Below are 70,556 nucleotides of genomic sequence, written 5' to 3'. Positions count from 1 at the left end.
TCCTAGTCCGAGACTTTAGCTATAAGTAGACTAGAAATCAAGACATATAGTTTTGACAACTAAATTTGACAAACAAGCTTGAGATAGCAACGCTTGCGAGTTCGACCGAGAAATGCCCTAACACTAACATAAGTCTATTTTCCTCTTCAGTGATTAAAGTTGGCAGCAGATTGTAATGTTATTCTTGAATATCCGGTGAAGAAGAAGTACTTATCTCTTTAAAGTGGTTTGTTAAGAGCTTAGATAATTCTTCTCTAGAGTGTAACCAGTTGCCTTCTGAATTTTTTTAAAGAATTTATGTTGTTCCTAGCTTTTTTCCTCTTAGTTAAGGTATGAAAGTACTTGGTATTGTTATCCATGTCTCTCAAGAAGTTATCTTTTGATTTTTGCTTGTGAAAATCATGTTGTATCTGATGCCATTTTCTGAGCTCTTCATTAATTTCAAAGGGCCTTATAAGTATTAACTGCTGAATGAGGCGGTTGTTAAATTTCAGATAATTGAATTTAAAACGTATCAACTTTTTAATGGATATCACCAAAATGAGTTTTATTCCATCTTGAGAGATCAATTCTTGTAAAATTGTACTCCATCTGTCATAAAATTTCTGTTCGTTATCTATTTTCGTCTGTCCTAAAGTACTCTCTAGTGTCTGTTTATAGTCATATTTTTAGTTAAACTCTCAAATATATCCTTCAAACTTTTACAATTATAAAATTATTTCAAAATCGTCAATCTAAATATTAAATGATATCTTCTTTAATAGGAAACAAATCTACTAAATCAATTCATAAATATTTTTATTTTTATCTTCTATTTAAATATTTCTATAAATATTATAATTACTAATGTATTTTTCTTACATACTCCATAAACTTCTTTTAATTTTAGTAATAACATAGCATTTAATAGGGGTAGTTTTGTATACTTCTCCGGTCTCCTTAATTTCTTGACTTAGTCAAAGTGGACTAATAATTTAGGACGGAGGGAATAATTTCTTGAAAAGTTTAAACCCAACAGACTCATGAACTTCCTTCTCCCAAGCTTTGGAAATTTCTACAGCTTGCACAAGATTTATCATTTAACCAAGTAAGAAAGAACTTGAAAGGTTTCCATAACTTTGGTTGGTTATAATCTGTGACCAATATGATTGGACAATGATCACTACTAACTTGAAAAATATGAAGTAATTTATAATCTGGAAAGTTAGTATTCCATTTTGCATTCCCCAAAGCCATTTCAATCCTAGATCTTTTTTTTACATGTCCCCAAATTATTGCTTGTCCAAGTATGTTCCTTACCAATAAAACCAATTTCTTCTAAACCAGCAGATTAAAGAACAAAATTTACCCATCCACCACTTAAAGAAGAAGAAGAATTATAAGTAATAAGATGTATATTCAGATCACCTAATAAAATCCAAGGATGCAATATATTGTTTCCAACTTCCTCAGTAAAACTCCATTGTTAGTAGCCATATATACAAGAAAGAAGCCATTCAGGTAGACTAGGGTCATCTTTAATAAGAGCATGAATCATATTGTCTTCGCAACTAAGAATTTCACAGCTAAATCCCATTTTTCCACATGAGTGCTAATCCTCCAGAAATTCCCACTGGTTCAAAAAGCTTAATATTTGGAAAATTAAATGAGACTAATAAAGGTTTAAGTTTAGACTCTTCTAATTTTGTTTCACATAGAAAGATCATATCAGGATTTTGTGTCTTAATGAGATCCCTAGGATGGTCTCTAGTATTAATATTATGGAAGCCTTAGATATTTCAGGAAATGATTTTCATGGTGTAATAACAACTGAGGATTAACAATGAAATAACTGATAAGTATTTTATTATGTGTACGAATGTTCTAGTATGAATGCAAACTAAAATTTTATTATGATAATGGTATAAGAAATATATGAATCCTAAAGTGATCGGAAAACTAAAAATAAGTAGTAAAATGAGAGATACATGACTTATAAGATTGCAAACAGGAAGATTAATTAAAATATGGGAGTTTATAAAATTTAAAACTTGGTTTGGAAAGTAATTTAACGAAGTGAAAATATTTTTGTGCAAAGTAATAATAAATACCCGATTCTCCTTTCTTGTGTTTCCAGTTTGCTTTTCTCCTGCTGTGACCAGATGAGTATTTTGGAAGTCTGGATTATTATCCGAGATGTTATGATGAGAAGGGGACTCATCATCAGGAAGGTTGGCTCCATCATCTTCAGAACTTCTAATTCTCTTACCAAGCATAATATCATCATTATGTTCCGTAGTATTCTTCTTCAAAAGGAAATCCATATTAATTACTTCTCCATCTTTTGGTGGAACAAAGACTGCAGCTTTAACATATTTGTTTTGAGTCTTTTCTGAAGTAGGGGGATCCCAATGCTGATTTTTGGAACGTTTTTCCTTAGGTTATTAGGATTACCAATATGACTTCTCATGAGCTTTAGCCAGATAATTAGCTGCATCTTTACAAGCCTTTACAATGATTAATCACATAACATTCAGTACATCTGCTGTTGGGATGCCTCTCATAGAAAAAATTCAGTCACTTTGAGGCACATGCATTAGTTATGCACTTAACACCTCTCCTTAAAGGCATAAAAAAATCAATATTAACACATACTTTAACTGGATCAGTACATACTGGTATAACATCTTTTGGTTCAATCCCGGTTACTTCACCAATGACTTCACCCATTTTAGTAACAGAAGCTACACTCATGTGTTCAGGAAGAAGGTATTTTAATTGTATCCAAAATTGCTGAAAACCCCAGTGCTTTTCAGTGTAAACCATATATGGAATATAATCATGAACCACCAATAGCTGCTTGTTAACACTCCATGGTCTGTGTTCTATCACCTTATCCAAGAGATCCCAGTTGCTGAACTTAAAAATCATCATATTTGGCTTTATTTCAAAAAAAACTAACTCTTCTGGAGCAATAAAAATCCAAGTGTATTTAATGAATCTTTCACTGTATCATTATTCATCATTCCTTCAATGATAATCTTTCCGATTGCACTAGCCTCCCTGTTTGCTTCTTAATGATCAACGTTTTCATTTTCCTTCTATAACACTTCAACTTTATTTGTATCACCTAGTTCTAGCATGGCTTGCTTAAACTTGTTGACTAAGTTACCAACATTCTTAGAAGTTTCTCCTTTCATACTGTAGTTTACTTTAGAGTTACTACGACTGTGAAAGTTTTATAGATTGTGGTTTGCAATGAGGTTATAAGAAGTATAGTTTTGAAAAAATAATTGATTTGAATTTAGACGGATATTCTGGCTGTAAACTTAGAAACAAAATGTACGGGAATATTGATCAGTTTGGTAACAAAAACAGTTGGTTATTGACCAAGCAATGAACCAAAAATAACGAACTTTCCTTACATAACTGACGTTTTGAAATTTGAATTTTATGGATCTGATTTGAGAGTGGGATAAAGTTAAGAATCGGATAAATGTGTTGGAACAATATCGAGTCTTCTTCCTCATAACATCTTTGAAACCATGGATAATATCATAAATATTTTCTGCAAGCAAAAGCTTAATAGAATACTCAACAAAAGCTATAATCACAATGTATAAATAGGCAAACTCCATGTAGTAAAAACAAACTGTATACAAATTATGGAGAAACAAATACATAGATTAGTTATTCATACTAAAATTCTAAAATAAAGAACACACACAATGAAACAGATTCAAAACACTTAAAAAGATTAATAAAAAGAATGACAATCTTAATGCATTATAACAGGGAAAAGAAAACAAATTATGTTACTATGATCTGGTTGAATTAGAAATGCATAAGAATAAACTGAGTCAGGATTTCATAAACGGCCGATCCTCAGAGAAGAGAGAGAAAACCCTCTTATAACTTCATTCATAATGGTGGTGGTGGGTGGGGAAGAGGGGGGAGGGTCTTTTACATAGTAGTTGGAAGACATAGTTCGATAAACTCAGTCCTCATTTCAAAGTTTTGACATTCAAATTCAAAATACAATGAGTGTGTACATCAAGATGGTCTAATCCTGAAATTGGAAAGGGATTACCGGATTAGGATTACAGGATTAGTATTTTGGGATTTTCATGGTTCTTATAAATATACAGCTTCGACCAATCTAAGAATTTCTCTTCCCATACACCAATTGGTATGGGCGTGGAGTTTGTGCCTATATAAAAACAGGAAACAAATACCCCATTTCGTCAAATCACTCTATGTGCACATTATCCAGAAACTAATATTTCAGAAACTAATATTTCGGGAAACATAGATGCCCAAAATCGTTTAAGTTTCTTAAAAAGAGAGACGAAAAACCAAAATTAATTTGCAGACACAACACAAGGATACAAGATACCAACACTCCTCACGGTCCTATACCCCTCCGCTTTTCAAGGATAACAACCTTGGATACGGAAATCCTTGCCTTATTTAAAGTCGTTTAATTGGGGTCCCCAAAAAACAATTAGGGGCCTCGGCCAATTTATACCCACTCCAAATATCATAGGGGGTTCCAAAGTATAGTGAAAAAACAATTTTGCCTTTCACTAATAACTAATATTAAAATCATATTAACCCTTAATACATTACCGGATGAAAAAAAAAAAAAAACCCATCCCCCCTCTCCCTGTCGACTCTTCCACCATTAACGACTACATCAAAAAAAAAAAATCTTCACCTGATTAATAGGTAGGTATGTCATATGTGAACTAAAACCCCCTAATATATTTATTGGTTGCGTTTAATTTGATGTGTTGATTGTACCATTAGGTTTTTTAACCAAAAAATTGCAGTTACAGAACAAGGGTCATCAACCTGAATAATTATATATCCTAACGACTTTTCATATGCATGTAGAGACTATGAAAAATCGTTAGTGTATATGCTGTAGAAGATAACGACCCTTCTTCTGGTATTTCAATTTTTTTTGACCTAGATTAGAGTCGTTACCATGTTATAGAATCATATGACGATCCCCTTTTAATGATTCCTTTTTAGTCATTAACGACGCTAAGTGAAAAGAAAAAAAAACGTCTCTGTCCCAAAAGATGAAAGTGTCGTCAACTTATGTCCCATAGAGTAGTCATTTGAAACTCGAGGGTCGTCACCTGTTACCATAGAGTCGTTATTTGCAATCTAAAGAAAGAGTCGTCACCTGTTTCTGTGGGTTGAATGCGTGACTGCGCCGCCTTGTGATAGCGGTGAGGCCTTGGGTATCAAAGCTCCACTGAGCTTCCCTCGCCTCAATTCAACTTACTTTGACTCGGATTGATTCCAGAGGGGTTTGCTCAAATTGCAACGAATTCCCTTTCGAAAGATAGAAGCTGGTCTAGAAACAATCTAAGTGGAGCCATCATGCTTTTTGTTTGCTAGAAATCTTTAGGTTTGCTTTGGTGGAGTCGAGTCGGCCTTGTTTGTGATTGTATAGAATCCCTCTGTAGTTTATATTTCTTCGGTGATGAATCCTTTTGAGGAGACGCCACCTGCGATGACGTTGCGAGAATATATGTCTAGAAATTCTCGTTATCAAGAGACGTCTTCGGAAATGACTCTTGGTGAATATATGCGTGGGCAGCGATATATGGATACTCCAACTTTTATTGAGGAATCACCTCTAACGATCTATGAGAAATATTTTAAACATAGACCATGTAGTTTGGAACAAAGATTGAGAATTCTTGAATTTCAAAAATTGTATCATGATGATGAGGATAGTGATGATGAAGAATCTGAAATATGTGGGAATAGTGATCAGGAATTTGTTACCCCAGTTGAGCCTTATAATGATTATATTATTTCTGGTTCAGATCCTAATAATTTTAAAAATTATTCACCTATTCAAAAGGACGAGGATTTTACTAGAGATACCCCCGTTTCAGACGATGTAGTATGTCCTGTTTACGAAACCGATGATGGTTTAGAGGAACCAGTTTATCTTGAGATCGAGTCAAACGATTTAGAAACAATAGTCTTAGATGAACTCGTAGAGATTAGCGAGGATGAACCTGACTTAGAAAAATCAATTGCCGACCTAGAAATTAGGGAGGTTATGACCAGTCTATCTAGAGACGCCGAAAACTCTAAGTTTGGGGGTGAGTATCATTCTCCATGTGCTTTAACTCTTAGTAAGGTCCCTCACTTGGGACTTGACATCAATGCCTCAACCATCTTACAAGATTATCTTCATAATCGTTTTCCAGAACCTAATGATATCAAACAAGAGTCTCAAATGTTAGAAACCCATCTCTGGTTGATGTGGTTAACCCATGCAATAATACCAAGATTGATTTTGTTTTCCCACCAAATAGTTTTCTTCCAATTGTGGGAACGTATAGATTTCAAATGTGTCACTTATTAAGTTCTGATACTAAGCCTAAGTACTTTAGGTTAATGGAATCGACACATTTTCCTAAGAATGACCACTACTCTCACTGTGGTCAACTATGTAAGTCATATCTGATTGACTTAGAGGATCCGCAATTATTTAGGTTATTACTTCGTGATTCTAAGTTCGTATTTGAGTTTTTACAGACTCTAAGACCTAGTGATTCGGATCCCATCTATGAAGAAACGCAGCCAATGAAAATATTCTATCAAGATCCTTTCATAGAACCTGAACCTGAACCACAATGGGACATAGGTATCTTCATCAGGAAACTAGATAAGGGTATGCAGTACATGTTCACTTTCTTGGGTTATTGTAGTTTCCTTTGGTCAGCTCTTTTTCGTTTTGAAGACCCACAGTTATTTCGACTGTTACTTTATGGTTCGAGTTGACTAATCCTTTCCTAAGTCTGGCTGAAGACTTTAAACTTAGCACTTCTTGGGAGTTAACCCAATATTCTTGCGACACGGTAATATCCTTCCTTATCTTTTGCTTCAAGTGGTAACAGTTTCTCCTTGTTCATGCTTTTAGTTTTCTTTAGAACATTGAGGACAATGTTAGATTTAAGTTTGGGGGTATGGGAGAAACTTTTTAGTTGCAATAAATAAACTCCAGAGCCTAGAAATTTACGCCTATTAAGGATAGCACTAACCAATCTAAGTGGATGGAAACATTTTTGTTTTAGGAGTTGAGGAACCAATCTGACTAGATGGAAACATCTATAGAGTCTATTCATAAAAGCACAGAGCTCAGGTGTTATAAATAACATGATAGTTTCGCCATATCTTGTCGAGTCCTTTTCACTTTCTATTTTTAGTTTTCTTTTATTTCAAGTGATTTGGTGGGGCACACGATTCAAGTTGTTACCTTTGCTAGGGTGAAATAGAGTGACCGAGTTACCTTTTTCAAAAAAAAAAAAAAAAAAGACCGGACCAGTTAGACCAATCGGAATAAGTATTAACACTTGGATAGCAATATGCGTGTGTTCTCCCTGTTTCCGTCGCCTAAGCAAGCGTGGAATGCAGGACCCGTGGGAACTATCGTGTAATCTGCTGACAAGAAGCATGCGCTTGGATCCAAAAGATCTATTCATGCCGTTAAGTTAAAAAAAAAAATGGTTATTGTTATGTGTAGTCAACTGCTGGTTCCCTTGTATTTGCCAGTTTGTTGATCTAGATTTAAGTTATTGACCACTGGCTCCCTTGTATATGCCAGTGTGTTAATATTAGTCAGACCGGTATCTCAGTCATTTAGGTTAGGTTCACCTTGGCAGAGGCCTTCAGACAGATATGGGAAACACCGTTCACTTTTCAACCATCTACATTTTTCTTTTTCCATCTTCTTAATCTTTTCATGTGATTAGTCTGACTCCGAGTATGATGTCCATCGTGAAACTATCTTAGTAGAGCTCTGTCACTTATATGAATTTTAGTATGCTTGAGTGCAAACTCGTGTACAACAATTGGAATTTCGCATCAGGGTTCTTCCTCATAAAGTCAATAATTGTATGCCAACCAAGGAGGTTCTTTAGTGCTTTCCAAGGTTTTGCGTAGATAGCTAGGGTCTGGAGTATTGGTTTTTGTGGCTACACCTCTGATAAACCCACCCGAGATTAACTCGGTCACTTTTCAAGAATAAATTTTGCTCGAGGACTAGCAAATAATAAGTTTGGGGGTATTTGATAGACACATTTTTTGTGTCTAATTTGTCCTCAATGTCCGTATTGTTGGCACTCGATTTTGTACTAATTTTGTTATTTTATGTATTTGTAGGTATTTTCTGGAAATAAATATTTTAAGAAAATTCGGCTCGAAAAGTTGATTTTGGCACCCGGAGGACAAGTGTTATTCGGACTCTCTCTTTTGGATAAGGGGCGACCACTGGATAAGGGGCGACCTTCTTTCAAAATTCAAAATTTGTTTTGGCGGGAAAATTCTTTCCTTTACTGGCAGATTTTCAATTCGACATTTGAAGGTGTTTTAACGAGATTAAAGATCTGAGACTTAATGGGTATATGTGATATGAGTATATGAAGATATTATGGTGGTTGGGATCGATCAAATTTGTCCAGAAAATCAATTCCCAATCAAAACAGAGAAAAGAATATCGTCTCATTTTTGGAAAGAAAATCACGTAAAAGATGTTGCATGTTTGTGTAGTTAAGCCCAGATATTCTCCTAGGATGCGTATCAATCAGTTTATGAAGATTTCCAAGACAATTAACGTACACAGAGGAAGAAATAAGAAATTATTCTCAAAAATATTTTTCTTCATTGTGAAGATTTTTGAGGAGTTATGGCGAGATTCAATGAGGATTAGGTGTATAAATAGGTTTCTACTATCACACGGAAGGGATGTCGAGAGTTTGGGGTCTATAGGAGGAGTGTAGACTCCACAGGAATTGAGAGAAAAATTGACAGAGAAACTGCTGCTGCTGCTGTCTGAAGAACAAGGAATCGGCCACGGTTTCTTCATCCGATGCGCAACAGTTTCTTCATCTTCGCAACAGTTTCTTCAACCGATTTGCAACAGCATATTCAGCCACAGAACTTCATTTTCCGTCACCATTTGTTTCTCTGTATCAGTCCAACATCGTCTTCGCAACAGGAACTGCTGTTGCGATTTCTCTGTTGCATTGTTTACTCATTTGTAATCAACTTTGGAGCAATAATATATTTTGAGATGAATTACACCATGATGAGCTAAACCCCAACACTGGGGTGATGGAGGAAGCCTTATTTCACACTTGGGTAATTATATTTAATTCTTCTCATGACTTTTGCACTAATTTTAATTGAAATTATGATTTGAAAAAATTAGTTGTCATTTGATTTGATGCGGCATGCTTAGCTTAGATGATTTGATGCCTCATGCATAACATTTACATCTAATATTTGGAGAATTTATCTTGGCAAATATAAGAGTCAATATATTTTATATATTTACTGAGCTATAATTGTTAAAAGAATCATTATTTGAACCTTAAGAAATGAATTCGGTGGAATCCTAAACCCCAGTACCTCTTGCACCATTGTTAATATTTTTGTGTATATAATGTTTTATAAATCTAAAAATCCATTACCTTCACAAGTCCGAGTTTGAACGATACCCCTTATCATCATTACTACAACCACGAAAAATATTTAATCATTTTGGCGCCGCCGACGCGGATTTGTTCTTAGGTAGAGTTTTTTTTAGGTTTATTATTTTTTTTTTTAGAATTGTTTGTTCCTTTTTACGTTTCTTTTTGTCTTTATTTTGCAGGTTCAAAGTGAAAACTAAGGACTTGGAGAGGAAAAAGCTTAAAGCGAAAAGCGAAAAGAGAAGAAAAAAAAGGACAATTTTAGGATTTAATTTTTAATTTTTAATTTTTTTGAGTGTGTGAGGAAAACTGTAATTTTTTTTATTTTTTTTATTTTGGACTTTAAACAATTGGACTTTATTTTTTTTTAACCCTACGGAAGGGTATTATTATTAAAAAAAAAAAATTTATTATATAAACTGTGTGCAGGGAAGGACGACGATTACTATATCGTCTCGGCCCCTCGGGTTCGTACACGGCATAGGAGTCGTGGCCCGAGTCGACGACAACGGTTCATCGCCCGTCTGGTACGGGAGGTAAGTCCAATCGAAACACCCGCGAATCTCCTGCAAGCGGGTTACTGTCTGCCTTAAGGTGATAATTGTTTGAGGACGAACCGGACTGTCTTTATTTTCCTAGTAAAGGGCAAGGCCTGGCCTAAACAAGATAAGGGTTCGGATTTCATCACCGTTCTCTTCTTGCCCGCCTTAGGAAAACGAAACCTAACGCGAACCCAAGCTTAAAATTTGGAATAGAACGAGACCGATAGGGTAACGAGCTTAATAGGAAACTTGTTCGAAAAATATTGGTTGCTCTTTAAGCACACTCCAAAGTTCATGATGGTTTCTGTGGGTTGAATGCGTGACTGCGCCGCCTTGTGATAGCGGTGAGGCCTTGGGTATCAAAGCTCCACTGAGCTTCCCTCGCCTCAATTCAACTTACTTTGACTCGGATTGATTCCAGAGGGGTTTGCTCAAATTGCAACGAATTCCCTTTCGAAAGATAGAAGCTGGTCTAGAAACAATCTAAGTGGAGCCATCATGCTTTTTGTTTGCTAGAAATCTTTAGGTTTGCTTTGGTGGAGTCGAGTCGGCCTTGTTTGTGATTGTATAGAATCCCTCTGTAGTTTATATTTCTTCGGTGATGAATCCTTTTGAGGAGACGCCACCTGCGATGACGTTGCGAGAATATATGTCTAGAAATTCTCGTTATCAAGAGACGTCTTCGGAAATGACTCTTGGTGAATATATGCGTGGGCAGCGATATATGGATACTCCAACTTTTATTGAGGAATCACCTCTAACGATCTATGAGAAATATTATAAACATAGACCATGTAGTTTGGAACAAAGATTGAGAATTCTTGAATTTCAAAAATTGTATCATGATGATGAGGATAGTGATGATGAAGAATCTGAAATATGTGGGAATAGTGATCAGGAATTTGTTACCCCAGTTGAGCCTTATAATGATTATATTATTTCTGGTTCAGATCCTAATAATTTTAAAAATTATTCACCTATTCAAAAGGACGAGGATTTGACTAGAGATACCCCCGTTTCAGACGATGTAGTATGTCCTGTTTACGAAACCGATGATGGTTTAGAGGAACCAGTTTATCTTGAGATCGTGTCAAACGATTTAGAAACAATAGTCTTAGATGAACTTGTAGAGATTAGCGAGGATGAACCTGACTTAGAAAAATCAATTGCCGACCAAGAAATTAGGGAGGTTATGACTAGTCTATCTAGAGACGCCGAAAACTCTAAGTTTGGGGGTGAGTATCATTCTCCATGTGCTTTAACTCTTAGTAAGGTCCCTCACTTGGGACTTGACATCAATGCCTCAACCATCTTACAAGATTATCTTCATAATCGTTTTCCAGAACCTAATGATATCAAACAAGAGTCTCAAATGTTAGAAACCCATCCTCTGGTTGATGTGGTTAACCCATGCAATAATACCAAGATTGATTTTGTTTTCCCACCAAATAGTTTTCTTCCAATTGTGGGAACGTATAGATTTCAAATGTGTCACTTATTAAGTTCTGATACTAAGCCTAAGTACTTTAGGTTAATGGAATCGACACATTTTCCTAAGAATGACCACTACTCTCACTGTGGTCAACTATGTAAGTCATATCTGATTGACTTAGAGGATCCGCAATTATTTAGGTTATTACTTCGTGATTCTAAGTTCGTATTTGAGTTTTTACAGACTCTAAGACCTAGTGATTCGGATCCCATCTATGAAGAAACGCAGCCAATGAAAATATTCTATCAAGATCCTTTCATAGAACCTGAACCTGAACCACAATGGGACATAGGTATCTTCATCAGGAAACTAGATAAGGGTATGCAGTACATGTTCACTTTCTTGGGTTATTGTAGTTTCCTTTGGTCAGCTCTTTTTCGTTTTGAAGACCCACAGTTATTTCGACTGTTACTTTATGGTTCGAGTTGACTAATCCTTTCCTAAGTCTGGCTGAAGACTTTAAACTTAGCACTTCTTGGGAGTAACCCAATTCTCGCACGGTAATATCCTTCCTTATCTCTTTTGCTTCAAGTGTAACAGTTTCTCCTTGTTCATGCTTTTAGTTTCATCTTTAGAACATTGAGGACAATGTTAGATTTAAGTTTGGGGGTATGGGAGAAACTTTTTAGTTGCAATAAATAAACTCCAGAGCCTAGAAATTTCGTATTAGGATAGCACTAACCAATCTAAGTGGATGGAAACATTTTTTTTTAGGAGTTGAGGAACCAATCTGACTAGATGGAAACATCTATAGAGTCTATTCATAAAAGCACAGAGCTCAGGTGTTAGAAATAACATGATAGTTTCGCCATATCTTGTCGAGTCCTTTTCACTTTCTATTTTTAGTTTTCTTTTATTTCAAGTGATTTGGTGGGGCACACGATTCAAGTTGTTACCTTTGCTAGGGTGAAATAGAGTGACTGAGTTACCTTTTCAAAAAAAAAAAAAAAAAAAAAGACCGGACCAGTTAGACCAATCGGAATAAGTATTAACACTTGGATAGCAATATGCGTGTGTTCTCCCTGTTTCCGTCGCCTAAGCAAGCGTGGAATGCAGGACCCGTGGGAACTATCGTGTAATCTGCTGACAAGAAGCATGCGCTTGGATCCAAAAGATCTATTCATGCCGTTAAGTTAAAAAAAAAAGGTTATTGTTATGTGTAGTCAACTGCTGGTTCCCTTGTATTTGCCAGTTTGTTGATCTAGATTTAAGTTATTGACCACTGGTTCCCTTGTATATGCCAGTGTGTTAATATTAGTCAGACCGGTATCTCAGTCATTTAGGTTAGGTTCACCTTGGCAGAGGCCTTCAGACAGATATGGGAAACACCGTTCACTTTTCAACCATCTACATTTTTCTTTTTCCATCTTCTTAATCTTTTCATGTGATTAGTCTGACTCCGAGTATGATGTCCATCGTGAAACTATCTTAGTAGAGCTCTGTCACTTATATGAATTTTAGTATGCTTGAGTGCAAACTCGTGTACACAATTGGAATTTCGCATCAGGGTTCTTCCTCTTAAGTCAATAATTGTATGCCAACCAAGGAGGTTCTTTAGTGCTTTCCAAGGTTTTGCGTAGATAGCTAGGGTCTGGAGTATTGGTTTTGTGGGTACACCTCTGATAAACCCACCCGAGATTAACTCGGTCACTTTTCAAGAATAAATTTTGCTCGAGGACTAGCAAATAATAAGTTTGGGGGTATTTGATAGACACATTTTTGTGTCTAATTTGTCCTCAATGTCCGTATTGTTGGCACTCGATTTTGTACTAATTTTGTTATTTTATGTATTTGTAGGTTTTTTGGAAATAAATATTTTAAGAAAATTCGGCTCGAAAAGTTGATTTTGGCACCCGGAGGACAAGTGTTATTCGGACTCTCGCTTTTGGATAAGGGGCGACCACTGGATAAGGGGCGACCTTCTTTCAAAATTCAAAATTTGTTTTGGCGGGAAAATTCTTTCCTTTACTGGCAGATTTTCAATTCGACATTTGAAGGTGTTTTAACGAGATTAAAGATCTGAGACTTAATGGGTATATGTGATATGAGTATATGAAGATATTATGGTGGTTGGGATCGATCAAATTTGTCCAGAAAATCAATTCCCAATCAAAACAGAGAAAAGAATATCGTCTCATTTTTGGAAAGAAAATCACGTAAAAGATGTTGCATGTTTGTGTAGTTAAGCCCAGATATTCTCCTAGGATGCGTATCAATCAGTTTATGAAGATTTCCAAGACAATTAACGTACACAGAGGAAGAAATAAGAAATTATTCTCAAAAATATTTTTCTTCATTGTGAAGATTTTTGAGGAGTTATGGCGAGATTCAATGAGGATTAGGTGTATAAATAGGTTTCTACTATCACGGAAGGGATGTCGAGAGTTTGGGGTCTATAGGAGGAGTGTAGACTCCACAGGAATTGAGAGAAAAATTGACAGAGAAACTGCTGCTGCTGCTGTCTGAAGAACAAGGAATCGGCCACGGTTTCTTCATCCGATGCGCAACAGTTTCTTCATCTTCGCAACAGTTTCTTCAACCGATTTGCAACAGCATATTCAGCCACAGAACTTCATTTTCCGTCACCATTTGTTTCTCTGTATCAGTCCAACATCGTCTTCGCAACAGGAACTGCTGTTGCGATTTCTCTGTTGCATTGTTTACTCATTTGTAATCAACTTTGGAGCAATAATAATATATTTTGAGATGAATTACACCATGATGAGCTAAACCCCAACACTGGGGTGATGGAGGAAGCCTTATTTCACACTTGGGTAATTATATTTAATTCTTCTCATGACTTTTGCACTAATTTTAATTGAAATTATGATTTGAAAAAATTAGTTGTCATTTGATTTGATGCGGCATGCTTAGCTTAGATGATTTGATGCCTCATGCATAACATTTACATCTAATATTTGGAGAATTTATCTTGGCAAATATAAGAGTCAATATATTTTATATATTTACTGAGCTATAATTGTTAAAAGAATCATTATTTGAACCTTAAGAAATGAATTCGGTGGAATCCTAAACCCCAGTACCTCTTGCACCATTGTTAATATTTTTGTGTATATAATGTTTTATAAATCTAAAAATCCATTACCTTCACAAGTCCGAGTTTGAACGATACCCCTTATCATCATTACTACAACCACGAAAAATATTTAATCATTAATCACTAGGTAAGTTTTGATTTGAAGCTGTTAGTTTTGATTCCTGTTGTTACTGATTCGTGGGTCGAAAATTTCTGAACTAGGGTTTGTAATGAGATTACAACAAACATAACTCATTCTGACTGATAATTTTACAGATCGGAGAAGGAGAACAATCGTTTGTGCATAAAATCCATGAAATAACTGATTAAATAGAAACAAAGGTAAGTCATGGATGTGATATAACTGATTGATTTAGTGGATTTCATTTCTGAGATGTTTGTTTGAAAACCCTAGAAACTCTAAGTTGAATTGCAATCAACTAACTTGATTTTTTACTACATCAACTGCAGATTCAGAATAAAATTTCTTTTGGAATAAAAATGGTGAAAGGAAAAATGAATCCCCCTAGAAAAGATGATACAATTACAGGTACTAAGTTGTGAAAACTATTGTTGTCATGGTCTCATGTTTATTTCTCATATAATGCTTGTGAATATGTAATTACACAGACAAGGACATGTGTAACTATAAGTTACACACTCAAAATGTAACCACTGACTGTGTTGTGGTTTGTATATTGATTGTGTAACTTAGTTACACATACCAAGTGAGCCTGTCACCACTGACTTGCCTAGGGATGTGTAACTAGTAGTTGCACATAAAAAATTGGTTTTGTTTAGGATGTGTAACTTGTAGTTACACATAGAAAATTGGTTGTGTAAATTAAAGTTACTCATTAATATGCATGTGTAAGTTAAAGTTACACCTTGTAGAATGTCTAGGATTGAGTGTGTAACTTGTAGTTAAAATCTACTAACTGAAGAAATTTAAAAGTTTCTAATGTAAGTGATGCTTTTGAATGTATAACTACGCAAACAAGGGCCTGTGTAACTTTAAGTTACACATTCAAAATCTCACCACTATGTTGTGGTTTGTATATTGAGTGTGTAACTTGTAGTTACACATACAAATGAGCCTTGCAGAAGTGGCTGTGTAACTTGTAGTTACACATCTTAACTGTGAGTTACACATTCAAGATGTTACCAATGACTTGCAAAGTGGCTGTGTAACTATAAGATACACATTGAAAATCTAATCACTGACTTGCCAATTGACTGTGTAACTACAAGTTACACATGCATAATAACATAACTGATTTGGCAATTGCCTAGATAACTAAAAGTTACACATGCAAAAATATAACCTATGACTGTATTGTGTTTGTAAATTATAGTTGGACATAAAAAATGACCCCTTTAAACCTTCATATGCATGTAAGTTAGGTTACACAACACAGAATAGAATGATTCAGTTTGTGTACTTGGAAAATACACATAGTTTGTAACATGATTTTCATTTGTAGTTAAAAACGAGGTTGTAGTTAAACAACATACGACTCATGCTTTTTGTGTGTGATGTGTACAGGAAACTAAGGCAGTCGTTGAATGCAGTAAAGGATTTAGTAAAGGTGATAAAGCCTATAGGACTGACTGATAGGGCTCATAGATATCTTAGGAGAGCTGCTTACGGAGAACTCGTAATGATGTATTACGATGACTATGATACAACTGTACCAACTACAACAAGACAGATAACTACCAACAAACACGGCGTCTTGAAGCTCTTGAACTGCTTTGACATGGATTGTGAGACACCATGTTCATTCAAGTTTGCTGATGATAAGATTATAGAGTCTACACCGGCAAAGCTGGCTGGTATATTTTGCATGCAGAGGATTGGAAGCAGAAAGGGTCAGAAGCTGTTAAAGTACTATTGTCCTAGTGATTTGACTGACAATGTTTTATACAGCAAATACTTCACCGATATCAAATCTACAAAGCATCAGACGACGGTGACTAAGACAAACATTTTAGAGAAGATAAAACAACTTATGGCAAAAAGGAGAAAAAGTGGGAAAAAAAGAAAGTTGATGAAAAGGATCTAGTTTGCCTGATAGGTCTTTATCTTTGCTGTGTATTGTTTTTTGGCGACAAAAATGCCAATGGAGTGAACGCGAAATATCTTAGTATCGTTGAAACTTATGATACGGTGCTCAAGGTGTCGTGGCCTGATTTAATACACGAGCACTTGTTTGAAGAGATTCATACTAATCTTAGTTGTTTGTCAAATGTGAAGGCTTGTGTGCAATACCTACTGGTAAAAAGCTTGTGTGTAATTTCTATTCCAGCAGTTTTAGTGTTACGTGATGGATATTTTTGTTCAATCGACTAATTAAAATTTATATGTTGCAGTTATTGTTTGCTGAACACACGCCAGCAGGATTAATCCCGAAAGTTGAGAACCACGAGGAAGATATCCCGAGGGTTGGGAGATGGGATATATACCAGATTTCTGATTACATTTGGAAAACAGACATGACACAGTTTTCGGTAAGTGTTATATGTCAGTTGGTTTAGGTTTTGTAAATTTATGGTAATGTAATTTAGATAAAACTTTGATGTAATCAAAATTGTCATGTGTAGCTATAAGTTACACATTTAAATGTGCTTGTGTAATTTATAGTTACACATGCAAAAGATAACACAAGTGAATGCAACTATAGGTTATGTAACATATATATCCTGTTTGTATATATATCCTGTGCTTATGTAACTATAGGTTACACATTTTATATGTATATCCACTTTACATTAGATATATGTGTAACCTTTAGTTACACATATCCACTTTACATTAGATATATCTAATGTGCTTATGTAACTATAGGTTACACATATAAAATGTGCTTATGTAACTTTAAGTTACACATACAACCGAAAAATGTATATTTAGAATGTTCAACTGTTTTTTGCAATCTCTTTTTAACCTCTCCATCTGTTAATTGCAGCCAACTCCTAGCTTTGTGGCTGAGTTTTCACAGCTTGAGAAGCAGCTGGGTATATCAACCGTGGTACCCAGCAAGGACGACCTGCAAAGTTGGCTGAAAGCGCAAACTATTGAGAATAGCCATCTGAAAGAGCAACTGCAAGAAAAGCAAGCAATGCTTAAAGCAGTGTATGCAATTGCAAGAGAAGGGATATCAGAAGGGGACCTTTCAGGAACAGCGGAATTCAAGGTTCACAAATTTAGTTGCCAAATTATGCAAGCAATGGGTATTGATCCTTACAAAGTGACCCAGGAAGAGTTTATGCAACATGAAGATGATGTACATGGAGGTACTGAGCATGGAGCTACTGAGCATGAAGAAGAAGAGTTACAATTAGTTGAGACAGAGCAACAAGGAGATGGAAGTACTGAGCAAGAGAAAGAGAAAGATGACGCGGAAACTTCCTTCCATGAAGAATGTAAGTAGTTGTTCATTTTTAATATGCTTCTTTAACTTGATAGAGGTACCCAATTAGTTGACACTAAGGTCTTTGAACCTTTTTAATTTCATATTTTACTTGTTCATTTTTAACTTGCTTGTTTAACTTGATTAGACTTAATAAATGTTGAGTAAACTGATCATATGGATGTGTAATCCCTAGTTACACATGCCACATGCATGTGTAACTTCTGGTTACACTAGTTAGATGCATGTGTAACTCCATGTTACACTAGGTATCCATGCCATATTCATGTGTAACATGAAGTTACACATATTAGTTATCCAAGCCAGTCGATTACACATGATATATTCTTCTTGAAATTTTATTAAAAAAATTTAACATCATCATCATCATCCTAATTCTCGTTTCAATACTTGTGCAGTTCCATGTATGAGCCTTGCAGCTGGAAATACGCCAACAATTCTGCAAGCTCAAACTGCTGCAGAGGGGCACAAAAGACCACTCAGGACATATAGTTCGAGTATGAAGAGTGTGACAACTTGCAAGACTCCACCAAAGAAAAGGCCTGTCGCAAAGCAAAAGCCCACTCCTACAAATAATGTTGATGAGGAGCAGAAGAAAGATGTTGAAGAGACACCTGTTACGGATGAGGCACAGAAGAAAGCTGCAGATGGTGGAGTTGTGGATGGGGCAGGTGATGATGTAGCTGCAAAAGCCGTAGGTGATGATGTTACTGCAAAAGTCAATGAGGATACACCTGCAACTGTTGGTGACGGTTTGGTTATGACTGCTCCAACTCAGCCAACTCCTGGAACTTTTGATGACAGTTCTGCTTCAACACAGTTTGAGGACTCCATGGTGATAACTGCTACAACACCGCAAACACAGCCTGACAATGCTCAGACCTACAGGTTGGTGCAACTAGGAGCTAACCCCGATGATATGACGAATGTTGAAGTGAGTGAAATGATAGATGAGATCGTCAGCAACATTAACAAAACTGAACATGGACCCGCAGTGACGGAGAATGCAGAACCTACCTCAACTGGTAACCACTCTTCCGTTCTATGTTTTGTTTGTAATGGAAGTGTAACTTCAAGTTACACATTGTAAAAGGCATGTGTAGCTTGAGGTTACATACAGTGTGTTTTGTTTGTAATGGAAGTGTAACTTCAAGTTACACATTGTAAAAGGCATGTGTAGCTTGAGGTTACATACAGTACATTATTATTTTGGCTTGTGTAACTTTAAGTTACATACATGTGCTAATTTTACTGAGATTCTGCCTATATTTGTTTGCGCAGCTACAACGCAGGAAAACGTTTTTAGCCTTGGATTAGAAAAAACTCCAAAACCTGCAGGAGAGTTACTGAAGGAAGCTGCGAATACAATAAGAGAAAGGCAACCATCATTCATACAACAACGTGTGCTGAGGAATAGAAAAATCCCAACACAAGATCTGAAACAATATCAAAGAAATTCAAAGAGGATTAAGAAGACAGCTAATGAAGAAGAAATGGCCGCAGTTCCAGAAGTAGAAGAAGATAGAATGGCTGAGGTTGCTGAAGAAGATGATGGAACAATGAGAAACGATGTGAAAGGTTCAGAAGTTATCGAAAGGCTGGAAGGCGAGAAAAAAATAAAGTGCTTGAATATTTCAATACTCATCCGAAAACGTAAGTAGCTTGACTCCAAGTAGGCTTGATTCTGTTATTGATTGTTGTATTTTACTACTTGATTCTGTTATCTTGATTGATAATAGTTTACTTCTTTGTAATGCAGAGACATTACTTGGATGGAACGCAAAGAAGATGGTAGCGAGCTGTTTGATATATCTGGAGAACTAATGATACAGCTTACAAAGAAAGAATCCTTCTTGGAGTCAGAATTCATCGACTTCTACATTAGCAGATTGAGGACGAAGATGAACTCTAACAGCAAGTATGACAAGGCGATATTCCTGTCGCCAAAAGCATACGTAAGTACTTCGATATATTTAAAATCTTATTGCATTTATAATGTGTAGTATATGTTGTAAGATTATGATAACATACTCAAGATTTTTTTTCCAGTGTAAAACCCAAGGGCCCTATGTGTAACTTCTGTTTACATAATCACTTGTTCATTTGTAACTTTTGATTAAAAATGTGAGTTTGACATTCCAAATGGTTTTTGCAGATCTCTTACTTGAAGGATTACGAAGAATTCAAGAAATTTTGGATTCCGAAGCTTGCGAAGGAGTATGTCAAGTACAAGAACGATGCAGTCAGACTTTTCGCCCCAATGTGCAACAACAACACACACTACAAACTGCTGGAGTATGACTTGAGGAGCTCTAATCCTTGGTCCTACATGAACTCGTCAAACGTTAAGGAACTCAAGGGTGAACACCTTCTTCAAGCCAAGAAATATGCATTTGCAATTACTACAGAACTGAGACTCCGCTGTCCTTTTGCTCTTGGGATGAATGAAAATGCCAAGAATCTCAATGCGCCCCCACAAGGTACAATTCCTGACTGTCTTCCATGTGTATGCAATTACATGAAGATCAGGATGAAGAATAAACCACTTGACAAAAAATTAACCTCAACTATGATGCTATGGTGGACTGACAAGCTGAACCGCATGAGAGGAAGCATGCTATACAAGATTCTTTCGGATCCATCTAGAGATGTGTAAAGCAGTCATTAGGATTAGAAAAAATTCTATACTCGCAAATATGTTGTTAGCCACAAACAGATGTTAGACTTGGAAAATATGTTGTTAGAAACTTTTAAATTTCGTCAGTTAGTAGATTTTAGCAGTTCTTAGTTTTGCAAAATATTTTTGGGTTGAAATTCTTTGAATTAAAAACTTTTATCTTGTTAGAACTACTACTGCTGTGTGTACAGGTTTCAGAAAGTATGCAACAGGTTAAGTAACTACACATCTTAATTTGATGCAGAAAGTGTAACCTGAGTTTACATATACATTTATCATGTGTAAGCTAATGTTACACATCCATATATTTGAGTGTAAACTGAAGTTACACAAGCCATTGATCGGATTGCCCAATAAATCAAAATAAAGTTACACCAGCATTTATCATGTGTAAGCTAATGTTACACATGCATTCACAGCAGTGTAACTTCCGGTTACACATCCATATATTTGAGTGTAAACAAAAGTTACAGAAAGCATTTGACCACTGATCAGACGTATACAATAAATCAAAAATAGAATAAAATGCATTTCAACTGTGAACTGACAAAATATAAAATCTGAATGAATCATCCTTACACATAATCAACGTTGAAGAAAAATAAAAACGTTTGGTCCATGAAAACCAACATGAAGAAAACTAAAAAAACAAATAATCAAAGATAAATAACAATCAAATCATTAGTTGCAGAAATGAATTTTGTTAGGCTCAAGCTAGTGGGGTGTGAACTTCCGAGGATTCCTGCAACCTGCCTTGTTGTGACCTGTTTCCTTGCAGTTGCTGCAATGAACTTTCCTCTTCACCTTCTTCTCGTGTTTACTTATAATCCTTTTCCCTGGTGGTCTACCTGGTTGCTTCTTCACGGTAGGTGGGTTGACGGTGTCGTCTGGATGATATTCAACAGGCCTGTTGTAGTTGGGAATCGGCTGGATGGCATGCATATAAGTCTTCCTAAAATAGTCGCTTGTAAAATACGGTGAAATGAAATCAATAGCCTCACGTTTAATCTTGCGTATGGCTGCAAGAGCATGAGCACAAGGAAAACCATATACGCGCCACCTGGAAGAAAACAAAAAACAAATCAAAAATCAGTTAGTTGCACATACAAATCATAAAACACTCAAAATTAGCTAGCTACAGGTGCATGTACAGGATGTGTATCTTTAAGTTACACTTGCAAAATAAATTTGTAACTATTATTAACACATGCATATATCTAATGTAAAGTGGATATACACATTCTTAAAAAAAGAACATACAAAGAGAAGAAAAAAGCATAAGAAACCAAACCTTTGACAGGTGCAAGTCTCGTGTTCGAGGTCCACCATGTGAGACCTTTCACTAATAACTTCAAACACGGTAGGACTAGCAACCAATACTTCCCAAGCCAAACCTTCATCTTGAAGAGCCACAAGCTTTTCTTCATACTCAGGGGTTAATGGAGTCATCATATTAGCACCAATTTCACGACGCTCCGCCATCAAACACATTATTTTCCTCCTAATCTGAAAAGGAGAAAAAAACTCATCAATGCATAAAGTGACAAAACATGAAATAAAAAGACAACAAAACAACAAAACACACACACACACTCAATTAACCTGATCAAGAAGAGCAGATGCAGGCATCTTCTTGTGAACCAGAACCCAGCTATTGACTGATTCTGCTAGAGTACTAGATGTTCGTCCATACCGACAACCTTTGAAATAGGCATTCGCATATGCTTCAGGTGGGATTGTCTCGATGTAATCAGCCACCCAATCGCAGTTCAAATCTCTAATCTTCTGTATGGCTTTCGCATGGTTTTCAGGTGAGAGTGCGTATGTCGCCTCTCGGAAATGGTCCATCACAAGTGAGTACCTAGGATCTGTTGCAGTGATGGGTATATTCTTCGTCAAATGATAGTAGCAAAGCTGTGGAACCCATCTGGATAAACAAGTGGAACACCTTGCAAGAGTCCTTCATGGCGATCCGAAAGGAAGGTGATTGGCCTCCCATCACCAACAACTTCTTTCAAATTCCTTAAAAACCACTCCCAGTTGTCGATCGTCTCAGAATCGACTAGTGCAAAAGCAAGGGGGAAAAATCCTACAAAAAAATTGTGCAGAATCGAAAGAATAATAAGTTTCACACATGCTAAAACAAATATGTAACTTAAGGTTACACATGCTAAAACAAATATGTAACTTAAGGTTACAGATGCTGTTTTCTTAGTTACACACTGAGTAAAGTAATGTGTAACTGAGAGTTACACATGTGTAACTGTTAGTTATTTGTCAACTGAAGTTGTTCATAAAAAAAAAAACATAGAAAAAACATACCTTTACCACCATTGATCCCAGTAGCTGCCATCAAGCAACCTTTGAATGTACCAGTAAGGAAAGTAGTATCCAAGTATACCATTGGACGACAAAACCGGTACCCTTTGATGCATGCAGCAAATGCGATGAAAATCCGCTGGAACTGTTTATTTTCACGTTCAAACTTTATCACACTACCAGGGTTGGTTTCCCTTATAGCATCAATATACCATACCAAGTGCGAGTAGGACTTGACATCGTCGCCATAAATCGTATCATAAACCTTTTCCCTAGCATTATATGCCTGGTAGTACTCCATGTTGATCCCATAGTTGGTCTGGAAATCAGCAGCAATTTGCTTGGGCTTCTTGTGAGGATTTTTGCGAACTTCTTCCTCAATCAAACTAGACGAGAAGCTGGTGGAGTAAGTTTGGTTCAAGTTGCGTCCACCAGCACCACAAATGTGCTCAGGGTTATAAGACCTGACCTGAAGAGATTCATACAAAATATAAACAATTCAACCAAAACACAATATGGTGCCAAAAACATCATGTGTAAACCAAAGTTACACATACTGTAACAAAACATAACATATGCTAAGCATTAGATGACAGAACACGGAAAACCTACCTGAAACATTTCGTTCCTTTCATCGATAGAAGCTGCATGGAATTTCCAGCCGCATTTTTCATCTGCACACTTAGCCGTGAACCTAGAACGCTCATTGTGAGTTACAATCATTTGGAAACCAGTGCGAAGACGATACTTGGTAAAAGCAACCCTGACTTGCTTAACTCCTTCAACAAACACATGGCCAATATCACCAAGAACCTTGGGCCAACCATCCGATAACAAAGGTTTCGCTGGCTTACTTTTATCTTCCAAATACATTGCAACAGTAAGATTGTTTGTGGACGAAGACGTACTACTAGACCCATTAGAAATAGAAGAATCTGCCCTAGAGCTAGAGGAAGAGGCCACACGAGGAACATTTTGCAAGAAAATATCAACACTGGTCTTCTGTTTACTATTTGTGATAGATATAAGAGCTTGCAAAGAAAAATCACAGTCAAGCGGAAAATCTTTCCCACTTTCTCGAAAGAAGAAAGTAATACCAAGTGGAGTAAACTGCTTCCATTCCTTGCAAACTTGTTCCTTAAACTCATCAAGTTTGATATCAGTATTAACACGCAGGGTAATGAAATCAGAAAAGTAGCGAACAACAACAATGCAACTAACAGCAGCGCAACTAACAACAGCCATGACAACCTGAAAATATCAAATACACAATAAGAATATCAAAATTTGAAAACGAACGCAATTCACTCGGGGGCGTTGCCCCCTCGTGAGAAGTATATTCTATGCGGCAAGCTAAATATAAGTAAAAGATACAGATGATACAATTGTTTACAAATAAAACATGTTACAGGACATATATATGTAACTTCAACTTACACATTCTTAAAATACAACAGGATATATGTGTAAACTAAAATTACACATGTTGTAACTAAAAAAACATCTGCATCTTCCTCACACATGCTTAAAAATACAAAGAGGATATATATGTGTAAAATAAATTTACACATGCTGCAACTAAAAAACATCTGCATCTTCTTTAAGCATGCTTAAAATACAACATGATATATATGTGTAACCTCAAGTTACACATACTGTAACAAAAAAAACAGCATGTATACAAATCAATTTGAAGTTGTTTTTTTGAAACAAAATTGTTTCTTCATACTTCTCTCAGTATCAACAAAAAGTAAAACAACAAATTAACAGATCGCACATGAAAGAACAACAAAATAATTCAAAAAAAAAATTGAAAACAGATCTGAAATCAAAAACAACATAAAATTCTTACCTAGATTTGTTGTTTTCTTTCTTCTGAAACAATGTTTATTTTGTTCCTCTTCTCAGTATCAAACAAACATGTGTAAGCATCAACAAAAACATGTGTAAGTATCAAAAGTGACAAAAATAGATCGAAACGGTAAAATCAAAATCAATTGAATTTGAAAACTAAATCGAAATCACAATTCGTACCTATTTTGATTTATGTATTCCCAACTGTCTTCTTCCTCTTCTCAGACTCAACAAATTCGAAACAGAACAAAAATCGTAATCAGTAGAAGATCGAGATTCAAAAAATCGATGAGAAAACTAGTGAATCAAGCAACAGAAAAGCTAAAATCGAACAAACCTATTTGTTGTTCATCAATGCAGCTTCACTATCTCGTCAGATCTGAAAAACAGACGAATACACCTCAACGAATTGAGAGAAAATTCGTTTTCTTCTTCTTCTCGTTTATGTTGTTCTTCTTCTCGTTTTCTTCCTATCAAATTAACGAAAATCAGTATGAAACTATCAAAATTCACGAATTCGTCTGAAGAAAAATCTCCAATTCTATTTCTGAACGAGAGCGGAGAGAAGAAAGAGCTGAATCTGATTTGGTTTTCAGTTTCTGGTAGGTATAAAACGTCTATAAATAGGGAAGGTTAATTTCGGTATTTTTACTTTTATTAAAAATCCTGATGACGTCAGCAATCCGGGAAAATTGAAAACCAGGCCCCAAAAAAAATTTTCTGGGCCTAGAAATATCAAAAACGGAAAGTGTGGAGTTGAGGGTGTAAGATCCATTTTGTGGGGCTTGTATATGGTTGAACCCATATAATAGGGGGTTCTAGTATTTTTCTAGTATTTTTCACTATTAAATAACAATAGCCAAGTGGAATTTATGGTATGGGCATGGGGTTTGTGCCAATATAAAACAGGCAACAAATCCCCTTCTCCATCTTCTCCATCTCTCAAAACCAGTCTTTCCTTGCCCTAATAATGGAGGCGGGCTCTGCTGACAATGAGCTGGATTTTGAGAAGATAAACCCGTCTTTTTCTGCCCTAACAATAGAAGCGGGCTCTGCTGATGATAATGAACGCCTGGATTTTGAGAAGATGGTTCATGGGTACTCTCCCCTTTTCCCTCTTTACCCTTTTTTTCTTTGATATATTTTGGATAGATTTGGTAATCAGGGTTTATTTTCTTCTTCTTTTAGATGTGAACATTATAGGAGAAGATGTAGAATAAGAGCTCCATGTTGTAATGAGATATACTATTGTCGTCATTGTCACAATGAAGCCATGGTATTTGTTTTAAATCCCATCCTCCTTCTTTTCCTTCTTGGAAACCAATTTCCAGTAATAGGTTTTTGTTGTTGTTGTTGTTGTTAATGCTGTTTACTCTTGTGTATTACTAGAGCTTGTTAAGCAATCCCAAGGATCGTCATGAACTTGTTAGACGTGATGTTACGCAAGTAATATGTGCAGTTTGTGATACCGAGCAGGAGGTGTGTTCATGCTGAAATTTGTGGGTTTTCGTTTTTATCCAGAGGGACAATGGTGATCCATTTTTTCGCCAGTAACCGTGTTCTGTTTTTTCCAGGTTGCTCATGTTTGTTCCAATTGTGGTGTTAAGATGGGAGAATACTTTTGTCAAGTCTGCAAATTCTACGATGATGATGTAAGTTTTTTCTTTCTTTTTTTCCTTGTACTGTTTGTTAAGTTTTACTGTGTTGTTGTTGCGTCTTAATCGAGATGTATTTAAACACTACTACTAGATTGGAATTGTAACTAATTTTTTTGCTGTTGGTTTGATTTATAGAACGAGAAAGGACAATTTCACTGTGATGAATGTGGAATCTGCAGAGTTGGTGGCCGAGACAACTTCTTCCACTGCAAGAAGTGTGGTATGATGATGATGAATTCTTTACTTGATTTTCACTTATAGGTTGTGTTCTCAACGAACACTTTGCTATTTTTGTTCTAATTTGTGAAAGTATGATAGGTCCGGTGTTAGCTTGGTATTTTGTTTTATGAACGCTATTCTGTTGAAAGCTTGACCTTGTAACATGTTGTAGGACCTCAGAAATTAGTGTTCCTTTCAGGTTGAGGATTTCTTTTGTCTCCCATATTTAACTTCATTTGACTCCAACAGGTTCTTGTTATGCGATTAGTTTGCGTGATAACCATATTTGTGTTGAGAATTCAATGCGAAACCACTGTCCCATCTGCTATGAGGTTCGTAGCTTATTAACTACTACATTCTCCTTTGACAAAATTTTGATCATCTTTTATGTTATTGAAAACTGAATACACTCTATTTTGGAACAGTATCTTTTTGATTCGTTGAAGGATACACAAGTTTTGAAGTGCGGGCATACGATACATCGCACATGTTATGATGAGATGTTTGAGCATAATCGGTAAGAAGCTTGTATCCTTTAAACATAGTATGTTCTTATATTCATCGTTTTTTTTATCAGATCCAGCTTAACCGGGAGTCTGTCTTCTGACAGATATTCTTGCCCTATATGTTCGAAATCAACGACGGACTTGTCTACTGTCTGGCAAAGATTAGATCAAGAGGTATAGTGCTTGTTTTGCATCTGGATTGCATCTGACAATGTTTTTTAGTCTGTAAAGATTTTAGATGGTATTCGAAAATTAATTATTCCAGTTTTTGGGATTGCCAGATTGAAGCAGTTGCAATGCCTGAGGAATACCGGTACACCAAGGTAACCTCTCCATCCATGTTAGTTGTATTTTAATGATATAGATGCCTGTCTTGCAGGGTTGCGTGATACCCGCGACCTGGGTCTAGTGAACTGTAGCAATTTTTTTTTTGTAATCGAATGCCTTACTGATGAAACTGCTGCATTATTTACCTTAAAGGAACACCAACTGCATTAAGTGGTTGTTAGATAGAAGGCCAATGTTTCATCTTATATAGTAGGAGTAATAAGGCAGGATAATAATAAGTTTCTCACAGTTCACACTATGCATGGTGTGAACAAGCCCCTATTAGATCTTTGGTAAAAGTCAAAACTTACGGGTATCTGACTCTCCATGCTTGTTCCTCTGAATGCTTTATCTTCTCTTCTAAAGGTTATACTTTATGTCTTAGAGAAAGAAAATGGTTGTATGGTGCAGGTTTGGATCCTCTGTAATGACTGTAATGAGACAACTGAAGCTTCATTCCACATTTTCGGGCACAAGTGTGGCCACTGCAAATCATACAATACAAGGAAAATTTCGCCTCCAGGTGGTCCAAAGAAAAACGTGTCCACCTCCAGTTAGTCCATATGAAGAAATGTGTTAAAATCTCCTCTTCCTTTTAGCTGGATATCAGTTTCAGCAAGGCAAGTTTTGGTCGAGTACCGAATCCTACCAAGTTCTTATCCAGATCATGAATAATCATTCATTCTTGGACGCACGGGGGTGTTAACTGATAGCTATAATTTGAACTCTGCCTCCTGCTTTACAATCACGGATCTTCAAACATTGTGGAGTTGAAACATCCATATAACTGATTGATGCTCATGTAAATATAATATATGGAATACTACATTTATACCTTACACTGATTTCAGTATGTGACATGTGTCGGTGGCATACATTTGATATATTTTGTAGTCTTCTCCATGATAGCACAGTGATTACCAATAATACAATTGTCGACATCTCTACTATTGTTTTTTAGTTCATACAAGTCTTTTCAGCATCTTACGGAGAGGCGTTCTTTCCTCGGACAGCTCACTGAGGTTTTTATGCGAAATCTTAAAGTCGGTAACATACAAGCACAAGAAATTAGTAAGAAACCTGAAAAGTAGTAATTCTATATTATAAACAAACCTTATTCCTATTTAGCTTCTTGTATTGTCTTCCTTGGAGGATACTGTAGAATGCTGGATGGTTCACATGCATAAGGGCTTGTTGTGAAGAACTGCAGCAATAAGCAACTCATGATGGAATATTAATGATTGTGGGAAGTTTGGAATAACAAAACTGTGGGAACATTACTTTATTTGCCAATGCAGCAGAAGCAGATTGTCGTGCAACTGGATTATCTGCCAGAAGAGTTTTCAATAACGTCAATGATGATGGTGGAAAACCTTTAAAATTCTTTCTTCTGCCGTGTTTATTATACGGGTTGCAGTGTTCTTCCTGAGAAGGGAACAGAAATTTCTTCTGAATGTTAGTGAGGAACATAGAAAACTTCCACATTCCCAACGAGGAACATGGAAATATATGATGAGCAATTCAGATGATAGTGCAGTTAAATGGGAATGAAGGCACACAAAATGAATCAGATGGGAACAAGAATTACCACTTGAAGTGTCTGTATGATAGGTTTCGTAGCCAATGACTCGGCTAAGATGCAACCGACACCCCAAAGATCTGCAGCACTGCTGTATGCAGGATGGTATGAAGAAAACTCTGGTGCCCGATACAGGACAGGTACTGCTTCACTAACCATACCCGATTCATTGCGATTAGGAAAATTAATTGAAGCAGCTTTTCCGAAACCAGCAATCTTAAGTATTCCTTTGTTGCTAATGAGAAGATTAAATGCATTGATGTTACCATGGATTACACCACGGCTGTGACAATATTCAAGTCCTAATAGCAGTTGATGCATATAGCACTTTACCTGCGCCCATATTCCAGAAAAAATTCAGACATGTTCCTATAGTTTCCTGACCATGAATCAAAAATTTCTTGTTACATCACTAGGATTCTCTTTTACTTAAATTGTTTACCTGAGACTCTGTGAACTTGATTTGGTGGGTTATAATGAGATCAGCCAAACTATGTTCCATGTATTCAAAAACTAGGTACAAACTCAAAGGCTCTCCGTGAATCAGCACCAGACCTTCCAATTTCACAACATTAGGATGAGAATCTAGTCGGTTCAAGACGAGAATCTCTCGCGCCATCTCTTCCACATACTCAGGCTCCCAGGTGTGCAGTTTGATCTTCTTTAAAGCCACAATTTTCCCGGTAATGATATCTCTGCCTTTGAATACTTGGCAGCGACTACTATCCTGTCCAATCTGGAAGGAATGGAGACGGATGAGATCAAGTACACAAGTTTTATAGAGGCAGAAGGGAGAAAAGCAGTACCTTATGGAGAATTTCAAAACTATTGGAGGAACGAGGACTCCAACCTTTGATGGCGTCCATCGGAAAGTATTAGGAAATAATATATGAGTCTATATTTAGGAGATATACACTTTAAGGAGTTTGAGTTATATTAGGAAAGTGTCTATGTTTAGAGTTTGATCTTAGGTAGGAAAGTGCCTTGAGTGGTCGTCAAGTTTGTGAACAATATAAATTGGCTGTTAAGCCATAAGAATTATATACCAAGAATTATTATCAATGTAGACGTTCAATGCTTCCGCGTTTATGCTCTCCTCTCTCTTGCTCGATCCTTAACATGGTATCAGAGCAAGGTGAGAGGGAGAGAGGAGAGGAAGAAAAGTGACATGTTTTGGTAAAGAGATTGCAAAGTCGAAGGGAGAAAGAAGTTCGAGAATTGTTTTGCTGTGTTGGTGTTCATCAGGGTCCGAGTAAAAAAAAAAAAAAAAAAAAAAGTTTGAAGCTGTGGAAGGAGCAAGGTTGAAGAACGTAGCTGACATCTAAAAATCTGGGTTGCTGTTGTGATTGGAGGTTTTTTACAAATAGAAAAACGTTATCAAAAAAAAAAAAAAAATTGTTGTTGATGATTGCCATCGATGCTAATCTGCAAGGGTTATGAAAAGAACATATGAGAAGAACATCTGGAAGGGTTCGTTCTCTAAGGTTGTGACTTAAGTTCAAAGCTAAGATGGAGATACCTGCTAATGGATGGTAGTGAAATTCAGGTTCGAGGTAGCTGTCATATGTTTGGTAAAGCTCTGCTTCTTTTGAAACTATTCTTGCGAGCAGTTGAAGACAGAAGGTTATCGATTCACGGCGTTGTTTCTCTGTGGGTTCGGAGCAGACGAAGAAGATGGTGGCTACAGATACAACAAGTTTCGAACATGGTTCGACGGATGCGTGATTGTCAAGATGATGCTGTGTGGTTAAGAGAGAGTTTGTTCGAGCAAAACAAGAAAAGTGCTGATCTGATGATGCTCGGTGATTATGCTATGTGAATGGTTGAATGGTGTTTCTGGAAAGACAGAGACGTACTGCTGCAGGATCTCTGATATTGTTGATGATTCTCATGGTGCTGTGTCGTCGTTGATTGATAGAAGAGCTTGGCAGAAAAGAATTGCTTGCTGCCAATGTTGAGCAGAAAACTTCGGATGGTCTGGTGCTGATAATCAAGGTCGATGCGATGAGAGTGATGCTGCAGATGGACACCGGAGATGGAGCTATAGTTGTTGCTGAGGTGACAGCTCAGAAGATGAGACAAGTCTCTGTTGTGCGATGGTTAAGAAGGTACTCGAGCAGGGAACTGAGGTGACAAGCCGTGGAGTCCTGCTGCCGTAATGGGTTGTGCTGACGATTCCACCCAATCATGAAGAGATGACAGAAGAATTGGTTTGTTTATAAAAGTTTTTAGCTGAAGGAATATATTGATACTGCTGTTTCGAAGTTCAGAGAGCTGTTGGCAGATATGATGATGATTCGTGACTGAAGTTGGAGCTCGAGAAGTCGTGGTGATCACGATGGTTCTATGGAAATAAGACGTATGTTGGTGCTCCAAGACCTAGTGCAAACTGTGTCCATGTGAGTCTACACCAAGGGACAAGACGAGAGTTTTTTTAAAAAAAAAAAAAAAAAAAATCACAGTACGTGATGTTTAGGGTTTGCGAGGAAGTGTTATTGAAAGTCAGTAACAGTACGTGATGTGTTACAAAGAACAATCACAGTTACAGAATTGTTAGAGAAGAGATGTTACAAAGAAAATCGTTACAGAAGCAAGTGTGACAGTTCTGTCAGAGGTATTGCAGAAAGCTGTTAAACATGTTGGAAGAAGTGAAGTGTGGTTGAAGAGTTTGTGGCAGAAACTTGGAGATCCTACAAAGTGTGGCAGACTTTGTAAAGACGACAGGATTGTGAGAGAATCTTGAAGAACAAAGAAGTGTGAAGGTTTCGCAAGAAGTGCGTGACTGGAACAAGAGAGAAGAAGAAACAACATTCATGTTGTGAAAAAAAACCAATCACCAAGAGGTGATGAGAAAAAGAACAACAATAGTAGGTTAAAATCCTATGAGTTGTCGAGAGAGTACAAAAAGTATTCTATCGAAGAAACCAAGAAACCAAGAGTACAAGAAGTATTCTACGAAGGGGACCGAAACGTCCTTAAACTACAAAGGGAACCGAAATGTTCTAAAACTACAAAGATGGGACCGTAATGTCCTTAAACTTCCGAAGATGGGACCGTAATGTCCTTAAACTTCTATTGGGACCGTAATGTCCTTAAACTATGACTGGGACCGTAATGTCCTTAAACTACGAAGAGGACCGAAATGTCCCTAAACTACGAAGATGGGACCGTAATGTCCTTAAACTACGAAGAGGACCGAAATGTCCTTAAACTACGAAGATGGGACCGTAATGTCCTTAAACTACGAAGGGGACCGAAATGTACTTAAACTACGAAGAGGACCGAAACGTCCTTAAACTATGATCTGAAGATTTTTTTTCGCAAAAGCTTTGGAAGAAAAAAAAAGAAAAAAAAAGAAAGAAAACCGAAGTTAAATTTCTTTGGTCCAAGATGGGCATTCGTGATCTACATGCTCCATCTTGAGGGAGGGTATTAGGAAATAATATAGGAGTCTATATTTAGGAAATATACACTTTAAGAAGTTTGAGTTATATTAGGAAAGTGTCTATGTTTAGAGTTTGATCTTAGGTAGGAAAGTGCCTTGAGTGGTCGTCAAGTTTGTGAACAATATAAATTGGCTGTTAAGCCATAAGAATTATATACCAAGAATTATTATCAATGTAGACGTTCAATGCTCCCGCGTTTATGCTCTCCTCTCTCTTGCTCGATCCTTAACATGGTATCAGAGCAAGGTGAGAGGGAGAGAGGAGAGAAAGAAAAGTGACATGTTTTGGTAAAGAGATTGCAAAGTCGAAGGGAAAAAGAAGTTCGAGAATTGTTTTGCTGTGTTGGTGTTCATCAGGGTCCGTGTAAAAAAAAAAAGAAGTTTGAAGCTATAATGTGAACTCTGCCTCCTGCTTTACAATCACGGATCTTCAAACATTGTGGAGTTGAAACATCCATATAACTGATTGATGCTCATGTAATATAATATGGAATACTACATTTATACCTTACACTGATTCAGTATGTGACATGTGTCGGTGGCATACATTTGATATTTTTGTAGTCTTCTCCATGATAGCACAGTGATTACCAATAATACAATTGTCGACATCTCTACTATTGTTTTTAGTTCATACAAGTCTTTTCAGCATCTTACGGAGAGGCGTTCTTTCCTCGGACAGCTCACTGAGGTTTTTATGCGAAATCTTAAAGTCGGTAACATACAAGCACAAGAATTAGTAAGAAACCTGAAAAGTAGTAATTCTATATTATAAACAAACCTTATTCCTATTTAGCTTCTTGTATTGTCTTCCTTGGAGGATACTGTAGAATGCTGGATGGTTCACATGCATAAGGGCTTGTTTGAAGAACTGCAGCATAAGCAACTCATGATGGAATATTAATGATTGTGGGAAGTTTGGAATAACAAAACTGTGGGAACATTACTTTATTTGCCAATGCAGCAGAAGCAGATTGTCGTGCAACTGGATTATCTGCCAGAAGAGTTTTCAATAACGTCAATGATGATGGTGGAAAACCTTTAAAATTCTTTCTTCTGCCGTGTTTATTATACGGGTTGCAGTGTTCTTCCTGAGAAGGGAACAGAAATTTCTTCTGAATGTTAGTGAGGAACATAGAAAACTTCCACATTCCCAACGAGGAACATGGAAATATATGATGAGCAATTCAGATGATAGTGCAGTTAAATGGGAATGAAGGCACACAAAATGAATCAGATGGGAACAAGAATTACCACTTGAAGTGTCTGTATGATAGGTTTCGTAGCCAATGACTCGGCTAAGATGCAACCGACCACCCAAAGATCTGCAGCACTGCTGTATGCAGGATGGTATGAAGAAAACTCTGGTGCCCGATACAGGACAGGTACTGCTTCACTAACCATACCCGATTCATTGCGATTAGGAAAATTAATTGAAGCAGCTTTTCCGAACCAGCAATCTTAAGTATTCCTTTGTGCTAATGAGAAGATTAAATGCATATGTTACCATGGATTACACCACGGCTGTGACAATATTCAAGTCCTAATAGCAGTTGATGCATATAGCACTTTACCTGCGCCCATATTCCAGAAAAAATTCAGACATGTTCCTATAGTTTCCTGACCATGAATCAAAAATTTCTTGTTACATCACTAGGATTCTCTTTTACTTAAATTGTTTACCTGAGACTCTGTGAACTTGATTTGGTGGGTTATAATGAGATCAGCCAAACTATGTTCCATGTATTCAAAAACTAGGTACAAACTCAAAGGCTCTCCGTGAATCAGCACCAGACCTTCCAATTTCACAACATTAGGATGAGAATCTAGTCGGTTCAAGACGAGAATCTCTCGCGCCATCTCTTCCACATACTCAGGCTCCAGGTGTGCAGTTTGATCTTCTTTTAAAGCCACAATTTTCCCGGTAATGATATCTCTGCCTTTGAATACTTGGCAGCGACTACTATCCTGTCCCAATCTGGAAGGAATGGAGACGGATGAAGATCAGTACAACAGTTTTATAGAGGCAGAAGGGAGAAAAGCAGTACCTTATGGAGAATTTCAAAACTATTGGAGGAACGAGGACTCCAACCTTTGATGGCGTCCATCGGAAAGTATTAGGAAATAATATATGAGTCTATATTTAGGAGATATACACTTTAAGGAGTTTGAGTTATATTAGGAAAGTGTCTATGTTTAGAGTTTGATCTTAGGTAGGAAAGTGCCTTGAGTGGTCGTCAAGTTTGTGAACAATATAAATTGGCTGTTAAGCCATAAGAATTATATACCAAGAATTATTATCAATGTAGACGTTCAATGCTACCGCGTTTATGCTCTCCTCTCTCTTGCTCGATCCTTAACATGGTATCAGAGCAAGGTGAGAGGGAGAGAGGAGAGGAAGAAAAGTGACATGTTTTGGTAAAGAGATTGCAAAGTCGAAGGGAGAAAGAAGTTCGAGAATTGTTTTGCTGTGTTGGTGTTCATCAGGGTCCGAGTAAAAAAAAAAAAAAAAAAAAAAGTTTGAAGCTGTGGAAGGAGCAAGGTTGAAGAACGTAGCTGACATCTAAAAATCTGGGTTGCTGTTGTGATTGGAGGTTTTTACATATAGAAAAACGTTATCAAAAAAAAAAAAAAAAATTGTTGTTGATGATTGCCATCGATGCTAATCTGCAAGGGTTATGAAAAGAACATATGAAGAAGAACATCTGGAAGGGTTCGTTCTCTAAGGTTGTGACTTAAGTTCAAAGCTAAGATGGAGATACCTGCTAAGATGGATGGTAGTGAAATTCAGGTTCGAGGTAGCTGTCATAGTTTGTGAAACTAGGCTTCTTTTGAAACTATTCTTGCGAGCAGTTGAAGACAGAAGGTTATCGATTCACGGCGTTGTTTCTCTGTGGGTTCGGAGCAGACGAAGAAGATGGTGGCTACAGATACAACAAGTTTCGAACATGGTTCGACGGATGCGTGATTGTCAAGATGATGCTGTGTGGTTAAGAGAGAGTTTTGTTCGAGCAAAACAAGAAAAGTGCTGATCTGATGATGCTCGGTGATTATGCTATGTGAATGGTTGAATGGTGTTTCTGGAAAGACAGAGACGTACTGCTGCAGGATCTCTGATATTGTTGATGATTCTCATGGTGCTGTGTCGTCGTTGATTGATAGAAGAGCTTGGCAGAAAAGAATTGCTTGCTGCCAATGTTGAGCAGAAAACTTCGGATGGTCTGGTGCTGATAATCAAGGTCGATGCGATGAGAGTGGATGCTGCAGATGGACACCGGAGATGGAGCTATATGTTGTTGCTGAGGTGACAGCTCAAGAAGATGAGACAAGTCTCTGTTGTGCGATGGTTAAGAAGGTACTCGAGCAGGGAACTGAGGTGACAAGCCGTGGAGTCTGCTGCCGTAATGGGTTGTTGCTGACGATTCCACAATCATGAAGAGATGACAGAAGAATTGGTTTGTTTATAAAAGTTTTTAGCTGAAGGAATATATTGATACTGCTGTGTTCGAAGTTCAGAGAGCTGTTGGCAGATATGATGATGATTCGTGACTGAAGTTGGAGCTCGAGAAGTCGTGGTGATCACGATGGTTCTATGGAAATAAGACGTATGTTGGTGCTCCAAGACCTAGTGCAAACTGTGTCCATGTGAGTCTACACCAAGGGACAAGACGAGAGTTTTTTTTAAAAAAAAAAAAAAAAAAAATCACAGTACGTGATGTTTAGGGTTTGCGAGGAAGTGTTATTGAAAGTCAGTAACAGTACGTGATGTGTTACAAAGAACAATCACAGTTACAGAATTGTTAGAGAAGAGATGTTACAAAGAAGAATCGTTACAGAAGCAAGTGTGACAGTTCTGTCAGAGGTATTGCAGAAAGCTGTTAAACATGTTGGAAGAAGTGAAGTGTGGTTGAAGAGTTTGTGGCAGAAACTTGGAGATCCTACAAAGTGTGGCAGACTTTGTAAAGACGACAGGATTGTGAGAGAATCTTGAAGAACAAAGAAGTGTGAAGGTTTCGCAAGAAGTGCGTGACTGGAACAAGAGAGAAGAAGAAACAACATTCATGTTGTGAAAAAAAACCAATCACCAAGAGGTGATGAGAAAAAGAACAACAATAGTAGGTTAAAATCCTATGAGTTGTCGAGAGAGTACAAAAAGTATTCTATCGAAGAAACCAAGAAACCAAGAGTACAAGAAGTATTCTACGAAGGGGACCGAAACGTCCTTAAACTACAAAGGGAACCGAAATGTTCTAAAACTACAAAGATGGGACCGTAATGTCCTTAAACTTCCGAAGATGGGACCGTAATGTCCTTAAACTTCTATTGGGACCGTAATGTCCTTAAACTATGACTGGGACCGTAATGTCCTTAAACTACGAAGAGGACCGAAATGTCCCTAAACTACGAAGATGGGACCGTAATGTCCTTAAACTACGAAGAGGACCGAAATGTCCTTAAACTACGAAGATGGGACCGTAATGTCCTTAAACTACGAAGGGGACCGAAATGTACTTAAACTACGAAGAGGACCGAAACGTCCTTAAACTATGATCTGAAGATTTTTTTTCGCAAAAGCTTTGGAAGAAAAAAAAAGAAAAAAAAAGAAAGAAAACCGAAGTTAAATTTCTTTGGTCCAAGATGGGCATTCGTGATCTACATGCTCCATCTTGAGGGAGGGTATTAGGAAATAATATAGGAGTCTATATTTAGGAAATATACACTTTAAGAAGTTTGAGTTATATTAGGAAAGTGTCTATGTTTAGAGTTTGATCTTAGGTAGGAAAGTGCCTTGAGTGGTCGTCAAGTTTGTGAACAATATAAATTGGCTGTTAAGCCATAAGAATTATATACCAAGAATTATTATCAATGTAGACGTTCAATGCTTCCGCGTTTATGCTCTCCTCTCTCTTGCTCGATCCTTAACATGGTATCAGAGCAAGGTGAGAGGGAGAGAGGAGAGAAAGAAAAGTGACATGTTTTGGTAAAGAGATTGCAAAGTCGAAGGGAAAAAGAAGTTCGAGAATTGTTTTGCTGTGTTGGTGTTCATCAGGGTCCGTGTAAAAAAAAAAAGAAGTTTGAAGCTATAATGTGAACTCTGCCTCCTGCTTTACAATCACGGATCTTCAAACATTGTGGAGTTGAAACATCCATATAACTGATTGATGCTCATGTAAATATAATATATGGAATACTACATTTATACCTTACACTGATTTCAGTATGTGACATGTGTCGGTGGCATACATTTGATATATTTTGTAGTCTTCTCCATGATAGCACAGTGATTACCAATAATACAATTGTCGACATCTCTACTATTGTTTTTTAGTTCATACAAGTCTTTTCAGCATCTTACGGAGAGGCGTTCTTTCCTCGGACAGCTCACTGAGGTTTTTATGCGAAATCTTAAAGTCGGTAACATACAAGCACAAGAAATTAGTAAGAAACCTGAAAAGTAGTAATTCTATATTATAAACAAACCTTATTCCTATTTAGCTTCTTGTATTGTCTTCCTTGGAGGATACTGTAGAATGCTGGATGGTTCACATGCATAAGGGCTTGTTGTGAAGAACTGCAGCAATAAGCAACTCATGATGGAATATTAATGATTGTGGGAAGTTTGGAATAACAAAACTGTGGGAACATTACTTTATTTGCCAATGCAGCAGAAGCAGATTGTCGTGCAACTGGATTATCTGCCAGAAGAGTTTTCAATAACGTCAATGATGATGGTGGAAAACCTTTAAAATTCTTTCTTCTGCCGTGTTTATTATACGGGTTGCAGTGTTCTTCCTGAGAAGGGAACAGAAATTTCTTCTGAATGTTAGTGAGGAACATAGAAAACTTCCACATTCCCAACGAGGAACATGGAAATATATGATGAGCAATTCAGATGATAGTGCAGTTAAATGGGAATGAAGGCACACAAAATGAATCAGATGGGAACAAGAATTACCACTTGAAGTGTCTGTATGATAGGTTTCGTAGCCAATGACTCGGCTAAGATGCAACCGACACCCCAAAGATCTGCAGCACTGCTGTATGCAGGATGGTATGAAGAAAACTCTGGTGCCCGATACAGGACAGGTACTGCTTCACTAACCATACCCGATTCATTGCGATTAGGAAAATTAATTGAAGCAGCTTTTCCGAAACCAGCAATCTTAAGTATTCCTTTGTTGCTAATGAGAAGATTAAATGCATTGATGTTACCATGGATTACACCACGGCTGTGACAATATTCAAGTCCTAATAGCAGTTGATGCATATAGCACTTTACCTGCGCCCATATTCCAGAAAAAATTCAGACATGTTCCTATAGTTTCCTGACCATGAATCAAAAATTTCTTGTTACATCACTAGGATTCTCTTTTACTTAAATTGTTTACCTGAGACTCTGTGAACTTGATTTGGTGGGTTATAATGAGATCAGCCAAACTATGTTCCATGTATTCAAAAACTAGGTACAAACTCAAAGGCTCTCCGTGAATCAGCACCAGACCTTCCAATTTCACAACATTAGGATGAGAATCTAGTCGGTTCAAGACGAGAATCTCTCGCGCCATCTCTTCCACATACTCAGGCTCCCAGGTGTGCAGTTTGATCTTCTTTAAAGCCACAATTTTCCCGGTAATGATATCTCTGCCTTTGAATACTTGGCAGCGACTACTATCCTGTCCAATCTGGAAGGAATGGAGACGGATGAGATCAAGTACACAAGTTTTATAGAGGCAGAAGGGAGAAAAGCAGTACCTTATGGAGAATTTCAAAACTATTGGAGGAACGAGGACTCCAACCTTTGATGGCGTCCATCGGAAAGGGAGAGAGCCAAGAAGGCCATTCAGGGACTTGTTCTTGTATTATTCCTAAAGGAACGTCTAAGCTGACGTTTTCTTCGGCTTCAAAAGGAGCATCAATATTGGTGTCTACATTTGAATTGATGCTATCCTTTTGATCAGTTACTTCCGTTTTATCATCATCCAATAATAACGAAGAACAACCAGCAAAACAATTGATTCTACTGTAAATAGAAACTGGACCAGGTTTACCTTCTTCCTCATCCTCAACAACAATTTCTTCATCTTTGTAAACGGGTTTGAAGAATATAATATTTGTCATCCGTATTACACTAGTATGATTCTCTTGCTTTCTTCAAGGTAGCATGAATCAAACAAGAGCTAGAAGGAAGCGAGAGCAAAAAAGACATACAAGGAAAAAGAGGGTTCACCTTGACTTCATGATGACTTTAGAAGTCCATGTTTTGGTAAATGACATAAAATAATTCAAAGAAGGTGGCTCATCTCGGACTTTTATAGTCAAGAATCTATTTATTCGTTGGAGCATTCCCACCTAATTAAGATGACAATTATTGTATCAAGTCGAATTTAGCATCACAAGCAGCACCGACAAAAACACAAACATCACTCGCGGTCGATTCCAATCAAATCATCATCATGTTCGTAGTCACCATCATCATTTCGTCACTACAATCTAATTCATCCGGTTCATCACCATTTGATCCATCCGATTCACAACCATCCGACTCATTGCCATCTTCCATCATCATCTTCTTCTTCGTGTTCTGTTTTTCTTTATTACTCTTCGTTTCTTCATTCCCCCGCGAGTTTTGTAATAGTCTCTTACGCATTTCCACAACTAAATTTCTCATACCCATGTATGGATTCTCATCAAAACTCATCAAACACTCGGCAACATCAGCTGTGGTTATCTGAATTGAACTCAGCAACTCTTCAACTTCATTCATTAACTCATGTTCTTGGATTCTCAAATAATTCCTTGTCAAAACCTTAAGTGATTCTATATTACAATAGGATAGCAGAATGTGTTTATCCATTCGACCTGCTCTTAGCAAAGCCGGGTCGAGTTTCTCTTTGTGATTCGTAGTAAATATAATCAGTCTCTCCCCAGCACAAGCCGACCAGAGCCCGTCTACGAAGTTGAGCAGACCTGATAAACTCACACGGCTAACTCCAGTTTTTGGATTACTAGTATTTATATCCGTGTCAGTTTCGCCATCACCACCTCCTTGTATGCTCTTGCTTTCTCTGTTCTCAAGATCTAAAGAACAATCAATATCTTCAACAACGATAATGGATTTGCTTGCTGTTTCATAGAAATGGACACACCTCTTGTTTACTTGTCTTTCCAACTTGGTTAGACTTAGAATTATATTCACATATATATATATATATATATATATATATATATATATATATATATATATATATATATATAATTATATTACTTGATTTACAAAGATATAAAATATAAAGAAATAAAAGAAAGATTAAGAGAAAATAAAATATTATAAATTCTACTCCTAATTTATATGAGACTTGCTATGTACAAAATATATTGCATGATCTTCAATATCTTCCGGTCTTCAATTTAATATCTTCAATATCTTCAATATAATATGATCTTTATTTATGCAAATCTTCTTAATATATGTGGGCCCATATATATATATCTAATAACATTTAATACCCCCCTCAAGTTGGAGGTGGAGGAGAAATATCGAGAACTCCCAACTTGCTAGTTAATCGAGTATATAATTCGGCACCTAGAGGTTTGGTAAAAATATCAGCGATTTGATCGGCTGATTTTATATAACGTGGAGTAATGAGGTTACTTTGAATCTTCTCACGAACGAAATGACAATCGATTTCGATATGTTTGGTTCGTTCATGGAAGACAGGATTTTCAGCTATATGAATTGCTGCTTGACTATCACAGTAAAGTGTGAAAGGTTCTGAAGTAGGAATATGAAGGTCTCGGAAAAGATACTTTAACCACTGTAATTCAGCAGTTAAATTGGCCATTGCCCTATATTCGACTTCGGCGGAAGATCGAGAAACAGTTGGTTGTTTCTTAGATTTCCATGAAATAGGACTATCTCCCAACATGGTGAAATATCCCGTTGTTGAGCGACGAGTGGTTGGACAACCAGCCCAGTCTGAATCGGTATAACCCCGTAAATGAAGAGAACTTTTAGCGGACAAAAGAATTCCATGTCCAGTAGTCCCTTTGAGATAACGCAAAACACATAAAGCTGCATCATGATGAGCAGTTCTAGGATTTTGCATAAATTGACTTAAAATATTCACTACATAGGTGATGTCTGGCCGAGTAACAGTTAGATACAAAAGTCGACCAATAAGTCTACGATATGGTGTAGGGTCAGATAATGGTTCACCATCTATAGGTTTGAGGCGAAGATTTTGCTCCATGGGAAAAGAAACTACTTTGGATGCGGTTAGCCCCATGTCTTTTAAAAGATCAATAATGTATTTTCTTTGACAAAGAAATATACCTAGATCTGAACGGGAAACTTCAATCCCTAGAAAGTACTGTAAGCGTCCCAAATTTTTAAGCGAAAACCGCTTTTCTAGAGACACTTTGAATTTTGATATATAGTTTTCATCATTACCTGTAATGAATATCATCTACATATACTAAAACATATATATACGTAGATCTGCGATTATAGGTAAAGAGTGAATAATCTGATTTAGATTGTTGAAAACCTTCACTAATAAGTGCAGATGAAAATGTAGCAAACCATTGTCGGCATGCTTGTTTTAAACCATATATAGATTTATTTAAGCGACATACTTGCGTGCCATCTGAACTTTCAAATCCTGGTGGAAGTTTCATGTATACTTCTTCTTCCAAATCTCCTTGAAGAAAAGCATTATTCACATCAAGTTGATGTAAGTGCCATCCACGAATTGCAGCCAAAGAAAGTAAAACTCTTACAGTTACTAATTTTGCGACAGGTGCAAAGGTTTCATGAAAATCGATACCTTCCACTTGTGTATAACCTTTGGCGACTAATTGGGCTTTATATCTTTCGATCGAGCCATCTGGATTATATTTAATTTTGTATACCCATTTACAACCAATCGCTTTTTTTCCTTTAGGTAAGGATTGTTTTGTCCAGGTATTATTTTGTTTATGAGCCTGTACCTCCTTGAACATCGCATCTTTCCATACTGGAATTTTGATGGCTTGGAGATAATTAGTGGGTACATCGGTGACGAGAAATTTTGTGAGAAATGTCTTATGCTGTTCAGACATTTTAGTATAAGAAAGGAAATGATTAAGAGGATACTTTGGACCCTCTAAAATAGGAGTTTCCATCACTTTGCATATATAATCTTTTAGATATGCTGGAGGATTACGATCCCTAATGGGACGTGATGAGATTCGCTCATTCATTTGGGATTCATTTAATGATGATAATGACGGTCCAGGAGATGTCATTGAAGATGAATGTGACTCACTCATGGATGGAGGAGTTTCACATTAAGTGTCTTCGTTCGACGAAGCATGGCTATATGTGCATCCTTGTGACGAGGAAGGTAAATTTCCAGGCGAATTAAAAGGAGTAATAGTCGTATTTCGTGGAGAAGTAGGAATTGCGGCGTTTTTATCTGATTCATATTCATTACCGTTTTCTAACTCTTCTGAATACTGGTCAGAATCATTGAATTGGTTTAATTCTGGCGATGGTAAAATCGCATTGCCATATGGAAATGTTCGTTCATGAAATATGACATCTATTGAAGTATAGATTTTCTTTGTTTCTAAATCAAAGATCTTATAACCTTTTTGATTGTATGGATACCCAATAGAAATTCCTGGTTTTGCTCGAGCATCAAATTTATGAGAAGGGCTTGTGTTGCGAGCAAAACATAAACAACCAAATACTCTAAGATGTGAATAATTTGGCGGTGATCCGAAAAGGACTTCATGCGGAGATATATAATTGAGTACTGGTGTGGGCATCTTATTGATCAAATACCCTGCTACCATAATACATTCTCCCCAAAATTCTAATGGTAAACCTGCTTGAAAACGGAGTGATCTTGCTACATTAAGTAGATGACGGTGTTTGCGTTCTACAACACCATTTTGTTGTGGAGTGTATACACAACTCCTTTGATGTAAAATTCCATTTTGGAGAAACCATTGTTGTAAGCCCTTTGTCAGGAATTCGGTTCCATTATTGGAACGAAATTTTTGAATCTGGGGAATATAGATTTTTCCAGATCCGCACGAGATAGTACCAATTTTTGACTTATATTGATTTATCACAAAATTAAAAAAATAATCTAAATATTTTTTTGTTTCAGATTTTGAATTCATTAAGAATACCCAAGTGCAACGTGTATAATCATCAACAATAGTAATAAAATATTGTGCACCATTTAAAGAAGGAACCGAAAACGGTCCCCATAAATCACAATGAATTAACTCAAAAGGAGATTTACTAGAAATACTACTTTTATTAAAAGGTAACCTTGATTGTTTTGCTAAAGGACAAATCTCACACTTGTGAGTGCAGCTGGAATTAATATAATTAAAATTACTACTTAAAAATTTTAGACGTTCCAAGGATGGATGCCCTAGACGCCAATGCCATAAATCAAATGACTTATTATTTCTAACTGAATTTATCGAACTTTGTTGGAGATAATAAAGACCTCCTACTTGATTAGCCAGACCAATCTGCATCTTCTTTGTATGGTCCTGAAATGTACACAAGTTAGAAGAAAAATTCGCAGAACAACCAAGTGATCTGGTGAGTTGACTAATAGATAATAAATTAAATTTAAAATCAGGTATGTGATAAACATCTTCTATTTTGAGAAGAGATGAGAATATAATTGTCCCTATGTGTTTCACACGGGTACTAGATCCGTCAGGCAATTGAACAGATAGATTTGCAGGTGCAGATTTATAAGATGAAAACATTGATAGTAAATAACAACAATGATTTGATGCACCACTGTCAACTATCCAACTTGAGTTAGATACGCTCAAAACTCTACCTGCTAGATTTAGATCTACTAATGAAAAAGAAAAATTAGATGTAGTTAGAATTTTACCTGCAAGATTTGCTGATGAAACAACAGAAGAATCACCACCTTTGGAAGCCATAAAAGATTTGAACTTCATGTACTCTTGACAATCATCAGCTGTGAACGATTCTTTTGGTGTCGAAGATTCTTTCTCGTTCCTTGATGTGGCAAGCATTGTCCCTTGTCTTTCTTTGGACTTTGGAACATAATTTGGTGGATAACCATTCAGCTTCCAACATTTTTCTCGAGAATGACCAATCATATTACAATGGTCACAAAAAGGTCTAGGTTTCTTATTCGCCGGACCTTTTGAATACTTTGATTCACTTCTTTGATTAAAAAGGGCTGCACTCTCAACTTGAACATTGGAGGATGTAGAAATATGTAACTGTTTTTCTTCCTGACGAACAAGGTTGTAAACCTTATTGATTGATGGAATAGGATCCATCAACAAAACAGAACTTTTTACATTCGCAAATCTGTCATCAAGACCTTGCAAAAATTCCATCACCTTATCTCTGTTGCGGTGTTCGGCAATTTCTTTTCCTGCAGCACAAATACATGGGGTAGTGCCCATGGAAGTTGCGTCCAGCTCCTCCCATAATGCTTTCATCTTTGTGAAAAACATTGATACAGACATCCCTTCAATTTTTAGAGTGGAAATTGCATGTTTCAACTCAAAAATTTTGGGAGCATTGGATTGGTAAAAATGATCATGGAGTTCATTCCAGAGTTGATATGCTGAATCGACATACATAAAACTAGATTTTATATCTGGTTCTATTGAGTTGGTGATCCACATCTTAACAAGATTAGTAGATCTTTTCCATCTAGCATACAAGTTTGAATCCTCGGGTTCCAAAATTGACCCATTAATAAAATTCATCTTGTCTTTGGCGGAAAGAGCCATGGTGATTCCACGTGCCCAAATTCCATAATTGTCGCCATTCAAGAGAGGAGTGAACAAAACAAGACTAGTATTATCCGAATGGTGAATCGCATACGGATCATTAATCGCCACTTTTGGTGTGGGTTCAATTGGAGTTTCCGAAAGAGAATCATCCGGTTTTTTGGTTGGAGAAGAAGGAGGAGTTACCATTTCAATTGACTAAACAAAAAAGTGGAGAAACTTACTTGGATTATGGATCTTTTACTCACTAGCTCTTGTATACCATCATAGAAATGGACACACCTCTTGTTTACTTGTCTTTCCAACTTGGTTAGACTTAGAATTATATTCACATATATATATATATATATATATGTAATTACATTACTTGATTTACAAAGATATAAAATATAAAGAAATAAAAGAAAAAATTAAGAGAAAATAAAATATTATAAATTCTACTCCTAATTTATATGAGACTTGATATGTACAAAATATATTGCATGATCTTCAATATCTTCCGGTCTTCAATTTAATATCTTCAATATAATATGATCTTTATTTATGCAAATCTTCTTAATATATGTGGGCCCATATATATATATATCTAATAACATTTAATAGAAATCAGAAGCTCTCTCGAATCCTGATTGTTCCTCACGGAAGTTAACTCCAAGTCATAGATATCAAATTCCAAGTAATTAGCAATAGCAGCAATCAAACTAGTTTTGCCTGTCCCTGGAGGTCCATACAAAAGGTAGCCTCTCTTCCATGCTTTCCCAACTCGGGTATAAAACTCTTTTCTGCTCACAAATTTCTTCAAATCATCTTGAATGTCTTGTTTAAGAACCGGGTCTAACGCGATCGTATCGAACGTTGAAGGATGAGAAAACTGACTTATCATCGTCCAACGATCTCCGCTTTGATTCGTGTACAGTTTCTTCCCTTTGTTCTTGGATTTTATGAGCTTGGCTTCTTCCGCGATTCGAATAAGATACGATGAATTCACAAACTCTTTGTATTTGTCTTCGAAACAGAGCTCGAAGTAGTTTGTACTCTTACCGTTGGATCCACTGTCACCGCTATCCTCTGTGCGAAAAGACCAGGTGAATTTGATGCCCTCGAAGATATCTACAATGCTTTGATTCGGGATCATAGTGTAAGTGTGGTTCTTGGAGTTTTTCATTTTGGACAGTGTCAGATACTGGGAAGAAGTGAAACATTTGGAACTCAGATACCGTTGAACTGATTTGAAGATATCGTTATCATAACGACCTACGAATTCTTTAATATGGACTGTAACCGTCTTCGTCTGAAGATTTGAGAAGAAGTAAAAGAATACGGATCTTGCAGCTTTGTGGAGTTCAGGAGGTATGAGGTCTCTAAGAGCTGTTCTCATGAACATTAGGGATGCGTATAATGATCCCATGGATTTCCAGTCCATTAGAACATCCATTCTTCTAGCTCTCTCTTCTGCTTATCTCCAACTTGTTTAAAATCGCCTTTCAAACAGACAAAAAAAATACTCTCAAGTGGTAGTGAAAAATTTCGTCTCACCTAATACTAATATTTTGTATTACTTGTTTGGCACTTAGGTAAGTGGGAGGAAATGACTTCGCACTTGGCAAGAATCTGAGAGGAAATCGATATTATTTTATGCAACCTTTCCGTAGCTTTAGAGCTGTTGGTTCGTAGAATGTGATTTTTGTCAGCCATTGCACAAGCTTTTTCTGTGTCTTTTTTTGGAAGTAACCTATGACTCAAAAAAGTGAACCCCCAAGCTGTCGCATGCTTTTTGTTTGCAAAAGAGTGAGAAAAACAACACATTTCTACTATGGAATTCCGATCGGCTATTGGTCGTTAACTCATAATTGAGAAAAAAAGAGATGGATCTAGACTACAGAGTTTGTTTCTATGGTTGCAAAATGAGCAATTGAAAAAAAAAAGGATGAGAGTCATAGAGACGCGCTCGAATGGAGATTTTGTATATATATATGATGACATCACACATATGAATGTGTGTACGATATCAAATTGTGTCATACAACCACTGAGATGACGAAGCTAACTTAAAAGACTTGCATCAGTAACAAAAAGATTACATATCGGCTCCAAAAAGAAAAAGAAATCGTAGTTCAATCCGAATACGACAATTATCACAAATGAAAAATAAAACAACAGTGGAGACTGTGATTAGAATTCATTCGTAGGCATCATTTACCATCGTTCATTTTCCAGAGAACCCAAATAGTTGTATCATTGTTAAGGCTGCACAAATAACCCGGTGTATCGGAGACTAGAACCGGACCGGTATCGGTGTAGCGGGTACATCTTTTGCATTGGGTAAGACTATTCCTGAAAAGGATATTGTGATGAAAATTCTCAGATCGCTGCCATCTAAATACGAGTCTAAGAATCATGCCATCTTTGAGAGAAATAACCTTGATAATCTTTCCAGAAATACATTGGTTGGAAAGCTAAAGATCTTTGATCATGAGCATACATCCAAAATCGGAAAGGATATTGCCTTTAAAGAACGGAAGAATATTAAGTTACTTGATAAAAGTAAAAGTGTATGTGTCTCTGAGGATGATCAGTCTGAGGGTGAGTTTCGGATGAAGATCTTGACAAATCAGTCTCCTTGATCACAAGACAGTTTAGGGATCTTCTATTGAAGAGAAGTAAAAGGTTTTCAAGAGACAAACCTAGGTCATCAGATAAACCTCACAAACGCGTCCCTCCTAAAAACAGGGATACTGAAGAGGATATGCCACAGTGCTTTAAGTGTAAAGGCTTTGGTCATTTTGCAAACAAGTGCCCAAATCGTAGAAAATACACTGGGAACAAAGGTCTTGCTGTAACACTTGATGAGATGTCTGAGATCTATGATTCTGATGAAGACAGGAAATCAAGTGTCGGTCTTCTATGTGAAAACACTGATTTTGATAATTGTAGCAATACATATATCAACCTTTATGGTTTCGGTGAAGAGGAGAATCCAATCAATCTGGAAGAATCAATTGACCCATCCTTTGGAAACTCTGGTTGTAATGTTTCAGGATCTACTATGTGTCTAGGCGTTCACACCACAGATGCCTGAATACTATCCAAGTTTGACGTGCTCGTTTTATTTTCAGAAGGGTCATGAACTATCAAGATGTTACAAGTACAAACATCAAGTGAGGAACACCAACAAACTTCAACGAAGAGCAAATCGATTGGCAAGGAAGCTTAAACTTGTTCAGAAGACTGCTGAGGTACGTAGGATTTTATCTTCGTCTAAGAAGTTGGTTTCCAAAAACAACATAATACCATTAGAGAAGAAGGTATGGTCAAATCGCTTTGATAGACAGAAGTCAAAGGATTCCTCTCAAGAGGAAATGGTGGACAAATTGTTGTTCACCATAGCACAAATTAATTGTGTTGTTTGGTAAATCTTGTCTCATGTGCCTGATCAATAGAGATAAGATTGTGTACCGCTCAGGCTTTAGGAATTTTTTTTTTTAGGTTTGCTTTTCATGTCTATCAAATAAAGTAAAGGGTTATTATCGACAATTCTACTCTTTATAGGGTTTAGAATTGGGCGTCCACGAACCTGTTTAAAGGTTGCGAACCCTACATTCCTTTTTCCTCTCTGATATCCTTTATATCTTAAGACTGCTTGGTGAGATTGTGAATTCCACTCACAAAAACCAGTTGTTTATAAATGTTCTCTAAGAATCATATCTTTGGATGGAAAAGATGTCAATATGATTGTTAATCCATCAATCAAGTAAAAAGAGAAATCTCCAGTAACTCCTTCCTTGAAAAGAAAGAGGAGGAATACAAGAAAGCCAAGGGCTGTCCCTTCTAACTCTCAGAAGTTTTCCGATGTTCTTGATGAGTTGAAGGAAGTAAGAAAGGAGATTAGTGAAATAAAGGCTTGCGTTTTAAGATCTTTGAAAATTCAGAAGGCCCTGGTTCAAGATCATCAGCCAAGAAGGTTTGTTGGTATTGACTCCTTCCTCCACGAACCTTATATTCCAATGGTTGTTGACGACAAGGAGTTCGGGAATGATAAGGAATTTCTAAAAGATATTGTTTCCTAGTATGTCTTCTTTTTGGTTTAGTTGGAAGAATAACTAGTGCTTGGAATAACAATGATTGTGACTACACATAGCTACTATTTTCATCTTCTTGTTCTTTTTTTAGGTTCATTGGTTTAAATTCTAAAAGTATTTGGAGGATGATGTTTTGCAGTATTTAATCTTTATGGTTTGTTATATTGCAATCTGTTATGGGATTGGTGTTTACGTCCGTGAACTATATTTGTCCCATACTTTGTCAAAAGTAAAGTCGTTCGTGGTCGGTATTCACCTACTGGTAAAAGAATGAATGAACTTTTGACAAATACAAAAGTTAAGCCTACAGTGTCAATTAATAGATGGAAGATAGGTTAAAATCTTTTGTTGTCAAGGATTATGTCTATTATTGTCGTTATGCAAATAGTGATTGAAGATAGAATGAATCCTTGTGTTTTCCGTAGTATTGATCATCCCTGATCCATATTTATGTATTACTGTGAGGCTCCTTAATGTATTTTATGTTGAGCATTATACAACCAAGTTGATTTTCTTAGCTTAGTTGTTGTTCCGTGAGATATGTTATGTCGAGCATATTGAACTAAATTAATCATCTCGTTTGGTTATTTAGTTATTGCTCTGTAAGTATTCTTATGTCGAGCAAAACAAATGACAATTAAATCGATTACTTTTGTAATTAGTTTGGTTGTGTATTCCAATTAGATTAATTATGGGTTCTCTTGTAATTAATCTAGTTGAGTATTTTCATGACTCCATAAGGTTTTCTTGTGTTGAGTATATGAACGGTTAAGCTAATCATTATCTTATGGTTAACTTAGTCGTAGCTCCGTAAGTTCTCTTATGTTGAGCACAATCAATTGAATTGATCACTTTTTGTGTTTAATTTAGTTGCGTATTCCGATTAAATTAGTCATGGGTTTACTTATGATTAATTTGATTGATTTTTCGGATATAGAAAATCATTCTCATGGTTTTTGGTGTCCAATAAAATCCTTCTTTTCGTTTGAAATTAAAGTCGCTCTTGTTATTCTTTCGGGAATGACATCAAATGGGGGAGAGTTCTTTTGAACTTGTGCTTAATGGTCATATCTTGAGGGGTGTGCGGCTGTGGAATTTTAGAGGGGTTATCTTGTATCTTTAAACTCCTTGATGAATGCATTTAGTTTCGGCTTTATGATTGCATCCAAATTAGTTGGTATGTATTTTTTCTTTTAGTCATGAAATGTCTCTTTCGGAAATTTCATTATGATCCCGTTCTTATGCCTTTGCCAATTTTATTGACAAAAAGGGGGAGAATTAATATGTAGTTCACACTACAAATACATATGGTTTTCAGATCATTGTGTAAGGGGGGGTAGTTTCCATGTGAGATGGAGTATTGACTAAGGGGGATTGATACATATCACCATAGTATTATTGTTGAAGTTGTGGCACAATTGGACTTTGACACTGTGTAATAATACTATGACATTGTATAAAAATGATCGAGACCGATGCTTTATCATTGTTATAGATACGGATCTTCAACAGCGGTGATGCTAAACTTACAACAATTGGGATCATTGGAGTACTTGGAAGTGACGAAGATTTCGAGGAATGTTGAAGATTAGACATGTGCAATAGGAGCTACTAAAGTTTCTTTATATTTTTTGTATTCCATATGTATTGATAGTGTTGTCACTAAAATTGACAAAGGGGGAGATTGTTAGAGTATTGCTCGGCCGAACTCGCATGCGTTGCTATCTCAAGCATGTTTGTCAATGTTAGTGACCAAAACTATAAGTCTTGATTTTTAGTCTATTATAGCTAAGTCTCGGACTAGGATAGAAAGCATTGTTGAGCTCAAGGACTTCATGGCGATTCATCATACAAGTAAAAGAACTACTCAAGGAACCGCTGGAAATTCTCGACAAAAAGGTATGTGAAGACTTGAACTTATCTGTCACTCAAAAGTCTATCTACTCTATCTCCTACTCTTTGAGACAAGAAGTCGTATGCTATATACATAGACTTGGATTATACACATTTGGTATTTCGAGCCGAGTATACCTCGCCTATCTATATCTCGAAATAGGTGTTGGTAAGCTTTTCGCTTCGATCAAGTTTATCTTTACCATGTGACGAAAGTCATGATATGTTTCAATCATCTTGAAAATTGCTTTGACGAGTAATGGTGTAACAACTATATAACGTCCTCCAAGAATATTTCAATGATTGGAATGAGAGTTTAGATTACATAACCAATGATGGACATAAGAATTGTTGTGGAAACACATTTATGTATAAGTCCTATTCCTTGAACCAAAGTTTGTGAACTTTGTTGATCAAGAGAATCGGAAGAATGGCATGAGCCAAGTCCGCGAACTCAGTCCGCGAACTGCCGAAGTTCTCAAAACCGAGAATTTCTGCTAGAGTTGACAAACTACTTGCGTGAAGCTAAGTCTGCGAACTAAGTCCGCGAACCCAGTCTGTGAACCGGCAAAGTGCTCAAACCCGAGAATTTCTGCTGGAGTTTGTAAACTCTGCCTGCTAACTTAAGTCCGCGAACCTAGTCTGCGAACTTGAGAAGGTTATATATCTGAAGATGATTTCTGAACTTAAAATTAAAAAGACTAAGGAATGCAGTTTGCAAACCGTGGCTATAAAATTTCATGAACCGATTCACGTGAATCAAATCATCTTTACTTCAATTGTGTCTTGTGTAGTACATGAGATTTCCTTGCAATTGAACAACTCTCTAACTAGTTCATTTGAAGTCATTCGAACTAGTTATGGTGAAGAAGAACATGATTGATATGAAATGCTCATATGGATAACCATTTGGTTAACTATTGTTGAACCAACAAGTGCATACATTTGGGTACGGTTAACAAACCTAGAAGCGTGCATTGTCAAGTGTGTATAACAAGCTAATTTTTTGATATAATGGTTGAGAAATATTAGCTTGAATCTAAATCAGGTTTTCATCTAATGGTGGATATTGATTGCTTTGTTACCAAGGTAACCTAATTGCAAACCATGATTTGAAAGACTATATAAAGGAGACATCTAGTATTGTGCAAAACTAATCCTTATACCTTACGTGTGATACTAGTTTGCATACTAGAGTGGGTTCTCCTTTAACCTTTGGTTTTCTTCTTCTAAAACCAGGTTAACGACTTAAAGACTTCATTGGGATTGTGAAGCCAGACCGATACTACTTTTATCATAATTGTGTGATCTGATCTTGCATCTTCTATCGTACGAGTACAATCTGATTGATTGGCTTGAGATTGATATCTCCGGTAGGCAAGATATAAAAAGAAATCACAAACATCTTCGTCTCATTGTTTGTGATTCCGCAACATCTTGTTTCGCTACCATACGATTAAGATTGTTGTGAGGTGATTGATAACTCTAGGATGTTCTTCGGAAATATAAGACCGAATTATCAATTGGTTTCTATTCACCTTGATTATTATCAAAAGACAGAACAAAACCTTTAGGGTTTATCTGTGGAAGATAGATTGATCCTTTGATAGACTTTTCTATGGGAGACAGATTTGTTTATTGTCAAAGCCTGCGATTTTGGGTTGTAGCAACTCTTAGTTGTGGGTGAGATCAGCTAAGGGAATCAAGTGCGCAGTATCCTGCTGGGATCAGAGGATAGGAACATAACTGTACCTTGGATCAGTGGGAGATTAATTGGGGTTCAACTACAGTCCAGTCCGAAGTTAGCTTGGAGTAGGCTAGTGTCTGCAGCGGCTTAATACAGTGTGTGTTCAATCTGGACTAGGTCCCGGGGTTTTTCTGCATTTGCGGTTTCCTCTTTAACAAAATTTCTGGTGTCTGTGTTATTTCAATTTCCGCATTATATTGTTTTATCTTTATAATTGAAATAATACAGGTTGTGCGTTAGATCATCAATTAGAGTAATCCAACCTTTGGTTGTTGATTGTCATTGATTGATCCTTGGATATTGGTCTTTGGTACCATCCAAGTTATTCCTTTCATTTGATAAGAACTCGCAGTTCATCCTTGAGTAAATCAAATCAAGAGAGAGAGATAAACTCGTTGATATACTTTTAATTGATTGAGTTTTGTTGATTCTCTTAAAAGTATATTCGAGTTTGTCCATACAGATTGCTAAGCGAAATATTGGGTGGTGTTGTTAGACCCCCGCTATTTCACAATCGGTCTGTGTGGACATCCTTAAAATCCAATTGTGTGAATCGAATTCGAAAAAAATAGTCGTTGAGTCTTTATCTATATAAGGACAACCTCTTGAGCCACTCCCACATCATACACTTAGCCTAGAAAATGGAATGGGATCCGGAAGAAGATAAGCAGCTCGTGAAATGGGAAGATTTATGTCTCGTTAAATCGTTTTCTAATATGTTCCGTGAACGTCCGAATGAAATCTATTTAATGTTTTGGAAGAGAGTTAAAGAGCTCTTTTACGGGCGTACCGCGAATCCCGATTACCCCAAATGAAGAGACTTGGCATTTCGATTCAACTATATAAAAAGTGCAATGCGAGAGTATGTTAAAGTTAGAAATATGATGTACCAACATCATCCACAAGCTTCTCTTAGGGAAAAAGTGAGTAATCCGATAATATTTATACTTATGTTATCGTTAAAAGTTCGCATACTAACATTTAAGAATTCATTGAATTTCAGCTAGAACGTTTCAATGGGCTATAGAGAATTTGTAATTGGGAAACTAAGTTCATTCACCACAAAGAATATACGACGTTGTACCGACGTGCTCGGAGGTTCATTGACGAACATTTGATGTGTCAAATTCTATAATTCCCATACTGAATTGTCCTATATATGTAATGCTCTAATTTCCTAAATTATGTAATGAATACTTTGTTTCTGAAAGTAAGATATAATCGGATTATGTGGATATCCATAAACACCGATTCCAACAATCAGTTTATGTGAGTATTGAAAAACTCAATTCTGGATTTACTTCGTCATTTGAAAAAACTCAACCCCAGAAACGGTTTACAACTGCACTAACATCAACCGATTCTGGATTGAGTTCTTTTCAAAAAAAAGAATAAAATTTTTCAAGTTTTGATGATGAATTAATGATAGTTAATTTCAGGGTTAAGTTGATTAAATATCATTTAATCACCCAAATTAGCATTAATTAATCAGGGATAGTTTTATCATTTAGTAAAATAGTTGGATAAGGGGTTATCCATTTTACTCCAAAATATTAGGATGGGGTATATGCAGAAATAGGCCTGTTTTGGACCCTCACTTTCGTTTCTAGGCCTGTTTTTTTATTTATTGCAAAACTAGGCAAGTTAAACGGATTCCATCCACTTTTGTTATCTCGGTCAATTTATCGCGTTGACTCGTCAATTTATCGTCAATTACTCATGCAGCAATATCTCATGGATATGGTAAAATTACTGAAATGTCCTTCACACGTGTGTGCCAGTCACATTAGATAAGATGTCCACGTGTCTCGATAAGATGTCCACGTGCCTCTATCTGGAAGCCTAATCTAACTAACACGATATCTCGAGGATAATTAAACGGCCATGATAGTACTTCATTGCTATTATCGACAGCGCGGGAAGGTGTAAGGAATAAGACAAGACGGAGAGAGAGATTGATTCATTTAGTTTCTTCTTCTCTCTTGTTCTTTAGAGGGGGTTCTTCAAAGAGGGTTTTTAGTAGAGAGATAAATCAGTGAAATAGTGTTTTGTTAGTTGAGATTCGAAGAACAAATTGAATATTTCGTGCTGGTGAAGATGTCGAGACGGAAGAAGCGTTCTACAGAGAGGTAAGAAAAAACCCTAATCTGTTGATTAATGTTCGAATTTGTTCTGCTGATAATTTTCTAGGGTTTCTTAATTTCAAAAATGGGTTTTGCTGATAATGATTAGTTGAAATTGATTTCTAGGGTTTTTTATGGTTTGTGTGACAATTGATTTCTATGTTTTCCGTAATTTGTCTGATATATATTTTGTTGTTTTAATTGTAGAAAGCAAGTGGTTCAAGAGGTTACAAATGAGGTTAAACATGACATATTTCCAACCAGAGATATTAAGGTGAAGGATCTAATCAACACTGCTATGTGTTTTGAGTTTAAGGGTTTGTCCAGAGAAGATATGGGTATAAATCAGTTAAAGTCTAGGATTAGTCTTATGTTGAGACTAACCAGTAGGGAGACATTGGACCTTCTATGGTATGTTGATCCATGCCTACCATCAAACATCATTAATGATGTAGAGTTTTGGGTTTTCTGGGAAAATGCAATTGAAGATGAACATGGTTGGATTACATTGTATTTGCAAGTGATGCTACTAGATGAGAATGGTGAGATAGATGTATCTCAGGTTACTGCAGATTCACAGCCTCCTCCACCACAGATGACACCCCAAAAAGAATGTGACTCCAAAGAATCCAGTCTCTAAGACTCCACCTAAACCAGTTGGTTCTAGTGGTTCATCACCCAAGACAGTAACAAAGAGATTTAGGGATGGCAAGACAGTAAGAAGAAGTCAAAGAATACCTAGGATCAAGAAGAAGAATCCTACTAAAGTTTACATTGATTTAGCTGATGATGAAGATGTTTCTGATGAAGATGTTTATATTCCACAGTTTACTCAACAAGCACAAGCTAGTGTAGCTGAGAATAATCCTGTTTTGGAAGCTAGTGTAGCTGAACCTGAAGAATTGACTCAACATAGTAATGCTGGTGGAGCTGAACAAGTTAATGAAATACCTGGATTTGAGGAATATTTCAATCAATACTTTTGGGTTCAAGCTACAACACAGGCAGAAGTGGTGGAATATTTGTTTGCAATTGCCCAAGAGTACAAGAAAAGTGATGAGTATGTCCTGCACTTGAAGAATGTAGAAGAAGATGAATGTAATCCCGATGATGAGTATGTCTTGAACAATATATCAGACAAAGAAAATGAAGAGAAAAATATCAAGAGTTACAATAAGTTTTTACAAAAAGTTGAGAATGGGTATCTTTCAGATGGTACTGCAAGTGAGAGAAGTGATGATGGTGCAAGTGATGATAAGGATGTTGCAAGTGATGGTGATGATGCTGAAAGTGATGGTGGTGATCCAAACTTTGGGGATATGGAGGTTGAGAATGACAAGGAAGGTAATTCATTGCTTCTGTCTTTTTTTAAACTTTATTGGGTTTGATTTTAGATTTGTTTAGTACTAATACCCTTGTCTCTGTGGTTTTGTAGAGGACCATTATGGGGACTTGGTCTCTGACAGAGAAGAAGAAGGTAAATTGTCATTTGTTTTGTAGTCTTTTGTTTTTCTTATTTTTTGTTTGTTTGTTAATGTTTGTTTGAACTCTAATTGAATCATTTTTTTTTGGGAATTTGTATCAGAAATCAACAAGACTGATGGGCTTGAACTTATAGTATCAGAAAGCAACAAGACTGATGGGCCTAAATGTTCAAAGCCTCATGATAACACACAGTTTGAGGAAGACCATGCACAACATTTTAAGGAGGAGGAAGCTGAAGAGATGTTCCCTCATGGAGTTACTTTTGAACAAGTGGATCCTTATAGCCTAGTGAAGGGGAGCAAGTTTGTCAGTAAGAAAGCATTCAAGAAGCATTTGAGAGCCTACTGTGTAAAGCATAAATATCAGGTTAAGTTTAGTGATTAAAACAACTATAAGATTAGGGTGAAGTGCATTCATAATCAGAAGACCAAGTGTCCTATGTTCATTTACGGAAGAGTTATGAAGGGTAAAGGAACTACATTTACTCTGAGAAGTTGGAATCTGAAGCACACATGCAATGGAAATGTTAAAGGGGAGAAGAGATGTGCAAATCCAACATTTGTAGCTGATTGGTACATGGAAAGGTTGGAGACTATTGGAAACAAAAACAACATCCCTGATCCTGAGTCATTGGCAAATTAGTTCAACAAAACAACAAAGGTGAACATTAAGTACCATACATCCTGGAGAGCAAGAAATATTGTGTTGCAGAATCTTTATGGCAGCTATGAGGAGCAGTACAAGAAAATTCCTGCATTCTGTGAAATGGTGAAGGTAATATTACTTTGTTGTAATGGTTAATGTTTGTATTTAGTTAGAGCAACATGACTTAATATTACAAATTATATGGCATTAACATTAATTTGTTGTAAGTGCAGGAAAAAATGCCTGGAAGTGTAGCTAGTTTCTCATATGGAAGCACAGACAACACATTTTTGTCAATGACACTCTGCTTCAAGCCTGCTATAGAAGGATTCTTGGTTGGATGTAGGAAAATCATTGGATTGGATGCTTGACATTTGTATGGAAAGTATGGTGGTGTGTTAATGGTTGCAGCAGGTCTAGATGGTCAGAATGGTTTAGTTCCTCTTGGTATAATGGTGTGTAGGAATGAAACCATTGAGAATTGGAAGATATTTCTCAAAGACTTGAAAGCTATACTGGGTGAAGACTTGAATTTCACCATTATATCAGACAAGCATAAGGGGATTAATGAAGCTTGTGACAAATACTTCTGCTTGGATGAGCACAGATTATGTTTCAGGTAATGTTATACTATTGTTAATCTATTTCCTTTTTTAATATTTCCTAATAATATCAGTTCAATGACTAACTATTACTTGGCTACTTGGCAGAAACTTGATGAAGAATTTCAAGAAGTATTTCAAGTCATACAGCTTACACACTCATTTCTGGAATGCTGCCAAATGTTACAAGAAGAGACACTATCAGGTATTCTCATTTCTCAGAACAATATAGTTTAATTTCAAGTATTACAAACATGAGTTTGATACTATTTATGTTTGTTTTTAGAAACACATGGATAAATTTTTTGCTGAGGATGATAAAGCTGCACTGTATCTCCTAGATCAAAAACCTGAATGTTGGTCTAGGTCTCATTTATCAAATGATAGCAAGTGTGATCACATTAACAATAATTTCTCAGAATCTTTCAACAACATGGCCAAGCCCTTCAGGGATAATCCTATCATTACGCTTGGACAAATGTATGCTAGCCTGGTGATGAGTATTTTCTTCAAGAGGAGGAATGAATGTGAAAAATGACAGGGTTGGTCAGATAGTGCCAAAGGCAATGAAGCTGATTACAAAGATGCAGGACTTAACTCATTTGTTTGAGTTAACTGGAGTTGTAAGGGGAAAGGTATATGAGGTCAAGAGTATTCATGATGTTGTGTTTGTTGTGGATCTTCCCAAAAATACATGTAGTTGTTTGCAGTGGCAGCCGAGGGGATTTCTCTGTCAACATGTTGTACGTGCTTTAACACCTTTGAGACCAAACTGGGATGATTAAGTCACACTCTCTTTTCATTCCATAGTTTCATTCCTATGTTTTGATTTGTTATGTTCCCTTTATTTTTCCTTGCTCAATCTTGTAAACTGATAATTTGTGGATCTGCTTGTCTGATTTCATGTTGTAGCTACTGTGACCCTGTGTACAGTGTGGGATATTACAAAAAGACATATGCTCCAGAGTTTGAACCACTGTCAGATGAAAATGACTAGGTAAGAGCATTAATTTTATTAAAAATAAAGATATTGATTATTGTGCAATAAATATTTAATAATAACAAAGATTCTTTTAGGGTTCTGATAGGCACATTTTTGTGTCTTATATAATCTCAATTGTATATATTATTAGTGCTCGATTTTATATTTATTATGGCCTTTTATGTCCATGTAGGTATTTTGGAGAAATAAGCTTTTGCAGCGAAATTGGATCGAAAAGCGATTTTTGTGCTTGTGGGAGAAAATTACTATACAGACTCTCATTTTGGATAAGGGGTAACCTAATTACTAAGGGTGACCTATTTCCAAGCAGCTGCTAAAGGGAGAACAACACAGGATAGGGGGAAACCCACCTTCTTCACGTTTCAAATTAGAAATATTTGCGGGAAAAGAGACTTCATGTCTGCAGATTTTGGACGTGAAGCTTTGGGAAGTTTTAAAGAGATTCAATACCGGAAATTGATTGGGCTGGACTTGATATGACTTAACAAGTTCATTAGAAGCAATTGGACCGATCGAATTGGGCTGGAATTGCCGGAAAAAGGAAACAGAGCAAATAAGGAAACAAGTCCCTGTCGAGTTTGTTTTTGGACATTAAGAGAGATTAAAGGCAAGAAATTCGTTCCAAAGATACATATTCTATCTAAGGAAGAGTTTGATATAATTGGGAGAGCTCAGAAACGCGTGAAACGAATTAGGGAAGAGATTATTCTCGTGACTGCCAAGGAAGGAAAGAAGAGATTTCGAAGCGATTTGGGAAAGATTCAATGACCCTTTTGTGTATAAATAGGATGCTTAGGTCCCCTAGAAGGAGGACGAAGAGTTTGGAGTAGTTTAAAGCACTCAGGAGGCGAGAATCAGAGTTGCAGGAAGTTACGTGTTTCTGCTGCTGAAGAACAAACGTTGCAAGGAAGAACATCGTCTCAAATTCGCAACATCACTTCTCTGTAACAGCTGAACTGTCCGTCACCTTTTCTTTCACTGTAACAATTGAACAGCGCCTTTGCATCAGTTATTTCTGTTGCAATTTTTCTGTTTTATTGTTTCACCTCTTGTAAACACTTTTTGAGCTATAAACATATATTTTGAGCAAGTGATTAATATGAGAAGCTAAACCCCAACACTGGGATGACGGAGGAAGCCCTATTTCACGCATGTGGTAATTCTAATAATTCTTTTATGACTATTTGCATTGATTTTTAATCGATTTATGATTTTTATTGAATGGGTGTGATTTCGTTTGATGGTGTATGCTTGGTCCATGTATTTTTGATACATCATGATTTTGATTTACAATCATTACTTTTCAAAATCTACTTTTTGGCAAAGAATAAGAGTCCATATTTTTAATATTTGATCTATAATTGATTGGAATTATTATTTGAATCACATGAATGAAATTTGGTGGAATCCTGAGTCTCAGTCTCTCTCGATATTCGTGACAACCTTGTGAATATATTTTTAGTATTTTTATTCTTAGTTCTTAAAAAAAACCTTTACACAATCCGAGTTGAACGAACTTTACTACCACTTTCAAAACTACATCAATTTTTGGCGCCGCCGACGCGGATTTGTATTAGGTTTTAGATTTATTTTATTTCTTTTAGAATTTTTGTTCTCTTTTACGCCTTTGGTATTTTTCGATTCTTTTCAGATTTGGAGCGAAGCTACAAGGGAAGAAAAAGTGTTATAAAAGGAAAGCATAGCCAAAGAAGGAAAGAAAAGAGGAATCCGAAAGGAATGAAGAAGAAGATTTTGTATATAGTTATTTTGTTTTGTTTTTAGAAACTGTAAATAGGGTATTATTTTTGTAATTTTTCTTTTCCTTTTTGGACATTTTTATTTTTGGACTTTTTGGACATTCTTGGACATTATTTTTAAACCCTACGGAAGGGTTAAGATTAAATATAAACTGTTTGCAAGGAAGGACGACAGTTACGATACTGTCTCGGCCCCTCGGGTTCGTACACTGACATCGGAGTCGGTGGCCTGAGTCGACTTCAACGGTTCATCGCCCGTCTGGAACGGAGAGGTTTGGGGTCGAGAGGAGAGCTCAGGAGGCGAGAATCAGAGTTGCAGGAAGTTACGTCTCTGCTGCTGCTGCTGCCAATGAAGAACACGAAGAACAGACTTTCAAAGACAGTCGTTCTTCTACAGTAAAAAGGACAGACGACTAGCAGTCTTAAAACAACAGAAACAACACTTCAGTTTTATCGTTCTTTTCTGGACGCCTTCTGTGGGTTGCAGATTCACTGATTTTATTCTTTTCACTCTTTTAATCAACTTTTGGGCTATAAATATGTGTTTTGAGCAAGTGATAAATATGAGGAGCTAAACCCCAACACTGGGATGACAGAGGAAGCCCTATTTCACGCATGTGGTAATTCTAATAATTCTTTTATGACTATTTGCATTGATTTTTAATCGATTTATGATTTTTATTGAATGGGTGTGATTTCGTTTGATGGTGTATGCTTGGTCTATGTATTTTTGATACATCATGCTTTTGATTTACAATCATTACTTTTCAAAAATCTACTTTTTGGCAAAGAATAAGAGTCCATATTTTTAATATTTGATTTATAATTGATGGAATTACTATTTGAATCACATGAATGGAATTTGGTGGAATCCTGAGTCTCAGTCTCTCTCGATATTCGTGACACCTTGTGAATATATTTTTAATACTTTTATTCTTAGTTCTTAAAACAAACCTTTAGACAATCCGAGTTGAACGAACTTTACTACCACTTTCAAAACTACATCAGTTTCATACATGCTTTATATAGTACACAACCTTTAAGGGTTTCATATCTTAACCAATATCTTCTCTTTGTGTATAATATACTGGTAGAGTTCATTAATCCTCCTGTTATCATAAGGAAAGCTAAAAGGCCAAGGAAGAAGAGGATTCCTTCTTATGATGAAGCTGGAAGTGTGAAGAAAATGAGAAAGTGTAAGAAGTGTGGAGTTTATGGTCACTATGCAGTAACTTGTGGTGGTGGAGAGGTTGGAAAGAATCCATAGGGAAACAAGCCTAGAACCTGTGTTGATGGCTCAACATCATCTACTTATGTCCCTGAACCATCAAAAAGGAAGTACAACAGAAAGAAACCAGTTGTTAGTGCTTCTGCAGGTGCATCTACCACTGCTAAGGATGGAATGAAGAACAACAACAGTTCCAAAACATGTGTTGGTGAATCTTCTAAACAAGGTGCTGCAAAATCAGGCCAAGGGAGTAAGAAAAAGGCTTCTTCTCAACCTGCTTTCAATCATAATAGAAAACATGTTGGATCCATCAACAACAAAGTCACCTTCACAGTTGCAGATCCAAAGGGAAAGAAGAAGAAACCAAAGAAGTACATGAAAATCTGATTCTATGTTTGTGTTGGTCTCTTTTGTTTTTGTTTTGTGACTGGATCTGAACAGTATGGTTGATTTTGTGTTTCAATTTGGTTATCTTTTGTGAATGGGTGAATGGATGCTTTTGTAAGACAATGCAAGTTCTGAAATTAAAATAAATTTATTGTAAAATTGTTGCAGGCTACATTTTCAGATTTTTCTTAAATTCCTTACATATTTCATACACTTTACCCTTCATTGTTTCTTTGCTTTCAATGACAAGAGCATCTGAAGCCCATCTGAATGCATCACAGGATTTCTTCTTGCACACAAGGTATGCTATGTTGAAATTATGTTGATTTTTGCATATCTTCAGTTCTAATTAAGAGTTGCAGTGGTCTTTAAAGCATTTTTGAAGCTTCAGTGGAGTTTGTAACACTGTGATTGTCTTCTCCACAGGCAATACAACCATGAGCTGATGGAAGCTTGATTGGAAGTGCTGAATAATGGGAAGAAGCTTGAGAAAACCACTCAAAGTAGTTGCAGGTAGGATTCAAGCATTTCAAGAACAACTTTCCATTACTTACATCTGTTTTAGACCTCAACAAAGCTCTTACTCCATTACAAGGTACATGTTTGCACCTTGAATAAACCCATGGACATGTCTTTGTTTCATGATCTTCTTCCATTTCACACACTAAACATACTACTATACTACTTGAAGTACTTGCTTTGTCATTCATACCACCACCCATTTTTTCAGATCTGAAAATGAAGAGAATCAGAATTATGTGGTTGTGGAGATGTTCATTTATGGACAAGATTTATGGAGAAGAAGATAAGACTGCCACGTAAGCAGTGCCACGTACGCACTATGTGGTGACGTATACAGAGTCAACATACATCTGGTTGGGTCACAATAACCGATTCAAAGGACTTTTAGGTCTTTTTAGTTACAGCTAAGGGTGTTATCTTTCCATCCATCACTTTTGGTCAAAACTTGCCTAGTTTTGCAATAAATAAAAAAAAAAACAGGCCTAGTTTTGCAAACCATAAAAAACAGACCTATTTTTATAAAAAACAGGCCTATTTTTGTCTTGTAGTCGTAGATCCCGAATAATCACACTAGACCCCAAGCTAGCCGATCATATTTACGCCTAGACGCTCACAATCGGTCTACGTGAACATCCTTCACTATGCTCACTCGTACTCCTAGACGCTCACCATATTTACGCCTAACCTTAGACGCACATTATATGTGCGCCCCGCTATAGTCCGTGACCAAATGTAACTATAGTCCATCTCACTGCGCTCAACTTTCGGACCAAATGTGGGTATAGTCTCCAAATTTGATCGTGACTGTGGTTGGTCTTAGAAAGAAAGATTTACTACCTAGGACACATTTTACTTCAAAAATTATAAGGCATAATCCAAATGCAGCCCTCAGAAATCGGTTCTAATTTCTTAAAGTTTAATGTCGACTGTGGAGCTCCATGTTTTATGACCGTCTGGAAAATCAAACCCCGTGTCTCAATCGCATGCTCAGGCCCACATGAGAAGTTAAGGATGTTCAGTTTCTAACATGATCGGCTATTTAAGTTCCAGATATGTAAAAACAAATTATAGAACCAGAAATTCCCATTCCAACACAAAAAGTGGCATCTACAGCTACAGGTTACACGGTGTCAGATTATAAAAATCAATCTTCTATACAGAAACTAGTACATATAGAGGTAAGCTTGCCAGTTTTCATTCTCTGTTAGTGAAAAAATGCGATGCCAAGTACAGATGGGATCAACCAGAATACGAGCCATGCAAATAATGCCGGTTTTCAGATTTGTTTGGCAGGACAATGATAGGCATTCCTTTCTTTCAGACATGGCTTCCACAGATGTTTCGTAAGAGTTGCAATTTGTCATAATTTACCTGCAGTTTCAGACATTTACTTGATGCATATCAGATGAAGACTAATCTAATAGTTAGGATTACCATCCTTAATGATTTAAAACATGAAAAATTCCGGTCTTGGCAACAAACTTACCTCACGGTTATCTATTTGTTCTGTCAGAACTGCCATCCCTTTTTTTTCTGTCTACCAGATGAATCACCAGTACTTTTCTGAGCTTCCTTGTCCATAAATGCAGATATGCTAACAACAACGTTATTCTGATTAGAATTTGGGTCGTAAGTTTGCGAAGCTAAATATGAGAGTGCTGTTACAACATCTCCAATGACAGGTCTAGCTTCAGCATCTGGTTGCAAACACATAGCTGCAGCAGCAAGAGCCTGGTAAAGGCCTCGCATTGGATAACGACCTTGCAACAATGGATCAGCCATCTTTGGGAACTTCTTACGGTCCTTAAAGAAAGGTCTAGCCTGCAAAAACCACATCACAAGAATCTATTAAGGGATAAAAAGGGATCTGAATACAAGGAACACAGGAACATGATCTGGTGGGCAAATGGTTCGAAATAAGTGCAAAAATTGCATTCCAGTATTGATGATGAGATTTTTGATGATTTACATAACACAAGAAAAATTGGAATCAAAATGAAACAAAAATTTACCCATTCAACTAGATTCTTCTCTTCCCGGGGGGCAGTGGTATCAACTGCTTTGCGCCCTGTGATAAGTTCAAGCAAGACTATGCCGAAACTGTAGATATCTGATTTTAGAGTGAGTTTACCAGTCATTGCATACTCAGGATCACGATAAGCAGTTGATCCGATGACTCTTGTTGAGATGTGAGTTTTGCCTCCAGTCGGACCCAGTTTAGCAAGCCCGAAATCTGATAGCTTCGGGTGATATCCTTCACCAAGAAGAATATGGGATGATTTGAGATTTCTATGAATAACAGGTGGGTTTGCTTTATCATGCAAGTATTCCAAGCCTTTAGCTGCGCCAGCTGCAATCTTCATCCTCATATTCCAGTCCAGAGGCTCTTTAGTGGGTGGAAGGTCTAAAAGACATAGCACAGATTAGTTTTTAAAAAAAAAAAAAGCAATCTGAATCTTCTGAGAGCATCCACAGTGGGCGACTAAACCCAAATATTTGGTTTATTAACGAGACGTAGTGGGACGGACTATCGATTAAATCCTGACCATCGACTATATTTCAGACTATATTTGGTCTGGGACCAAGACTAAACCCAAATTTGATCGCGCGGGACCTGAAGGCTACGCCCCACACCAGGCGTACATTTAGATTACGCCCCACACCAGGCGTAAATTTAATCTCCGCGCCATTTTTTTTTTTTCAATTTTGTATGGGGCGGACGTTTACACCTCCGCCCCATAAGATTACTTTGACTCTTTAGTGGGACGGGCGGAGATTTAATCGTCCGCCCCAATTTTTTTTTTTTTTTTTTTTAAAACAACGGGCGGATGCACAGTGTTACGCTCGATCAAATTTAGTCTTCCACCGTAGCGTCACACACCAGACTAAACTCAAATTTAATCGTTTTTTTTGGTCTTTGATCTTTGGTTATACTCGCACCACTGCAGTTGCTCTGATAAGAACTACAAATCTATATTGGAAAGAAAGGAAGGCATAACTTTCTTCTAATCATAAAGGGAAATCTTGTGTTGGGCATTCTATTTGCAAGGAAGCCTGACAACATGGATTGCCTAAAATTAGGCATCGATCTGGCCACCATATGAGGGTGCGTTGTTGTCAAACTGCATGGATGCTGTTATATACTAGAAGCTATAGAATATTACAGTCATTTTGATTAAACTGGAAAATATGTTCAATCATTTCATGCACACAACAAGTCAACAATACAATAATAACTCAAGAATTATGTTTGTGAAAGAGAAGAAGTTCATAGATTTACCATGCAAATGATCCCCCAAGGATCCCAACGGCATGAATTCATAAACAAGAAGTAGGTGGTTCCCTTCAGCACAATAACCAATCAAATCAACTGTATTAGGATGGTGTAAGAGGCTAAGCATGAGAACCTCAGTCAAAAACATTCGACTTGAAGAGCCATTTTCCCTATTAAGCTGTTTCACCGCAACTACCTGCTCAGCCGTTTGCACATTAGCTACACAAATTAGCATATAACTAGAGGATCCATCATTACAGATAAATTTAGGCTGATATACGAACTAACCTGCCTAGTATTCTGCAAGCAACCTTTATAAATACGCCCGTTTTCACCTTCACCTAACAGGAGTTCTGGTTTAAAATTCTCAGTTGCATACGCAAGCTCTTGATATGTAAAAGTTGTGGCGGCAGCATTGGCTGCTGGAGCAGAAGGTCCAGCCTTTGAAACAGATCGACCGCGTGTACTAGTTCTCCTTCCACCATCACCACTTGAATTTACACTAGAAACTGGAGACCTACATCTAACCGTGTCAAATAAGGAAGTTAGTTCGGTCCTAATATTTCCTATCATGAATCCACCTTGGAAACCGAAAGCGTATATACAATCACGACATGGGTAGTTTTCAAACCATCAAGATGAAATAACAACCTTAAAAGTGAAGCAGCAAAATTTGTAGCCGTATTAGAATCAAAGAATTGATGCAATTCTAAATATTAAAAAGAGGACCACAAGAACTTCATCAGAAGAAACAAACTTACTCTGAACGGTCATCTTCATTAATCTCCATGTCTGTAGTTAATCGAGAAGAGCAAGCAAAACAATTCATTGTGATGTATAATCTCTCAAGACTTTCATCAGCAACTTGGGTATTAACATTTCTTATCCTACCACCGTCTCAATTTTATGATGATATAAAGGACTAAAATATAGCATGTCATCCTCTCCACTCACTTTTATGTGGACTGCTTCAAGGATACAATTTCAATCAACTCACTATTATTAATTCAAGAAAAAGAAGAAGAAAACATAAACTAATACAGAAGAGTTGACAAGAATAAAAGGATTTAGGAGGAATATCGGTATTTAGTTGACTCTTAACAGGGGACAGTGCTCACATAGACAACTTCAACTGTCTTTTCTGTCTCCAGAAATGACAATCTCCAAAATTAAATGTCCTTTTATGTGATATTTCAATAATAAACCTGAAATTTTCTGAAACACCTGAGCTAAACCACCATAAAAATGAGGAGAATTTAGAGAAAAGGAGAAGTCTACTTAGTCTCATATATGACTCACCTCCTGATATGCTAGCAGCAAGCCTGTAACAACACCTCTTCTAGATCTTTCCCTGTAAGCTGTAATCTTATAGGATTTTCCATCTCTCATTAAATTTGTATCTTGGTTGCACGCGTAAACCAAGAGAATAAAGCTGATGAACTGTAACAACACAGCAGCAAGACACCATGGTAAAAGCCTCGAGGGAAAAGCGATCTAATTGGTGTACGAATAATACTGAGTACTCTCCTTTCACATGAATGAGAGTACTCAGTACTCTCCTTTACAGAACCTTATAGAATTCCAAAAAATAGCTTCTGAACAATGACACTTGTTCGGGATACAAATTGCAATACTTGAAAAGGCCCCGAAACAAAACCCCAAGCAAGTAATGTTTACAATTATCAAAACATTTTTCCAATAAAGTAATTACAGAATAACTTCAAGAACAACATAGTTGAAGCCAGAGAATCAGAAAACAGCTCCTGTGAGATACAAGACATGAAGAAGCAATCTCAATGAGAAAATTGAAACATTATTGACACAGCAATCTCTAGGCTCTTGATGCGATCACTGAAAGCGAAGAAAATAGTGTAGAAAAAACACTTATTAGTGTGACTTCTAAACATTACAAAGAAGGTACAAGAAACAATCTGTATATTACAACCAATGTGAAATGGATTTGCTTATTCTTATAACAATATATGGATAAACTGCACTGCATGAATCCATTCGAAATATGCTCAACATAGAGAAGCTTACTGGAAAGTGTTAATAAACTCCTTGACACTAAAGTAGCCCAGAGAAGATAAAAAAAATGCTGTGAACACTCACCTCTGGTTGTTTTTGTCAAAACGGAATCCCGTTAATGTATTCTGCTCCATCCTCTGTTTGTTCCTGAGACCGCATATAGGTACCCGAGTTAAGTGACACTAGGTTTCCAAACAGAGTAGTTAAGTTGGCCCAAGCTGGAATCCCTTGAAACTCAAGAGTTCTAGCTGTTCTATGCTTTGGGTAATACGAAACAAGTGAATCACCAACCCGTAAAAGAATCAAACCATTCTCGAAAGAGTGGATTGGTTTGAAATATGTCCACTTTTCAAATGTTGGTGAGGATATGGCAAAAAATTTACTCCAAGACTCTCCAATTCCATACTCATTCATCACCCATACCTCAAAACTAACATTATCTTTTCTGCTAGATATGCAAAGGCATCCACCCAGTACACAGATCCCTCTTTCAGTACCGAAGACACGTTGTGGCAGTTCTTGGAATGTCTCGTCCTCGATATCGAAAGCTAAAATGCAAGAAGTTGTCAACCAATGAAGAGCTCCATTAACAAACACCCCTTCTCCATCCATATCATCGTCGTGAACAGGTAACACTTTCTCTATACTTGTCCATGAATTCGGTCCCAATGCCTCACCTCTCTCCTCACAAGTGACGGAGATGTCTACAATCTTGAAATCGTTAATCTTTGAATCGTATCCAAATCCATAAATACTGAAATCGTAGTCATCAGCAACTAATACTGGTAATTGTATTTCCTTAAATTCTCTAGTAAATGGGTTGAAAAGGCAAACATGCCCTGCTTCATAACGCAAGTAAATCAAACCATCACAAGACTCCATAACACCAACCCATTCATAATTTGGGATAGAACACCGTGGTAAATCTATCCCCACATCTTCATAATAAGTGGTTAATGATGATGACGATGGCGAGGGAGTACGAAATTCTACCGAGTACAGGCGATTTTTCTGCGTAGAAAATTCTGATGTCTCAACAAGAAGCATGAGACTCCATATGTTCCTTTCAATAGTATGTTTATGATGCATTTCAATAAAATTAGGATCACTAAACAGCTTTAACCATTTCTTACAAACACACCTGAGTTTTAATAGAGAAATTACTGGTAACTTTAAGAGTATGCTGTTGATTACCTCTTCTGGAAGATGGATTGACATTATTTTAACAACCTTTTTGATCTTAGAAAATCATACTAATATTCAGATGAATCTGAGCCAGGATTGATTGGAAAAATCAACATAGAGTGTAAAGACTAGGAGTCTAGGACTAGGAGGGTCTTTTTATTGTCTAAAATTAGGGGTATTTCTTCGCATTATTTTGACTTGTAAGAGCAGTTCGAGTGGGATGGGCAAATGAGCAGATTTGCCCATTTCCACCTCACACTGGGCCTGTTAAACCCAGAAAGTGGATGAGCAAAGGCTCAAATATAAGAGTTTGTCCATCTTGTCTCAAATTAAATCGACAGTATCACTGTGAGACGGCCTGTTTAATCAAAGACGAGCGTACCAAGTCAGGCCGAGTCACTTTTCAAAATCTGACGATCACAACTGATTCGATAATATATAGTTAGGTTAATCCAAGGATTATTATCCCACTCTCTACAAATTGAGTTCAGTATTCAACTCTAAAATCACATTTTCTAAAACACGTATAATTTTCGACAAATGACTTAGTTCTACATTAATCGTACAGAGTTTATAGTAGATGAATATTTATATTTACGTAGAAATTTTGTAATATTTTATCCGACTAAGGGTGCAGAATAACGAAAAAATGGTTTAATGAGTATGAGTTATTAGGACAAAATTTATGAATTTTTTTGTAGTAATCGTATCTCTGCTTGGTTGTTTTGTCGATATCAAATTATACAAATACCAAGTGGTAGGATTTATATTAGTTCGGTTTGTGAATGGGTATCGGCTTAGAGGTAAAACTAATGTTGAAATTGTATTGCAAGCTCAAACGGAATAGAGAAGATGAGAAAAAACAAGTTTTGCTTATAAAGATCATTACATAATCCTTAAGGAGTTTTTGATAACCCATATGACGTATTCAAAAACACACATACTACTCGAGCAAGATATTGATGGAGTTGTTTAAATTAGTACATATCACATGTAAGGGTTTACATATTAGTTCTAATTTTAATTAAAGTGGAGTACAAGCATAATTACTAATTCCCATTCTAGCTCATGTCATACGTTCCCCCTGCATCATGCTCCCAAACCTTTCATATGATCCTGTTGTACCATGAGTTCCCGCACCCTGAGATCCTTCACCTTGAAACCATGGATTTATTACCTGAGCTAGAGAGCTTATGAAGTTTCCTTGAGTTGGAGAGCTTCCGAAG

General features: G+C 36.7%; 7 protein-coding genes across 11 annotated transcripts; 1 reads left to right on the top strand and 6 right to left on the bottom strand.

The window, feature by feature from the left end:
- The first annotated feature begins 25,710 nt into the window (after positions 1–25,710).
- LOC113349615 (E3 ubiquitin-protein ligase MIEL1-like) lies at positions 25,711–28,477 on the top strand. Its single transcript, XM_026593610.1, has 10 exons — positions 25,711–25,938; positions 26,029–26,116; positions 26,230–26,319; positions 26,415–26,492; positions 26,634–26,718; positions 26,967–27,049; positions 27,143–27,234; positions 27,328–27,397; positions 27,505–27,546; positions 27,962–28,477. Exons 1-10 carry the CDS (start codon positions 25,811–25,813, stop codon positions 28,106–28,108), a joined length of 903 nt encoding a protein of 300 aa, XP_026449395.1. The 5' UTR covers positions 25,711–25,810; the 3' UTR covers positions 28,109–28,477.
- LOC113349614 (probable serine/threonine-protein kinase At1g54610) lies at positions 28,329–29,996 on the bottom strand. Of its 2 annotated transcripts, XM_026593609.1 has the most exons (6): positions 29,936–29,996; positions 29,572–29,865; positions 29,139–29,462; positions 28,832–28,975; positions 28,664–28,754; positions 28,329–28,567 (listed from the first exon to the last, which is right to left on the bottom strand). In XM_026593609.1, exons 1-5 carry the CDS (start codon positions 29,993–29,995, stop codon positions 28,671–28,673), a joined length of 906 nt encoding a protein of 301 aa, XP_026449394.1. In that variant the 5' UTR covers position 29,996; the 3' UTR covers positions 28,329–28,567; positions 28,664–28,670. The 2 variants fall into 2 exon arrangements, with proteins under 2 accessions (XP_026449394.1, XP_026449393.1); XM_026593608.1 differs by having other exon boundaries at positions 28,346–28,754.
- Positions 29,997–33,461: 3,465 nt separating this feature from the next.
- Positions 33,462–34,018, bottom strand: LOC113349616 (probable serine/threonine-protein kinase At1g54610). The gene is made up of 2 exons (XM_026593611.1): positions 33,829–34,018; positions 33,462–33,665 (listed from the first exon to the last, which is right to left on the bottom strand). Exons 1-2 carry the CDS (start codon positions 33,976–33,978, stop codon positions 33,462–33,464), a joined length of 354 nt encoding a protein of 117 aa, XP_026449396.1. The 5' UTR covers positions 33,979–34,018.
- A 3,691-nt stretch (positions 34,019–37,709) lies between these two features.
- On the bottom strand, positions 37,710–39,722 carry LOC113349613 (probable serine/threonine-protein kinase At1g54610). 2 transcript variants are annotated; one of them, XM_026593607.1, is made up of 6 exons: positions 39,328–39,722; positions 38,964–39,257; positions 38,531–38,854; positions 38,224–38,367; positions 38,056–38,146; positions 37,710–37,959 (listed from the first exon to the last, which is right to left on the bottom strand). In XM_026593607.1, the coding sequence occupies exons 1-5, from the start codon at positions 39,691–39,693 to the stop codon at positions 38,063–38,065; spliced, it is 1,212 nt and encodes a 403-aa protein (XP_026449392.1). In that variant the 5' UTR covers positions 39,694–39,722; the 3' UTR covers positions 37,710–37,959; positions 38,056–38,062. The 2 variants fall into 2 exon arrangements, with proteins under 2 accessions (XP_026449392.1, XP_026449391.1); XM_026593606.1 differs by having other exon boundaries at positions 37,721–38,146.
- A 259-nt stretch (positions 39,723–39,981) lies between these two features.
- On the bottom strand, positions 39,982–46,869 carry LOC113349612 (AAA-ATPase At3g50940-like). The gene is made up of 3 exons (XM_026593605.1): positions 45,987–46,869; positions 44,064–44,084; positions 39,982–40,694 (listed from the first exon to the last, which is right to left on the bottom strand). Exons 1-3 carry the CDS (start codon positions 46,805–46,807, stop codon positions 40,016–40,018), a joined length of 1,521 nt encoding a protein of 506 aa, XP_026449390.1. The 5' UTR covers positions 46,808–46,869; the 3' UTR covers positions 39,982–40,015.
- Positions 46,870–63,908: 17,039 nt separating this feature from the next.
- Positions 63,909–68,366, bottom strand: LOC113349611 (serine/threonine-protein kinase PBL27-like). 3 transcript variants are annotated; one of them, XM_026593602.1, is made up of 8 exons: positions 68,230–68,366; positions 67,417–67,968; positions 66,879–67,322; positions 66,406–66,640; positions 66,124–66,313; positions 64,856–65,247; positions 64,330–64,664; positions 63,909–64,214 (listed from the first exon to the last, which is right to left on the bottom strand). In XM_026593602.1, the coding sequence occupies exons 3-7, from the start codon at positions 66,944–66,946 to the stop codon at positions 64,353–64,355; spliced, it is 1,197 nt and encodes a 398-aa protein (XP_026449387.1). In that variant the 5' UTR covers positions 66,947–67,322; positions 67,417–67,968; positions 68,230–68,366; the 3' UTR covers positions 63,909–64,214; positions 64,330–64,352. The 3 variants fall into 3 exon arrangements, with proteins under 3 accessions (XP_026449387.1, XP_026449388.1, XP_026449389.1); XM_026593603.1 differs by having other exon boundaries at positions 66,879–67,082; XM_026593604.1 differs by having other exon boundaries at positions 66,879–67,557; positions 68,230–68,302.
- Positions 68,245–69,363, bottom strand: LOC113352370 (F-box/kelch-repeat protein At3g06240-like). Its single transcript, XM_026596195.1, has one exon. It carries the CDS (start codon positions 69,361–69,363, stop codon positions 68,245–68,247), a length of 1,119 nt encoding a protein of 372 aa, XP_026451980.1.
- Between the last annotated feature and the right edge of the window lie 1,193 nt (positions 69,364–70,556).

This window comes from Papaver somniferum, chromosome 2, assembly GCF_003573695.1.
Source record: "Papaver somniferum cultivar HN1 chromosome 2, ASM357369v1, whole genome shotgun sequence".
NCBI classification, from domain to species: domain Eukaryota; kingdom Viridiplantae; phylum Streptophyta; class Magnoliopsida; order Ranunculales; family Papaveraceae; genus Papaver; species Papaver somniferum.
The sequence above is the reverse complement of the archived record's forward strand: the minus strand, read 5'-3'. Positions and strand labels throughout refer to the sequence as shown.

Coding starts and splice junctions, on each gene's coding strand:
- LOC113349611 (XM_026593602.1), bottom strand. CDS start 66,946: ATGAATTGTTTTGCTTGCTCTTCTCGATTAACTACAGACATGGAGATT. Junction 66,641..66,878: donor AATGAAGATGACCGTTCAGA/GTAAGTTTGTTT, acceptor TGACACGGTTAG/ATGTAGGTCTCCAGTTTCTA. Junction 64,665..64,855: donor AGAAGAATCTAGTTGAATGG/GTAAATTTTTGT, acceptor TGGTTTTTGCAG/GCTAGACCTTTCTTTAAGGA.
- LOC113349614 (XM_026593609.1), bottom strand. CDS start 29,995: ATGGACGCCATCAAAGGTTGGAGTCCTCGTTCCTCCAATAGTTTTGAA. Junction 29,463..29,571: donor TCAAGTTCACAGAGTCTCAG/GTAAACAATTTA, acceptor ATATGGGCGCAG/GTAAAGTGCTATATGCATCA. Junction 28,755..28,831: donor CTGCTGCATTGGCAAATAAA/GTAATGTTCCCA, acceptor TTATTGCTGCAG/TTCTTCACAACAAGCCCTTA.
- LOC113349615 (XM_026593610.1), top strand. CDS start 25,811: ATGGAGGCGGGCTCTGCTGACAATGAGCTGGATTTTGAGAAGATAAAC. Junction 26,719..26,966: donor CTTCCACTGCAAGAAGTGTG/GTATGATGATGA, acceptor TGACTCCAACAG/GTTCTTGTTATGCGATTAGT. Junction 27,398..27,504: donor GGCAAAGATTAGATCAAGAG/GTATAGTGCTTG, acceptor TGGGATTGCCAG/ATTGAAGCAGTTGCAATGCC.
- LOC113349613 (XM_026593607.1), bottom strand. CDS start 39,693: ATGACAAATATTATATTCTTCAAACCCGTTTACAAAGATGAAGAAATT. Junction 38,368..38,530: donor TCATACAGACACTTCAAGTG/GTAATTCTTGTT, acceptor TTCCCTTCTCAG/GAAGAACACTGCAACCCGTA. Junction 38,147..38,223: donor CTGCTGCATTGGCAAATAAA/GTAATGTTCCCA, acceptor TTATTGCTGCAG/TTCTTCACAACAAGCCCTTA.
- LOC113349612 (XM_026593605.1), bottom strand. CDS start 46,807: ATGGATGTTCTAATGGACTGGAAATCCATGGGATCATTATACGCATCC. Junction 44,085..45,986: donor AACAATCAGGATTCGAGAGA/GCTTCTGATTTC, acceptor ATCAAGTAGGAG/GTCTTTATTATCTCCAACAA. Junction 40,695..44,063: donor TCTTTATTATCTCCAACAAA/GTTCGATAAATT, acceptor TGAAACAGCAAG/CAAATCCATTATCGTTGTTG.
- LOC113352370 (XM_026596195.1), bottom strand. CDS start 69,363: ATGTCAATCCATCTTCCAGAAGAGGTAATCAACAGCATACTCTTAAAG.
- LOC113349616 (XM_026593611.1), bottom strand. CDS start 33,978: ATGGTTAGTGAAGCAGTACCTGTCCTGTATCGGGCACCAGAGTTTTCT. Junction 33,666..33,828: donor TCATACAGACACTTCAAGTG/GTAATTCTTGTT, acceptor TTCCCTTCTCAG/GAAGAACACTGCAACCCGTA.